At 39.4% G+C, this 63090-nt stretch overlaps 2 protein-coding genes across 5 annotated transcripts in view; both read right to left on the reverse strand.

Annotated features, from left to right (window-relative positions):
• Positions 1–14707, reverse strand: part of LOC135199468 (zinc finger CCCH domain-containing protein 11A-like) — a 62099-nt gene extending 47392 nt beyond the window's left edge. Inside the window, exons 1-5 of one of the 3 annotated variants that reach the window (XM_064227555.1) lie at positions 14343–14706; positions 5010–5151; positions 4407–4464; positions 3774–3868; positions 2856–2975 (exon numbers count right to left, since the gene is read on the reverse strand). In XM_064227555.1, coding sequence (XP_064083625.1) covers positions 2856–2975; positions 3774–3860 — 207 coding nt within the window. In that variant the 5' untranslated portion in view covers positions 3861–3868; positions 4407–4464; positions 5010–5151; positions 14343–14706. Of the gene's footprint in view, positions 1–2855; positions 2976–3773; positions 3869–4406; positions 4465–5009; positions 5152–14159; positions 14317–14342 lie in introns of those variants that run through there. The other 2 variants (XM_064227556.1, XM_064227557.1) reach the window with 2 other exon arrangements.
• Positions 14708–29910: 15203 nt separating this feature from the next.
• Positions 29911–42892, reverse strand: LOC135199470 (uncharacterized). 2 transcript variants are annotated; one of them, XM_064227558.1, is made up of 5 exons: positions 42358–42892; positions 35484–35643; positions 35032–35263; positions 34491–34697; positions 29911–33627 (listed from the first exon to the last, which is right to left on the reverse strand). In XM_064227558.1, the coding sequence occupies exons 1-5, from the start codon at positions 42723–42725 to the stop codon at positions 32825–32827; spliced, it is 1770 nt and encodes a 589-aa protein (XP_064083628.1). In that variant the 5' UTR covers positions 42726–42892; the 3' UTR covers positions 29911–32824. The 2 variants fall into 2 exon arrangements, with proteins under 2 accessions (XP_064083628.1, XP_064083629.1); XM_064227559.1 differs by having other exon boundaries at positions 34506–34697; positions 42358–42891.
• Between the last annotated feature and the right edge of the window lie 20198 nt (positions 42893–63090).

Here is a 63090-nt window from a genome sequence, read left to right on the forward strand (position 1 = left end):
AAAAACTTCAAGGCCCTACACCCACGAATAGCAGAACAACTCCAGCATTGTATCTCCAATCACCATGCACCCAAATGGATGACCACAGAAGAACATCCTTAGTACAAAAAGACAAGAGTAAGTAGCCAGTAACTACAGGCCTATCACCTGCTACCAATAATGTGGAAGTTACTAACAGGTATCATCAGTGAAAAGCTATACAATTACCTAGAGGAGACAAACACTATTCCCACCAACAGAAAGGCTGCAGAAGGAAGTGTAGGGGCACAAAAGACCAGCTCCTGATAGACAAAATGGTAATGAAGAACAGTAGAAGGAAAACCAACCAAAGCATGGCATGGATAGACTATAAGAAAGCCTTCGACATGATACCACACACATGGCTAATAGAATGCCTGAAAATATATGGGGCAGAGGAAAACACCATCAGCTTCCTCAAAAATACAATGCGCAACTGGAATACAATACTTACAAGCTCTGGAATAAGACTAGCAGAGATTAATATAAGGAGAGGGATCTTCCAGGGCGACTCATTGTCCCCACTACTCTTCGTAGTAGACATGATTCCCATGACAAAAAGTACTACGAAGATGGATGCCGGGTACCAACTCAAGAAAAGAGGCAACAGAATCAACCATCTGATGTTCTTGGACGACATCAAGCTGTATGGTAAGAGCATCAAGGAAATAGATACCCTAATCCAGACTGTAAGGATTGTATCTGGGGACATCAGGATGGAGTTTGGAATAGAAAAATGCGCCTTAGTCAACATACAAAAAGGCAAAGTAACGAGAACTGAAGGAATAAAGCTACCAGATGGGGGAGCAACATCAAAACACATAGATGAGACAGGATACAAATACCTGGGAATAGTGGAGGAGGGGATATAAAACACCAAGAGATGAAGGACACGATCAGAAAGAATATATGCAGAGACTCAAGGCGATACTAAAGTCAAAACTCAACGCCGGAAATATGATAAAAGCCATAAACACATGGGCAGTGCCAGTAATCAGATACAGCGAGAAATAGGTGGAATGGACGAAGGCAGAAACTCTGCAGCATAGATCAGAAAACCAGGAAACATATGACAATACACAAAGCACTACACCCAAGAGCAATACGGACAGACTATACATAACATGAAAGGAAGGAGGGAGAGGACTACTAAGTAAAGAGGACTGCGTCAACATCGAAAACAGAGCACTGGGGCAATATCTGAAAACCAGTGAAGACGAGTGGCTAAAGAGTGCATGGGAAGAAGGACTAATAAAATTAGACGAAGACCCAAAAATATACAGAGAGGAGAATGACAGACAGAACAGAGGACTGGCACAACAAACCAATGCACGGACAATACATGAGACAGACTAAAGAACTAGCCACGCGATGACACATGGCAATGGCTACAGAGGGGAGAGCTAAAGAAGGAAACTGAAGGAATGAATAACAGCGGCACAAGATCAGGCCCTAAGAACCAGATATGTTCAAAGAACGATAGATGGAAATAACATCTCTCCCATATGTAGGAAGTGCAATACGAAAAATGAAACCATAAACCACATAGCAAGCGAATGCCCGGCACTTGCACAGAACCAGTACAAAAAGAGGCATGATTCAGTGGCAAAAGCCCTCCACTGGAGCCTGTGCAAGAAACATCAGCTACCTTTGCAGTTAATAAGTGGTACGAGCACCAACCTGAGGAGTGATAGAAAACGATCACGCAAAGATCCTCTGGCGACTATGGTATCAGGACGGATAGGGTGATACGTGCAAACAGACCAGACGTGACGTTGATTGACAAAGTCAAGAAGAAAGTATCACTCATTGATGTCGCAATACCATGGGACACCAGAGTTGAAGAGAAAGAGAGGGAAAAAAATGGATAAGTATCAAGATCTGAAAATAGAAATAAGAAGGATATGGGATATGCCAGTGGAAATCTTATACCCATAATCATAGGAGCACTAGGCAACGATCCCAAGATCCTTGAAAAGGAATCTAGAAAAACTAGAGGCTGAAGTAGCTCCGGGCCTCATGCAGAAGAGTGTGATCCTAGAAACGGTACACATAGTAAGAAAAGTGATGGACTCCTAAGGAGGCAGGATGCAAACCCGGAACCCCACACTATAAATACCACCCAGTCGAATTGGAGGACTGTGATAGAGTAAAAACAAAAAAAAATAATAATAATAAAGAGAAGGCCCATTGAAGAATTTGTTTTTATCTTCATATTACAGCCATTTTTACAGATGAACAAGTAACAGAGTAACTCTGTAAATTGTTCATCAATAAAATGAGTCTACAAGAAGAAAATGAACAAATATTTCTAAAAAAAAATGGCCACAGAATAATTATTATTACTATACTATACGAGAACAACAAATAAATACCATCTTGAAGCACAGCAGAATCACAATCCACCCAGCACTCATTAGTGGAAGTATAAATGCTCTTGATAGTCTCAAGGAATTCTACATAATCAATTATTCAAAACAGATTCACATAAGAAGTAAGGCCACTGTACTCTTCCAAGACAGATCATTGCTACACTACAGCCAGCCTTATTAGAGTTGTATTTTGACTTAATGGTCAGATTAAATCTATTGATTATTACAATAACCCGTTCAAGTACATAGTCTCAGACCTCCTTGACAAGAAAAACTTGATGGCTACAAGGTCAATGCTTCACTTCTCCAATATATGTAAGTAATTTTAGGAGTGTATTTGTATTTACCACACAGCTTAGATCATAACAATGCAAATACAGTACTGTTATTTGTTAACAAAACACATTCTAAATTGCCTACGATGATGGATGATGATGAAAAAATCAGTTACATCAGTTTACTTACTGTGAGTTCCATGTGCCTGAAGATGCAGTTCTTCTTATTGCAATTGCCTTGCAACCAAAAAATGCAGACCGTCTCATTGCGAAGAGCTGCTGGTTCGTGACGAAATGGACATGCATCGCCCTGCAAAATCGAATCAAATTCTAAAAACAGAATCTTGCTGCAAAATGCAGCATTAGCATAAGAGTACAATACAATAGCTTCTTGTTTTAGTGTATTCCCCAGTTATCAGCAGACTCGGTTAATGGCGGTGTTCAAAGCTGAGAGCAATCAAGTGTGCAGTATATATTACTAAAAGCACAGTAAACAACTCACACAGTCATAAATTTAGTGGCACACCCTCTGTTCACAAACATAAAAGCTACAGTATTCTCTCTTTCATATCTTTACTTATTCAACATATACAATTGCATTACAAGAACAGTATCAACACTCCTTCATCTAATCTAAAGACACACCAAGTTAAATTTCACACTGCACAATTTGATAGCTAATATGCAAAATTCCCCAATTGTGTATATGAGCTGTATTTTTCAAAATACAAAATTAATAAAAAAAATAGGAGCTTTCGGCCATTCGCATGACAGTACTCTTCAGCAAACTGGATCAAAAGCTCATATTTTCCATACCACTTATTTTCAAGAATATGGCTTATATACAAAAATGTGGATGTTCATTTATTCTATTTGGACACAGTACGGTGATGCACCATAGTTGATAGGTTAACTTTCAAAACCTGTTATTTTTTTAGCCGATTCAACATTTCTACAATAGTATACCTAATATTCTCATCAAACCAAAATCATGAAAAAGACATTCTGACTTCTGTATTTCCAATAAAATGAGGAGCAAAAAATGCATCTCAATCATCTGAAACGTAAACCAAACCATGCTTAAAAAGCCCCTGTAAATAACATTTACCCTGGAGCAAGAGGAGTAATAGTAAAAGTAGCAGTCATTATTCTTCGTGTTTTTTGCAGGAACTACGGGTGCAGGTTTTTCCTCCATTGTACAACCTGGAAATAGAAAAACAATAACAACAACATTGCAACATGATACTGTAAATACATTCTAAATACTTATTACACAGTGACCAAACCACATGACTGTAATAGTAGTATGTAAGGCCAAGATTTAAATGAATCTACTACAATACTGGAACCTTATCCCTCTACATATGAAAATCTGCTACCACATTTAACAAAAGAAGTTTACTTAGGATTATTATTGTTATTCAGAAGATGAACCCTACTTATATGAAACAAGCCTTAACTCAATTATCAACCCTGATCTCACCCACATACCACTATCCTGTAGTATTCTATACACGTACTATTTGTCTCTTTTATTGACACATACCTTGCATGTCTGGGGCTTTTCTAAAAACAAACTGCGTGAGTTTCCATACACTGTTGTAGAAAACTAATTTAAAAACACTTAAATTTCCTGTATTACCTTGGGTAATATCAAAATAACTGAAAAAGTAATATTTTGACAATGTTACATAGCAGCTAAAACAATTCATTAAGTCTAGTGACAAGAGCATCTACTTACAGGTAAATGTGGCGTTGAATTTTCATGAATGAAGAGCTTCCCTTTCACCAACAGCAACCTGAAATATAGACCAAACAGAATGATGGAAAATTCAAACATTATCGAACAGAAATACCATGAATATATGCAGAACATTCAGGACGCTCTTCCATGTACAGTACATATTTTTCAAAACACAAGCCTCCATCACACCATCCTCAAATTGTCCCATAATTTTATAAAATGAATTGATGATGAATAGTTAACTGAAAAATGAACATTCATGTTAATACTTTCACTGTTTATACCATGTCAAAATCAGTCCAGTATCAATCATTAGATTTTTACGGGTTCAAATCATAATCATGTAGAGTACCAGTTTACAATTTGCAACAATCCTCAGAAGTGTCGATATATCAATATTCTTCAATAACTTCAAATAAATCTCACAAAAAGCACATTTCAGGCTTTGAAGAGCATTCTCAATCAAAAGTTGATAAAATGACAGCAAATTCCAGTTACCAAGAAAAACAGTAGAACTCAATCTGCTGAAAAGTGAGTCAATTAGGTATCCATGACCGAATATCAATCATGCAGCAGTAGTTAAAGTCCTGCAATAGTTACCTTGTGTCAAAGATATTGAACTTCCATGACATCTGCATCAACACTGAAACGTGGTGATATTTAAAGGTAATAAGTCCACCTCTTGAAATGGTCTTTCCAGGTCATAAGTCCACCTCTTGAAATGGTCTTAACAGGTCAGTGTCTGAGAATAGAACAAAATAATACACATAAGAATGGTAGCACTGTAAAGAAAATTCCTGAAATTTGATACAGCATTAGCTTATTCACCAACAAATATTTTCTAAACTGTGTTTTTTCTTTAATTGCTGGAAGAAACCTATTGTGTTAGTTACGATTTCAGCCAGTTCACATACTGTTTTGTACTACACACCACTGACAGACACAAAGATACTTAAAATAATGTTCTCTAGGTTCACAAGTTTTGCTATCAGGCAAAACGGTGTGCCCTCTCTACTTGATTACCTGATCATCAATAACCATCCTTAGTTACCGGCTAATTCAGTATCCAACTTCAGCCATGAATTTGTAATACCCTGGACATGGTCAGTCAGTAACTAATGTTCACTTCAAACAGTTGTCATTCTCAATCATGAAGTCCTTGTCTGCTGAAAGTCATCCCTCAAAATTCTAAGGTATGTCAAATATTTTCCATAGTAGTGTCCCTGCTGTCGACAAAATTCATTTAGCAAGTAATGCATCTGTCTGCAATTTGATCAGTTCTACTACAAATGTATAAACCAATCATATTGTATAAAGTTCTTACACTTTAATTGAAGGGGTAGCCTAAACCCCTTGCAAGTTAGGACCCCATGTAGAATGTTTAGTTGGGTTTAATTTCTGTAATTCACTTTTTAAGAATTATGATTATTTTGGTCTACAGTGTTCTAAGTTATGCATTTTTACCAGTTAAAGTATTACAGGGTACTACGTACATATCCTATTTTAATACATATCAGTTGTTGATATTCCAGTTCTTTGCTTCGTTTTGGAGTCAGTAAAACAAAAGGTGGTAAACATCTCAGTAACAGTAAATTTTTATAAAAATGGCAATTTGTCGAAAATTGCATTTTTCCTAACTATACAAACCTGAGGTCCTTTAACAATAGGAAGTAGCTAGCGGCAGCTGGGACGGTCATAAGCTTCGAACAAGGGGAGAATGGTAGTTAACTGCTTGTCCGACAGTGAAAGGGATAGGATGGGGCTCTGTTGAGTAGCTCACCTGCATCTTGTCCTTATCCAGCAGGGTGACGACCGTGTCCCTCTATCCACAGGTAGAGGGGAAGAAAAAGATGGGAAGAGGAGCCAGTCACACTCTCATTCACTCATCCATTCTTACAGTCACACCAGGACTCGATGCTGTTCAGCCTGCGAGGTCTGGGTTCGCTCCACAACGTGTTGAGCAGCCACCACGGGTCCCAAGGAAAAAGATCCAAGGACCTGTGGGCAATATCCCAAAGGTAGAAGGAGGTGCATGTGGTCTGGTTGGACCAGACCCCTGCCTTCAGTACCTGCACCACGGAGAAGTTCTTGCAGACAAAGCAGCATCTCCTTCGCATCGAAGGCGGTGAAGTCCATTAGGGAGGGGATTGTGAACGACTCGAACCGATCGTCAGGGACCGAAGGGTTCTGAGTCTTCGCTACGAAGTTCGGTACGAAATCGAGCGTCACGGATCGCCATCCCCTGGATGCTTGACTTCGCAGGAGAAGTCATGCAGTTTCCTCAGAGGAAAAGAAGGGAATAGTCGCATGACCTATCCCTCTTCTCAACTTCGGTGATGTCCAGTACCCATACTGGTCTGTCCGTCTGCAACGAAGAGTCTCGCATCCTCCTATCCCCATGCAGCGAAGTTCTCGGTAGTGGATAGGACACCGACACTCCATGGTGGATGTCGATGGTATGGGTACTGTGACAAGCTATTAAGATGAAGTAATGACTGCTCTGTAACAACCGAACTAAGTCCACAGCGTAGTTCGTAACTGACTCAGGCGCTCTGACAGCTGCCGACTGACTGGTTCGGTATCGGAAGTGAGGCAAGTTGTCCAAGCATCCGAGTAAGTCACGTTGACCTTCACCTTTTAAAGGTTATGCCGAGAGACCAAACAAATAATGTATTTGTTTGTCACCAATGCCGGACGGCGAGGTGATGATTCTCTTAAGGCATATGCTCAAAGGCGAAAGTCAATTGCCTTCTAGAGACCGAGGTCCCTGATGGCAAGACATCTCAAAGTATAGTTGAATCTCAGCTAAGGAGAAACAACACTATGTGCCGTTGAAGACGAAGGTAGACAATGAATGCAACCTACGTCTTCCAGCTGAATCGAGAGAAGGAATCTCAAGATTCTGAAACTGTGCTTACAAATGACTGAAAACGCTGTCCGGTGAGAAGTCGTAGTTGCAATGGCAGGTCTGGGAGTAGGCGATGTCTTTCAATACATCTGCTAATCCGGGGTGAACAATGAACAATTGCACACCTCCGAATACGAGATATTTTGAAGACAAACTCAGATTCCGCAAAAATCATTCGCATTATCACAGTGCGATGCAGCAAGAGACCATTACAGAATTCTGTTACCGTGCAGTAAACAGAAAGATGAAAGTCGAAAAGATATCTCTGTTGTAAATTCTCGCAATACTGAAGACGATGAATTCGAGCGTCAGAGCAGTATAGATGGTCATTCATGTATGCGAGAATCCCCGTTAATCAGAGACTTAAGTCCGTGATTGTTGGGCAGAGATACGGTTGGTATTCAATCAAAATCAGGGGAGAAAGACATAACCAACTGTGCATCTCGAAGCGGCAGCTGGTACTGAGTTGCCTCGGGCAATTCAATACGCAGTAGCTGTTGCTGACTCATCATCCTGAGTTGCCAGGTAATCCATTCCACGAAGGAATGCGTTCGGCTAGAACCACCGAGCATAAAAAGATATGCTCGAGCAATTATATTTGGGCGAAACGAATTTTGGTAAATACAAAAGCTGAAATGGTGTTGTCGTGACAAAACCATAAGTATATAAAATTGAAACTGGAAACTCCTGGGAGGTTGCAGGCAACCCAGAGTTGCAGTTCAATTAGAATACTCCTCGTCTAAGTCGCAATCCGTAGAGTAACTAGGATATGCGCCTACCCCTCGGACAATTCAACTGCTTAGCAGAATCATGTCGCGAGGTTAATATACGTAGTATATTTGTAGGATTCTGAACAACGATCTCCATCCTAAATTCTTTCCTTCAAGAAACAAAATAGGATTGGAGAATCGACCACCTTCAATCTCTATCAAAGAGAGTGAAGGAGAAGTCTTCCTCGAAGGAAAGCTTCAATGGTGAACAGAATAACTAAGACGATAGTTCAAGCCAAACTGGATGTTCCCGTCCGTTCTTCTCTATTCCAGGTTGGTCGCCTACTGTGATATAGTCTTCTTTCAGCAGCAGTCTTCTTCCCAATGCTAGAAATTCCAGGAAATTGAGCAATAGGCGAGGTTCCCGATTATCGTGTAACAATTATTGGGGATTCTTGTCTCGCTCACTTTGGACCGTGGTCTCGCCTAAGTGTTTGGAGATCGTAAAAAACTCGAACACTCTGAATGAGCGGCTTTCACCAGCTTCTGCTCTGTGCCACGTACTTGGCGCCGAGCGAACTCTGGCGCCAAAATTTGGCTATACGCTCTCCCGCGGGAGATCGTATACTCGGAAGTTCTCGCGAACGAGAGACCGAGCCGGAACCTGGCGTAGCGGCAGCGCCGCAAACACCAGGCGAGGAAGTACCGGTGGTAGTCGGTACGCCTCTGGTCCCCGTCTTCTTCCTTGCGGAAGGGGAGACGGGCCCTGTTCCCTGAATGAGCGGCTTTCACCAGCTTCTGCTCTGTGCCACGTACTTGGCGCCGAGCGAACTCTGGCGCCAAAATTTGGCTATATGCTCTCCCGCGGGAGATCGTATACTCGAAGTTCTCGCGAACGAGAAGGGGGACCGAGCCGGAACCTGGCGTAGCGGCAGCGCCGCGAAACACCAGGCGAGGAGTACCGGTGGTAGTCGGTACGCCTCTGGTCCCCGTTCTTCTTCTTCCTTCGGAAGGGGAGACGGGCCCTGTTCCCGAAGAGCAGGAGGACCGGCAGAAGAAACCCCCCGTCCCACAGGAGTGGAACGAGCCCTTAGAAGTTCCCGAAGGAGCCTTCTTAGGGGGAGAAACCTGGGTTACCAGCTGGTCGCTGCAAGAGCGGCCGCTGGCCTGGCGAGAGTCACCTGAGCGGCTCTCACCAGCCTTCTGCTCCGTGCCGCGTCTTGGCGCCGAGCGAACTCTGGCTCCACTTGGCTGCACGGTCTCCCGAGGGAGAAACGTACACTCGGATCTCTCGCGAACGAGAGACCGAGCCGGAACCTGGCGTAGCGGCATCGCCGCTAGCACCAGGCGAGGAAGTACCAGTGCTAACCGGTACTCCTCTGGTCCCCGTCTATCTCTTCCTTACGGAAGGGGAGACGGGCCCCGCTCCCGAAGGAGCAGGAAGACCAGCAGAAGGACCCCCCGTCCCACCAGGGTGGGACGGGCCCTTAGAAGTTCCCGAAGGAGACTTCTTAGGGGGAAGGCAGCCTTCTTCTTCTTCGGCTTATTGGCCTTAGAAGTCGCAAGAAGAGGCAGCAGCAGACGATGAAGACACTTCCTCTTCTTCCTCTTCCTCGTCAGCTCACGCAGGACAGTCGTCAGGTCCTCCATCCAGGCCAGAGCCGGGGCTATTGCCGAAGCAACACGGCCCGACTGCACCTGTCTGGAAGGACCTGGGACCTAAGCCTAAGACACACCGTGGACAGGACCAGCATGGACAGGCTCAGGAACTAAGAGCAACAGGAGCAGCAACCAGCTCAGGAGCGGCAAGAACAGCGGTAGCGGTAGACCCAGAAGGGACAGCCAAGCCAGCAGCGGGAACCACATCAGCGGCAGGTACGGCAGGCCCAGCGATCGCCTCGTAGAATCAACGGCAGCCAGTGGAACCTGGGTACTGGCGGCCGGTCCAGGGGCGAGCTGCTGGAACAGCGGAAGTCTGGGGCAGGCAACACGAAGAAAACAGGCGGCGGCGGCAACCCCCCCTCGGTACGGCGGCGGCCCTAGTAGCGGCAGACGGCGTCACCGACACAGCATGGGGAGTGTAGACCAGGCGGGGGGGAGCAGCATAAGCGGCCGTGGAGGTAGTAGTGGAGACCGCCCCAGACCTCGCTAGACGCTGCAGCAGCCCGTGGATGCTAGGCACGCCCTGCCGCCGCGGTGGTCCATACCTGTCCAAGGTCGTCTCCCACGGATGTAGCACCTGCGGTAGCACAGATAGATTAGTAAGAGGGTTCCCTCACGCACGGGGGGAAGAACATGCCCCACACCGAACGCAAGGAAGACCCCAAATACAAAATACAACGAGGAAGCTGAGCGGGGGCAGGAAAGAAGACGAAGAATCGGATACCAAGGGAGTCGCGGGAGAGCTTTCTGACGACTTCCTGGCAGACCTTCGCTTCCCCTACCCCCGCACAGCAGTGAAAAGTAATATGAAAATGAAACAGAATACTGCCCTTGCGATTCACTTTCATAGAACTTATAGGGGAAAAGATCAATTCCGGGTAACGAACGGAACTTGATACATATAATATGATGCCTCTCATAAAATAAATATGAAAATGAACAGAATACGGCACTTGCGATTTCACTTTCACAGAAAATAATCGTAAGATCAATTCCCAGGTAAAGGCGAAAATTGACCAAATTAAAATTTATGCAAATAAATAATGAAATGAAAAGAGAACTGCAGATTGCGAATCCCGCTTTTTGCATTCTATCATACAAAATAAAAGGCTCCGTGCCGAGCGCAATCACGCTCTCGGCAACGAACGCACAGGGCAAAAAATATAATGAAAAGAGTACTTACATTTTTCAATTACACACTTTCGCCCAAAATACATGACTCGGCTGCGAGCGGCGCCCGCCTCCTGGCAACGGCACGAACATAATTCAATGGGTTCAATTCAATGGAAAAGAGAAGAAATCGCCGCTGTACGGCGATAGCTCCATGTTGGTTCATAATTAAGTAATGACCATGAAAACAGTGTACTTACAGTTTCATTTTCAAGTCAAAACAAACCATTAGTAGAAAACACAATATAACAAAGCATACGACGTGAAGCGGGCAGAGCGATGACGAACACGTCCTTCACACCCGCGGCAAAGCAAAGTGATTTGTTTACCTCTCAGTCGCGCGGCGCGCGACTGTCGGACAAGCAGTTAACTACCGTTCATCCCCTTGTTCGAAGCTTACGACCGTTGGTCAGCTGCCGCTAGCTCTTCTATTGTTTAAAAGGAACCGATTGGTTTTGTATTGACGTATCGGAACAAATCTGCGTCTTTTGATACGAGTGTTCGTTACAGAAATATTGCCAAAAAAACGTGCTGCACTGTCTCTGAAACCCATAGTAGACATGCTGCTTAGTTGTCAATCAAGTTTTTTGTAATCATATATTTTTTACAAGCTAGCTATTGTATAAAGTTTTGTATTTTTCTCAATCAAAACATATGCCCCTCAATGCTAACTTTCCTCTTTTTAACGACTTTCTGGTCATTGCAAATTCGGCCCCATTAATTTCTTATGGTGCGAAAACAGACAAGAGGCCTAGGGACCGAAAGCGATTTGCGTCACACTACGACAGTAATCTGGCAGTAAAACATTTTCATATATCCAAGAAGTAAATAATAAAGATATACCTACATGTGCATTAACGATTATAACAATTACATGAAATAGCTGATAACAATCTGCATGAATAACTGGTAAACTGTTCTGCAAAAAAGTTGAGTAAAGCAATTATTTACAATAGGTACAAAAGTCAAGACGTCGTGACGTCATAAAACAGGACTTAAAAGAACGTTCTGATTCCAAAAAAATAATTACTTGATTTGAGTCAGAATCGAGTTACTTTTCAAATAACGGAATATTTTTCGAGTTACTTTTTCAATAACGAATATTTTCAAATTAATCATCATAGGGTAAAACATCACAGCAGGCCAAACAGGCCACCTACAATCAACGCTTGCCACCCTCCGAAAAAGTACATTATAACGCGTCCTGACACCGGAGATGGGCATCAGTCGCGACTTCTTGTTGGTGAGAAATGGAGCTAAAGACCTCTACTCTCCTTTCGAAGTAAGTATTTTCTCCAAAGTTAGAAATTAAGGCCAAATTTAAGATTTAAACAGAGGTAGTGAAAAGGGTGGCTACGGCAGTGGAAATCTCACCAAAACGCTTTAGAAATTTTTACTTACAACTAAAAATGTTTCGAAGATTGACGCCATCTTGATGTTTAGCGGAGTCGCTTTGTGTCAACAAACTTCCCATTTCCTGTGCTAAATCTGCACACCACTTGTACCCATAGACGCTAGGGCACTCTACTTTCATCACAACAATCGTAAACCAACCTCTTACCAGCACTTATTCAAGGGGACTACGGCATTCTTTGCGGCGTTTTGCGCTCTTCAATTGTTTATCAGTGTTGTCAATTGGTATGTGTTTACCCTCCAAACTAGGTATAAGACTTACACAAAACCGGGGAAATAAGTGAAATTAGCGTATCTATTTGTATTATATATACGTACATATTACAGCAATTTTATCATTACTGCATTACTATGACAACTAGAATTCATCGAAACAGTTTGTAAATGCATCGGCGTATGTGTGACGCTCCACTAGATTGGCAACGATGAGTCATTTTTCCTCACGTCGTCTGCTCGTAAGTATACATCCGAAACATTTGTAATTTTTTGGGGTTAATTTCGTTGCAAAAAAGGGATAATAGACATGAATTAAATAAACATTTTGAAGTAAAGTTAAACCAAATATTGAGTAAAGTAAACAATTAAGGGAATAAAGCTTTGCATCTCATAATCAGTGTTGTTGTCTGCTGCTCGTAACTGTGTTTGCGGAGTGAGTGCTTAGGAAGCAGGAACCACAGCGTGGTTCAAGTGCACTGTGGAGTGAATTAAGACCAAAATGTGTATAATTACAATCAAATAAGCACTGTGGAGTTTCAGTTGTGATGGCAGTAAGGATAAAAACCACCGATTACAAGGTAAGAATGAATTCAGTTCCAACCATAACCCCGGGAATAACAAGTTTCATACTGTCACTAATACTATAGGCAACAAAATGTTGTTTTATTGTGCTGATTACAACTGCAATCTTGAGTAAGATCAATAAACGTTACATATATACGCTAACATTGTTCAAATGAGTGCTGGGAAGGCTGGGGAAAGATGGTGGCTGTCACTGATGAGAAACCTTCCATGCAAACGTAGCCGCCATATTGGATTTCAAAACTGCCTTGAAAACATATTTTACGAAGAGCTCACATGCTTATTTTAGTTTGTATGGGGCTTTCATATATCACATTATGTTGACGAAACTTCAGTCTTTTAAACGGTATGCTTAGAGTTGCAATTGTATTCTTGTTTCACCAATTAAATATCGAGTGAATAAGACCCGTCCACCGTGATGAGGGTTGGCCTGCCGTGGTGTTCTACCCTAAATATGTAAAATATTAATGTTCGTCGTCATCTTCTACCAAAACAGTTGTTTAATTAAAAACGTCGTGGCCAGTGACCGTGTTCCGATTGTTGTGATGAAAGTGCCCCAGCATCTATGGGTACAAGTGGTGTGCAGATTTATCACAGGAAATGGGAAGTTTGTTGACACAAGCAACTCCACAAACATCGAGATGGCGGCAATCTTCTAAGATATTTAAGCATAAGTAAAAATTTCAAAAACATTTTGGTGAGATTTGCACTGCGTTTGACACCGTTTTCACTACCCTCTGTTTAAATCTTAAAATTTGGCCTTAATTCCTAACTTTGGAGAAAATACTTACTTCGAAAGGAGAGTAGAGGTCTTGAGCTCCGTCTCTCACCAACAACAAGTCGCGACTGATGCCCATCTCCGCTGTCAGAACGCGTTATAATGTACTTTTTCGGAGGGTGGCAAGCATTGATTGTAGGTGGCCTGTTTGGCCTGCCGTGGTGTTTTACCCTAAATAGCCTACCCTTGCTAAAAGAGCAAATTTAAACAGCCTACCCTTACAAAAAAAGCAAATTTAAATAGCCTAACCTACAAAAAGAACAAATTTAAAAAGCCCAGCATTATGAAAAGAGCAAATTTAAATGGCGTACCTTTGTAAAAGTGGAAATCTAAACAGCCTACCCTTACAAAAAGGGCAAATTTAAATATAGTAGCTTAACCTTCGCGTAGGTAGACGTACTCGGCCAAACCCACCGCAGCCCAAACTCCCCCGGGGATAGAAGAGACTCATTTCATATACTCAAGATAACACCGATTTGCAATTAATAACTCACCGGAACGAAGCGGAAAGCTCAAATTCATGATAATTCCACCATTTTCCCCGTCGCCAAGGCCAAGCCGAAGCATCCCCCACCAAAAGAAACTCAGGCTTCGCTTATATCCGCGGCTCGAAAATCACATCCTCGGCCCAATTAAGAGGTCGTTCGTGCACTCAACGACTCGTTTCACTCGTTTAAGTTCGTCTATTCACAAGCACGGGACGTTAAAGACGTCAAATTCATGGGGAAATGAAAAGAGATTGATTGACGCCACCGAGAAAAACAACAAGGAGCTTCTTCTTCTTCTTCTTCTTTGTTTACCGCACGGAACGCAGGGCAAGCGAGGGCGTCAAGCATCAGTTATATATATATAAAATAGTGTTTTTATTTGAAAATATTTAACTATTTTTTGGGGAAAATGGCATTCTTATATATGAAAGTAGATTATCCATGAAGCTCTGGTATGCCCGAGATCGTCAGTGTCAAGAATTACAACCCCCAAAACAATGTTTTATTCGATTTTTTTTCCACGGATTGCAGGGCACACGAGAGCGTCAAACAATCAGTTAGAAAAGAAAAAAACTAGTTTTATTTGAAAATATGTAATTATTTTTTGGGAAAAGGGCACTTTTATATATTTAAGTAGTCTACAGATTATTCATGAAGCTCTAAGGTCCCCGAGATCGTCAGTGTCAAGCATTTCATCCTCAAAAACAATGTTTTATTTGAGAATATGTGATCATTTTTTTCAAAAAATTGTATTTTCATATATTTAAAGTAGTTAAATGATTACTAAGGAAACTCTAAGATTCGCGAGTGTGTCAGTGTCAAACATCAACGGCCCCCACGAAAAAAACTATTTTATTTGGAAATATGTAATTAGTTTTGGGAATAATTGCAATTTTATATATCTAAGCAATTTAAAGATTATTCGGTAAGTTCTAGCCTATGGTATGTGAGTGTGTCAAGCATAGTAAAAAAAAACTGTCTTATTTGAAAATATGTTTTTTTATTTTTTTTTTATTTATCTTTTTTTTGAGAAATGGTAAATTAATGTCTTCAATGTAGTCAGTAAAGTATTCATTACACTAACATTCATAACATGTCTTTAATATTGCGAAAATAATCAAAATGGAATTGTGACACTATAATTGTATCAGTGTACTAATTTTTCAAGATCAGATTATTTCTAAATATCATTTAAAATGCGTTGGCTTTATGCACTTTGATAGTGAGTTAATAATTCTATATCATATTGCTAAGTTTTTCACGTAGGATATAATCATATACGTTTATTTATTACATAAAATAAGCCGTACTAGAACGTCCATTTATATACTATTTTTGTGTCATTATGGGAATGCAGTTCAAGGCAATTCTAATGATTTTCACTTTGGACTGATTTGAATCTATCAAGAGAAAACTTAAACATATTCCTGAAATGTGAAATTCTTGGACAATCTATTAGGAAAAGACTGCTGTATGTTGTAATTAATCTATCAGATATTATGAATGAAGGAAAATATGGTAAGTTGGTCTTACTCAGTGTCAATACAGTTATTGTACGTGAACTTCCGTTGGAAGCTCATTGGAATTATATATATAGCTTTTGGTTATCTAAAAGACATTGCTGTGGTAGAAAATACTTTCTACAGTGTGAGGTGTGGACAAAGAGGCAGGCCGAAGGTGGAGTAATGGAAGACGTAGGAGCCAAAGGGCGTGATGATGGCGGTCTTGGGGACATCCTCGGGGTGCACGGGAACCTGAAAATAAGATTTTAAAAGGTCCATTTTCATGAAGATTTTTACTCCATGGAGGGCCCCGGTCAAATCCTGCATGTTTGGCAAGGGGTAGTGATAGGGGATCGTAGCTAGGTTGAGTCTTCTGTAGTCTCCGCAGGGCCTCCAGCTGCCGTCAGGCTTCTGTGCCATGTGTAGAGGCGAAGCCCAAGGGCTTGACGCTTTCTGGCAGATACCCATTCGTTCCATTTCCGAGAACGCCCTTTTTGTATCCTGAAGGCGGCTCGGAGGGAGTCGTCGGAACTTTGTGTGTGTTGGGGGCCCCTGGGTGGTGATGTGGTGGAATATTCCATGCTTGGGCGGCGTCCCCGCCACCTGACGAAGTTCCGGTTTGAAAACTTCGGGGAATTCCTGCAGGAGGTTGCCGTACTTATGGGTGGGATGGTACAAATTGTGGGGGCGCCTGGGCCCGCTGCAAGCGGTAGGGAACAGCATGTCCCCGTGTTGAGGAGGCGTTTGCGACCCATGTTAACCAGGAGGCCATTATGTGCCAGGAAATCCGCCCCCAGTAGTGGAATCCTGACGTCTGCGATGGGGAAATTCCAGACGTAGTTGCGCCCCAAGATGGATATCTTGAGGGACTTCGTGCCGTAGGAATGGATGGGGGTCCCGTTTGCGGCGACAAGGGCAGTTGGTTTGTCAGGCCCGTGGCTGGGGTCTTTTCCTGACGGCGGGAATATCGAGTGCATCGCCCCTGTGTCCACCAGCATCCTCTGGCCGGAGATCGCGTCGCGGACATAAAATCCTACGGCTTGTGGTTCCGACGAGGCCGCTGCCACGGGCGACTTTGGTTTTGTCTGCCGTCGCCGTTTTTTGGCTGCTGGAAGGTGCAGGGGCTTTTGCATCTCCTGGAGTGTCTTCCAAACCTCCGGTGGTAGTGGCACCAGGAGTTTTCGCCCTGCTGCGTGTGGGAGGACTTCCTCTGAGTCACGGCGCCAATGTCTTGCGTTGGGTCGTCTTCTTCTTCTTCTCCCTTTTCTGCGGCTAGGCACACGGAGGATCGGGGAGCGGCGAGCCTTGCAGCCTTGCCCAACAGCGTCAGCTTTTTAGCTTTCTCCAATAGTTCATCGTCGTGGAGGGTGTATGCGTCCGTTAGCTGTCCGCGGACGTCTGGCTCGAGTTGCCGCAGGAAAATTTCGCAGCTCAAGCTGATTTCCTTTTTCTTCCCATCGGGACCAACTTCGGGCAGGCAGAGGAGGCCCATCACCGTGTCCCAGGCATCCTGTGGGTCAGCGTCTCGCATCGGGTTTGTAACTAAGCCAAGGGTGCGGGCGGCTTTCTCAGCGATGGGCGTGGAGTAGGCTGTCACGAGTCTTGTTTTTAATTCGTCGAGTGTGACAGGTTCGGTCTGTGCTCGACCGGTCAGCCAGGGAGTTATTCGGTCGAATACCTCTGCCGGGAGGATGCCATGACGAGGTCAGCCTGCAGTACTTTGTCCGTGAGTCCCGTGACCTGGAATTGCCCTTCAGCTCGGATGAACCAGGCAGTTGGGTTCGTTGTTGCGAAGGGGGCCAATTTGACAGCTTGAGCGGCAGCTGTGTGCGAGACTGTCGTTGAGGCAGGGGAGGCCTGGGTCTCTCGTGCGGAACTGTCTGCGTCCATTGTCCTTTCTCACAAAACGGTCGACAGGGGCATAAATGGCGGGCCAAACCGTTTGAGGACCGCCTGAACACACCTTGGGAAGGTATGCCGTATTTAGTCCAACAGAGACGTTGGTTTTTTCCACAGTAGAAGCTTTCAGAGATCTAATCTGAGGCGCCGTGTGAGTCCGTTAAAGATCTCTGAAAGTGAGCGGCGGTAGTTAGTCCCTTAATGGCTGAGCCAAAACCGCTTGGGTCACCGTCCAAACCGGGAGGTCACCAGTTGTGAGGTGTGGACAAAGAGGCAGGTAGAAGTGTACTGATCTTTATTACTTGTTTTTGATTAAGCTGACCTTGTGTCAGCACGGGCTCTTGCTCACAGAGCAGCCCGTAATTTCTTTATACAGGTAAGGGAAATTCAAATATACAGCATGCGGGCGGAAATGTGGTATCCGACCCGCGAGAGTAAAAGTGGGTCGGCGGGAGCCGATTTGTGTTTCTTGCGAGACATACAACATAGAATATAAAAGTACATAAAATATGATCTTATAAGATATATACATCGGCGGAAAGCCCGCTGAACGCTCTCGAGGAGGGAAGTAAGAACAACGCGATTGTAGAATTATATACAGAGAAAATTGCGATAAGGCGTTGTCCTTACAACAGATTTGAAAGTGTCGCTTTTAACACTGGTATTACACAAAATTTACCTCTATTTTTACCGTTTTTCTCTTTGGTCATACAGTAGTAGTAGTAGTAGGTGGGATGTGCCTTTGAAACGGCTCCCTTGCTTCTTTTATTCCTCCTTTGTTTGTGTTTGCTGAGCTTCTTCTCTCTGAAATACCACATTTCTTTTATAAAATCTTTCCTATTCTCCACTTCCTCCCTCATTAGTACTACCAATAAGAGTATATTTGCTACTAATTCCTCTTTATTTTCTTGATATGGTTGCTGCATAAAGCTATATCTATTTCTAATTTCACTGTATGCTGGACAGTAAAGTAAGAAATGTTCTAAATTTTCATTTTGTTCCTCACAGTATAAACATTTTGTATCTTCTCCTTTTATCCTATTTCTATCATTTAATCCTAGTATACCTAGTCTGGCCCTACTGATCAGCATTGTTTTTTCAGTGTTATCATACCAGATTTCTTCTCTTATGTTTTCTTTATATTTTCTGTAGATTTTTAACGTTGACTTTTCATTCATTTCTTTCTGCCATGTTTTCCTGTCCCAATTGTTTATTATTTCTTTTAACTGTTTGTCTTTAACTGCTTCAATTTTACTTAAGTTTATGTTTAGTTCTTTCATATACTCTTTTACTTGCATTATCCAGGGTTTTTTTTGTTTTCATACTGATCCATTTTTATCTCATATAGGAGCCTATTTCCACCATTCTTCAGTGTATGTTTCAGGTAGAATAGTTTATTCTTGATATCTCTAGATTGGCAGGAAGAGGCCCCTATTTCAGATCTTAACGCACAACTTGCTGTGTAACTTGGCGCTTTCAAAATTGCTCTATATACTTTATTGTCTATCTTCTGAAATTCATTTATTGTTTTCCCGTCAAGTTTCATGACTTCCATTGCATACATGAATGAAGGCATCGCTAGTCCTTTCCAGTACAATTTTCCTATTTTTACTCTGCTACAGCTTTTATTGATGACTGCATTAGCCATATTTGCCATCTGCTTTGCTTTAATTTGGGCCCTTTTTATCTGTTCTCTGAAGCAGTCTTTCATGTTGTTGATTGTTACTCCTAAGTATTTAATATTCTTAACTATTTTTATTCCTTCTATGTGCTCCATATTCTCCACATCATCGATACTGTACCAGTCGTTGTACATTAGTATGTTACTCTTGTCCTTGTTTATGTTTAGGCCACATTCACTTGCGATTTCCATTAGGGTTTTTATTGATTTTGTTATTTCTTCTAGTGTGTGCCCTAGTATTAATCCGTCGTCTGCATATAATAGTGCCACTATCCTTATTACTTCATTTCTAAAACCTTCTATTGTATTTTCTAATTTTTCTATTATCAGATACGTTATTAATAGAAAGAATATGGTTGAGCCATTGCATCCCTGTCTTATTCCATTAGTTACATTTAGTTCTTTTTGTTCTGTATTGTTGAGGCACAGGCTTGTTACATCATTTGTATATATCTTTGCGACTGCATTTATTACTTCTGCATGTAGCCTATATTTCATCATGACCTCAATGAGCTTTTTCCTAGTAACTGAGTCAAATGCTTTTTGGAAATCTATTGATACTACAAATAATGGGTCCTTTCTTCTGTACGTTTCTTGTATGCAGTATTGTAAGATATATAAATTATCGATTCCTCTCCTTTGTGTGGTAAAGCCTGATTGCAGTTCATTCATTTTTCCTATACTTCTAATATGTTTTTCTATTTTGGTTCTCAGGATCCCCATGAAGATTTTATATGATGCATTTGTTAGAGCAATTGGCCTTAGATCTTTGACTGTGGGGTTTTGTTTTTTGAGCGTAAGTGTTGTTTTTTATTTAAACCAGCTTTTCTGCGTTTTCCTGCCCTTCAGTGTTATTTAAGCATTCTGCCAATTCTTTTTGAAGGTTATTACTTTGTAAGAGTAATTTGAACAGTACTGGCTTCATTCCATCTGGTCCTGGTGCTTTATTTGTCTTCATTTTCTCAAGTTGATTTTTTACATCTTCTTCTGTTATGTTGATTTCTTCCATGGGGTCTAATCTCTGTCTCTGTTGGGTCATACACTCCATGCATATGTTCCCTTAAAGATATATGGCATTTCATCTGCTGTCCTAATCTTTTCACTATTTCTTCCATTTCATGTTTGTACTGTTCTTTCTTGCTTTCATTCCATATCTCTCCTATTTTGTTTTCTTCTTTTTGGTATATTGTTTCCCAGAATTTTACCAGCTCTTTCCCTAGGGTTTCGTCCTTCATCTCTTGCTTATTTTCATCGAGTATTCTTATCCATTCTTTTTCTGATGTGGTCTTTTCTCTCAGCATGTCTATATATTCTCAGATTTTCCTGTGTCTGTTTTTATCATTCATTATCTCATTTCTAATCTTTTCTTCATATTCTTCATATGCTTTCTTTATCATTATCTGTATTTTTTGTTTTTGTTTAAGATATGCTTCTTCATAGTATCTTTTTTCTTCTATTCTTGTGGCTTTTCTTTTAAATTTGTTATATATCCTTCTTTGGCTTATTTCTTTCTTTATTGTTTTGGTGACCCATACTGGTTCTATTTCTTCTTGCTTTCCTGTCTTTAACCTTCTTTTGATTATCTTCTCTAGGTTATTTGTTTTTGCTTCACTCATTGTTTCTTCCAACTGGGTTAGATCTCCTTTTCTGTCTTGTTGGCTTACTTTATACTCTATATATTCAAGGTATTTCCTAGTAGACTCTTCTGTGACTTTCAAATATTTTATTTCTTTTGTTTCCTTTCTGAATGTTTGCCTTACTTAAGTGTTCATTTTGAATTGGACCTTTATGAGGTGGTGGTCTGATAGATCATATTCATATTTTTCCTCATCTATCTCCATACATTCATAGTTTTTATACATATTTTTGTTGACTAGGGCAAAATCTATAGCACTGTTCTGATCTCCTCTACTCCAGGTTATCTCTCCTTTGCAGCTGGGATCTCCATTTAATAGCGTTAGCTTATATTTTTCCATTAGGTCCATAACATATTTTCCATTTTGGTCAAGTTCTTGTGACCCTATGAAACCTAAATGCCCATTGAAATCCCCAAGGACTATCACAGGCAGGTCTGTGGATTTTTCTATGGCTACATGTAAGGCGCTTATTATTCTTTTATTTCTTTCTTTATCACTAGTTGACATGTAGACCAGAATTATGTTGAATACTGCTGTTCTATAATTAACCTTTACTATTAGAATGTCTTTGTGTTCCGACTTTTCTTTTTCCATCTGGATCTCTCCTTTGGTTCTATACATTATTAGTAGGCCTCCTCCTTTGGTGTCGTCTTCATCTCTCATTGAGTCTACCACTCTGATGCTTGTTGGGAATAGTAGTAATTTTTGCTGTTTAAGGTGTGTTTCTGTGATGCACATAATTATGTTTTCTTTTGTTATCTCCACTAGTTCGATTATTTTTGCTTTTGTCAGTCCTTGGGTGTTTATAAGCTTTATTTCAAGATTTCTTGATATATCTTCTGTCCTGCTCACTATTTTTTCACTTTCTCTATTTACAAAATTGCTTCTACCATCTAACCATTTATCCATCTTTTGCAAAACACTTTTTTCTTCTAGTTCTAATAGTCTAAGATTGTTACTAAAGTTACTTCCTTCACCTACCTGCCCTAAACTAATTTCCCTTCTTCTACTTCCTTCCTCAGAGCTCTTATCATTACTACTAGATATTCTATTTTCTCCTAACTCTAAATTATTTACACTCATAAAAATATTATTACCCCTATCTCTAAATTATTTACAATTCTATCTACTTTACATTTTCCTACCTCTAACTCATCTACACTTCTAACAATTCTTTTGTTTCTATCTATATTCCCCTGGACTTCCTTTTTATGAACCATCCTTCCTCTTTGCTATCCAGCCTTTTCTTTAATTCAGATCTTAATATGCTATCTTTTTCTCTTTCTTTAGCAGTCATGTCTGGAACTATAGATATTTTTTTGTAAATATCCTTCTTTGCATTCCTTAGTAGTCTGGCACTTTTTAATATGTTCCACTTTTCCCTCTCATGGCTGAGTTTCACTAGGAGTGGTCTGGGCCTTGATCTGCCTATCGCCTCATTGTTTTGTCCTTGTTGCAGTCGTGGCCTACCTAACCTTACTACATCTTTAATTTTCCATTCGTCTTTATTAAGGTTAAGTTCTTTTGTGAAAATTTCGTTGCACCTCTCTTCATCTAGCTTCAAGTTTTCTGTTTCCTCTCCTGCTATAGGCTCTGGCAAGTTAAATATGATTAGGTTTTCCTTCCTTAAATTACGGAGTATGATGGTTATGGGTCGAGGCAATGCCTTTACAAAGGCGCCTCTTAGGTAATCTTCAAAGTTATTTTTAATTGTTGAGGTCTTTCATTCTTTTTTATCTTTTTTTCCACATCATGTATAAGGTTTCTTTTCTTATTTCATTATGATCTGTAAATAGAAATTTTCCAACTATATAACTTTCAATCTCTTCATAAGGTTGCTGAAGTCCAATTGTTTTATTGCTTTAATATATCTTCTTCTGTATTAACACAAAAAGGACAACAGGTGTTCCCATTCTGGTGTCTTTTTGTTAAATCTAAATGTAGTGAGTTGGTTCTGGCTCTAAAGAGAAGTATCAAACCAAAAGTGTTGTCATAAATTTCTTCATCTTTTATTTCTCTTTTCCGGCCGAGTCGAATCTGTAATTATACAGGTAAATAGAGGGCTGTTGCTAAATGTTGAGTCACCCCTAAATTTACAGTTTTCTCTCATTTACCAGAGAATTTTATCATTTAAAGGGATAGCTAACTTAAATCTTCATAACCCATGTCCTTGTTTGAATTCACATTGATCTTCCTCCAGCAGTACTTTCGTTAAATTTCTCATTTAGATGCTTTCTTTAATACAGGTAATACAGTTATATATGCTTCTGTATTAATTTAATTTAACATGATTGCATTGTGGACTTTAAAACATAATTTTCATACGTTTTAATGAGTGCATCGAATATTTCTGACATTTGCTGCTTTAGGAAATGAGTAGTACCTAATTGTAGAGATAGTAGACACCACCCTTATAGCATTCGTTTTTGGGACCACAGAGTGAAAACGGTTTTATCTGGGGGGAAGGGAGGGTCTCGGGTGGGAGGTGGGGGTACAAAATCAGTGAATTACAAGGACCTTAGCCCCATTGATATTTCTAATTCAGAGTAAGTTTGTGGGCTGCTTTCAAGCTAATAACAAGCAGTAGGTAAGGACCTCGTACCCTAGGCAGGGTTGCCAAGTTGGCAACTTTGGTGCCAAAATCCTGAAAATTGGAAACTTTCTGAGGTGGTTGGCAACGGAATTTTGTGGTAGGCAACTACCACCGAAATTGGCAACTTGTTGGCAACTTTCGGTTATCAAAATTATATGGATGCTTTTCTGAATGACTGTTACAAAATTTCTACTGCAAAGTCCACAATTATACTTTGCCGCTTATTAACACAGCCAGGGTAGTTTAAAATTAACTTCTTTGCCAATACAAAGTCTGACCTGAGTAATGAAGGATTAAGAACGACGTTTTTGCCGGCACGGCCACGTTTGTTGTGTTGTGTTGGAGAGTTGTTGTGATATTTTGCTTGATTTCATAGAATTGTAAGTGATTTATTGCTGTGTGTATAGTATCTCCTTTCGAGATAACAGGATCATAAAAATTGACATAGACCTATAAGGGTGTATGCCTTTTTGTCGGTTTACGCAGCTTATGACATTTGAATTATATAGGCCTATCTTATATTAAACTGTTTTATTTTGGTTCTTGTGTTTATTCTTGTTTTTGTTGCTGCTGTTATAGTGCTTGTAGTGTCTTCGAAATTTTTTCATATGGTATCCTAACATTGCAGAATAAACATAGACCTATTCATAAAATATAGGCGCAAAGAATGATCTGCCTACTCTTGTTAACTGAAATTTAGTAATGCTTTAATTAAAAGTAATCAAGATCTTTATGAATATTCTCTGCGCTAGAATATGCTCCTATTCTCTGCGCTAGAATATTCTCCTAACAACAAAGAGAGAGAGAGAGAGAGAGAGACCTTACAGACCTTACATCTTGTTCGGGTTGCCCCAGGTCCCTCAGTGTGAGGCACCTCTAATGTCTACCAGAGAGTTGCTAGTACATCTTCCGGTATATTTTGCATCTTCCAATCTTGGATGGTCTGGGATGCAGTTTAGATATTTGTCGAGCTTATTCTTAAACACATCTACGCTCACTCCTGATATATTCCTCAGATGAGCTGGCAACGCATTGAATAGACGCTGCATTATCGATGCTGGTGCGTAGTGGATTAATGTCCTGTGTGCTTTCCTTATTTTTCCTGGTATAGTTTTGGGCACTATTAATCTACCTCTGCTTGCTCTTTCTGATATTTTTAGTTCCATGATATTTTCTGCTATTCCTTCTATTTGTTTCCATGCCTGAATTATCATGTAGCGTTCTCTTCTCCTTTCTAGACTATATAATTTTAAGAATTGTAGTCTTTCCCAGTAGTCTAGGTCCTTAACTTCTTCTATTCTAGCTGTAAAGGACCTTTGTACACTCTCTATTTGTGCAATATCCTTTTGATAGTGTGGGTACCATATCATATTGCAATATTCAAGTGGACTACGAACATATGTTTTATAAAGCATAATCATGTGTTCAGCTTTTCTTGTTTTGAAGTGCCGTAACAACATTCCCATTTTTGCTTTACATTTTGCCAACAGAGTTGCTATTTGATCATTGCATAACATGTTCCTATTCATCATCACACCAAGGTCTTTAACTGCTTCCTTATTTGTGATGGTCTCATTATTAGGTCCCTTATATGCATATAGCTTTCTTTCTCTGTCTCCATAATTTATTGATTCAAATTTATCAGAGTTAAATACCATCCTATTTACCTCTGCCCAATCATATACTTTGTTAAGGTCTCTTTGTAGAGCGTTCCTATCTTCATCACAAGTATTTCTCTACTTATTCTTGTGTCATCTGCGAAACTACTCACTACCGAATCCTTCACATTATTGTCTATGTCTTCAATCATAATAACAAACAGTATTGCAGCTAACACCGTACCTTGCGGCACACCGGATATTACCTTGACTTCATCCGATTTCTCGTCGTTTGCAATAACTATCTGTTTTTCTGTTGTGTAAAAATTCTTTTAACCATCTTCCTACTTTATCCACGATATTGTGTTTTCTAATTTTCTTCGCTAATATATTATGGTCTACTTTATCAAAAGCTTTTGCAAAGTCTAAATAAACCACATCTGTTTTCATTTCCGCTTTTCATATTTTTGAATATGTTCTCACGGTGGACTAACAGTTGGGTTTGTGTACTTTTTCCGGGTACGAAACCATGTTGTCCTTTATTAAACAAATTATTTTTTATTAAATGTTTCATAATATTTTTCTTCATTACCCTTTCATACACTTTCATAATATGTGATGTTAGACTCACAGGCCTATAATTACTTGCCTCTAGTCTTGATCCACTTTGAAAGTAGGGGTATATATGCTAATTTGTGCTCATCATAAATCTTGCCTGTATCTACACTTTGTCTTAATAATATTGCAAGTGGCTTTGCGATAGAATTAACTACTTTCTTTAACAAAATAGCAGGAATTCCATCAGGCCCTGCAGCAGCTCCATTTTTAATTTCATTAATAGCCTGCACAATATCAGCTTCATTAATATCTATGTCAGCTAAATATTCACTATTTTCATCCCTTACTTCTATATCATTATCTTCATTATCTATTCTAGGGGTGAATTCTCTCTTATATCGTTCTGCCAGTATGTTGCAAATTTCCTTTTTTTCATTCGTTAATCTCCCTTCAATTCTCAGAGGGCCTATTTCTATTCTTCTTTTATTCATCTTCTTCGCATATGAGTATAATAGTTTGGGGTTTTGCTTGATATTTAATAGGGTTTTTTCTTCCAAGTCCCGTTTTTCATTTTCTTTTGATTGTATAATCTTTTGTTCTGCATTTTCTATCTTACTTTTTAGTTCTATAACTTTCCATGCATTTTTTTTCTTTTGCAAGACCTTTTTTCCACTTTCTGATTTTCTGGAACAAGATCCTTCTGTCTCTTGGTATGCATGAATGATGTTTACTTTTCTTCTTCGGTATATATTTTTCCACTATTTTCTCCAATATTTTATATAATATCTCCGTATTTACCCTTATGTCATCACTTACGAAAATGTTATCCCAATCTTTGTTTAATTCTTCATTAATTTCTGACCATTTTATATTTTTACTGTAGAAGTTGTATTTTCCATATCCTTCCCACTTTTTCATTTCTTGCTTATCTCTATTTTCACTTGCTTTGGAGTGAACTGTTAATTCTATGACATTATGGTCTGAAATATTCGCATTATAAACTATTATTTCTTTAACATAATTCATCTCGTTCACAAATACTAGGTCTAAAGTATTTTCCTTTCTTGTTGGCAGGTGATTTATTTGTTGAATGTTGTATTCTAGTAGCATATCTAATAGCTTTTCAAATTGCCTCTTATCTTCTGCACTACTATTACTCTCTTTTTTATATGTATAAGTACAACCACAATCTCCTATTCGTTCTTTCCATTCTACGAAAGGAAAGTTGAAGTCACCAGATGGGAGAATAGTCCAGTCCTTGTGATTTCTACATATATCATCCAATTTTTCAATTATTAAGTCAAACTCTTTAGTATTAGGAGGTCTATATATTACTATGTTCATCAATTTTTCAGATTCAAATTCTACCGCTATTAGTTCACATTCTGAGTTACTATATTTCTCATATATTTTTCCTTGTTTTTTGTCTTTCCCATATATTGCGGTTCCCCCTTGATTCCTATTTTTTCTATCTGATCTATAAGTTTGGAACCCTTTTATTTGATCATCATTCCCAGTCTCTTGGGAATACCAGGTTTCACTTATATTCATTATATCTATTTTCTTTTCATTTTGGGTTAGTTCTTCTAAGTACTCTATTTTTCTTTTTGAGTTACTCGTAACTAAACCCTGCGCATTCATCACTATGATGGTTTGCGTGTTTTCTCCTTCATTTAATACTGGTAGTAATAAGGATTTTCCCATGTCTCTTTCCTGTTCTGGTATGTTGTTCTTTTTTTCATTTCCAGAAATTCTGACATTAAAAAATCCAACTTTTCCATAATATTTGATCTTCCTTCATCATAATTATTCATTTTGTGTCTGAATCTGCATCTGCAGAGAGAGAGAGAGAGAGACGAGAGATTGAGAGAGAGAGAGAGAGAGAGACTCACAATAAAGAATGCCCAAAACCAAATTGATCATTGGCTACTCGCAGTCGCAGACTGGTTTGAATCATCTCATACATAACTTTCAGCTGTCATACATTTTTCTAATTTGTTAAGTATCTTATGATGCCTTCCTACCATAGCCTTCATTCTCATAGAAACGCTACAGCAGCCTTATATTTACTCGTCACAGCAATAAAATTGATCCCTTTAGTAAATATATTTTTAGTATAGTTCATTGAAAGCAGTTTGATAGTTGGTGTAAGGCTGAGACAGTCCTAAGATTTGGCCATCCACGCATGTATGTGTATGTGCTCTTGCTTATAAGTGTACATTCCACTTTAAGCATATACATTATATATCGAGGAGTTGAAAGTTTCAACTTGAAACTACTATATTAGTAACAAGGTACCCTATTTCCAACAGATACGGGTAGAAAACTATTTGCAATAAGAAATTGACGTGTAGGCACATACCCCGTCATTGTCTCAAAATATAAGAATTTTATATGTAGATCTACGCCTTGACATTGCCTCAAAATAAAGATATAACGTGTATGGCTTAAGCCCTATCATTGACACAAAAGGTATTTCAACAAAATCTATAGACTCCCACTACTGTTTATTTATCTCATCCTCACTGGTAGCTAATAGATAGATAGATATAACTTAATGTGTTGACACATTTGAATTTTGGTAGGAATAATGCAAAATCAGCTGTTGTTACTTATTGGGGCTTGGGGCGTGAGGGGAGCAAGTTGAAGTTTGTGGGGAGCCAAGTTGAGTCTCGAGGGGACAGTTGCCCCCCAACCCCTCCCCCCAAAATGACGCCCCTGACTGGGATAATAAATGCAAATCGAGAACTACTATTAGTCCAAAGGTTCAACACAACGATGTATAATACCCTGTGAAATTCAAGTTTCTCTCATTCTATGGCAAATGCACAGGTAACTATGAGAAAATGTATAAAAGAAAGGATGTTTTTGGATAAATTAATCAAGGGTTATTAGTGGATAAAGGGGTTGGCAACTTTTGGCAACTTTTTTTAGCAATCATTGGCAACTTTTAGTCTTGGAAATCTGGCAACCCTGCCCTAGGTTAGGTTAGGTTAAGTTAGTCTAGGTTTGGTTAGCCTATAGCCTAGACGTAGTTTGTTAGATCATTGAATAATAACGATTGCCAACGAAATAGAAACGTCCAGTTCACATTTTAAAACACAGGCCCTTGACGTTTTCAACTGCAAAATTCGATAATGTTTTCGAATAAAAATTTTCCCGTATCTTGACTTGGTCAGAAATTCGACTGATCACATTTCATTTCTGATCCCCTTTGGGCCGGGGGGGGGGGGGGGGGGCGCCTTAATTCCCGTTATGAAACTTATTTTCATGAAACTTAATAAATGATGTTTGATGATAAGTTGGAGTATAAAGCTGTATAAAATATATAAGATATACTTATATAAGTGCTGATGTATCAATATTACACCTGTTTTCCTAGAGCCCACTTGTGGCTGGGTGTAGTGATAAACAGTAGGCCAGGAGCGAACCGTGGACCTAGCAAAGTATGCTATTTAAAATCATGGCAAAGTATACTACTTCATTTCATAGAAATGTATGCAACTTAAAATCATGGCAAAGTTTGCTACTTAAAATCATACCAAAGTTTGCTACTTATAATCATTGCAAAGTACGCTTCTTGAAAGTATACTACTTAGAGTCATACCAAAGTGTGCTACTTAAAATCATGGCAAAGTATGCTACTTATAATCATAGCAAAGTATGCTACTTAAAATCCTGGCAAACTATGCTACTTAAAATCATAGCAAAATATGTTACTTAAAATCATAGCAATGTAAGATACTTTAAACCATGGTAAAATATGCTACTTAAAATCAGAGCAAAGTATACTACTTGAATTCGTAGCAAAGTATGATACTTAAAATCATTGCAATGTATGCTATTTAAAATCATTGCAATGTATGCTATTTAAAATCATGGCAAAGTATGCTACTTATAACTACAGCAAAATATACTACTTGAATTCGTAACAAAATATACTACTTAAAATCATACAACCGTAGCAAAGTATACTTCTTGAATTCATAGCAAAATATGCTACTTAAAATCATATAGCCATAGCGAAGTATACTACTTGAGATCGTAGCAAAATACGCTACTTATAATCATACAATCTCCTCCAGGGGTAAGGGAATGAAACACGCTTGTATCGGTAGCTAGAAAATTAGTTTAATGAAATAAAATAAATCTATTGTATATTTACACCCCGAACAACATTACTATATACACAGTTTTACAATACACATCTATAGGACTGCGGAAAGATGGGAAGAAGAAGAACAGGAATCATCCAGTCGAACGGCAACAGTAGTATATAAAAAGGTGATGTTTTGTAAAACAGAGTAATAAATATATGCCTGTTGTAAGCATTAAAATAACAGAGTATATCAATATTAACATTAAGAGGTGATAATGGTAAGCCATCTGCTCCTTTGCTGCTGAATCTATTCATACTTATATGTCAAGGGTACTTATATGAAAGACCTCTTTATTTTTCATTCTTTTTTTTTTCATTTTTTTAAGGAGTCTCACATAAGCCTATATATCACATTTTATGTTTACATCTTTTTTGTTACTTTTTTTATTTTGCGTATATCATCATTTCACGTTTGCTGACTCGAAAAGGAAACCCAATTACTAGCTTCTATTTGTTGATTTGTACATCATTATTAGCCTTAATAACAACACAAAGAGTCCAGTAACTTCAGCCTCCAATGACTTAAGAAAAAAAAAATGATAAAAACCACGTTTCTGCTTCAGGAAATCGTTTACAGTAATTCTCTTTACGTTCAGAACACGCTCCCTTTTATTATTATTACTATTATTATTATCATTATTCTCATATTGTGCAAAAATGCAGAATGAATATACATTAACACTAAGACTTCACAGGACATCAACACATTCTAGGACAGTACCCCTTTCTCCAACACAGTCCTACCTAGCGCATATAATAGTATCAGTGTAGAGCAAAGCCTCTTTCGCCCTCCCTCTCTTTCTCTCTGGCAGCTTGGCAGTTCCCCAAGAAAGGGAGATGATTTCTCGTTGGAAATGACGACATTGCTGAGGCTGGTGGAATAACGATATCCCAAAATAAACAGTGGGTACAGAAGACAACAAAAATCTGAAGTTAGCGGGTACTCTTGAAAAAAAAAAAAAAATGAACGCAAGCCCTGTCATACAGATATTGCAAACTCAAGTATTACTTCTAGGTAGCAGAAACACTTCAAAAAGAATAACTTACACTGAAAAGTTTTACAGAGCAAACTATTTAAGTACTTGATTGAACAGGATAAACTCCATCTAGGTGGAGCATTCAGGTATATATGTACGTGGCCTGACGGGCGCGAGACTGTGAGGCAGTGTAACGACAGGTCCTCCGAACCCAATTTTATAACCTAACCAAGTGAAGCACCATGTGAACATTCAGTTATATTAAAGGAGGTTCCAGCTCATTCGTCTTGAGGTAATCGTCAACAGCAGTGATACGCCGAGTGAATCATGGAGAACCCACAATTATTTCCACTGTAAACACCAGACTAACAACAAATGTAACTGATTTCACAGACCAATTTTGCACGAGACAGTTTTCTTACTCTAGCAGTGACGACGTCAGAGTCTGCCTCATAAATAAGGACTTTCTTTTTAGTGTGCCACTCCCAACTGACAGTGGAACTAACGAGATGCGAGACACCTCTGGAAATCAGCAGTTCACGTTCAGTACAGGTGCTGAAAACAGCAAGATCGGTTAACTTTACAAGCAATCAGTGCTATTGCTGAACTGGCAATTGGAGCAATACGAAATCCTACAGAAAGAGAACCAAAATGAACCAAAGAAACAAAACATGATCCAACATCAGTGTCGTTCTAACAAAAGTAAATGCAGTGGCGCCATCTGTGACCGAGGCGGTCACGCGGGGAATTGGAAAATGGCGGGTGCGTCTTACAACTTGGAAAACACAAAGCAGGTACTTTTGTATTGGCAATTAACTGACTGTAATACCCGTTTAAACATAGTGAACTAATTTCTACCCTGGTCATGTAAAAATGCTTAATAATATATATACATAATCATTCTGCAACTTAGGTCTAATATGAATTATATGCCTAATTTTTTTAATGCTCTCTACTAACTTAATGTAATAAAAATATTAACAGGTAAGTGGATGGCGTCAAGAACATGTTGAAGCTGAGTGGACAACGGTGCCACTTCGACACAATTTCTGACAGAACTTGGGACCACTTCAGTCAGTGTGACCATCCTCCACTCAGCTCACATGGCAGTTGTCCCTTAATCATAGCACCTTTCAAGCCTCTGGAAATAATCATCAGTAGATTTATATTTACATCTATACACATCTAACCCATCCTAAAAGCTAGCACACAGTATGATGGAAAACTGGCAAAAGCTTGGCGCAGAGAATATGCTATTGTTACCTGCACGATTCGCTCTGGGACAAAGTCACATGAACTAAATAAGGAAGCATCAAGAGCCTCAACCATCATAGGAAACTTACTGGCAGCTGGCCATAGCATGTCTAATAAACCCTCAGTCATAATTAGATGACTTACAGTATGGCACTTGTTAATTCAGTTACTCTCAGCTGACTTTAACAAACCAGTATAGACATTTTCCCCCAGTGGAGATCACTGGTTGAATGCAGCATTCTGAAAATCTTCAGCGTTCTGTAAGTGTACGAAGACATACAACTTTATAAAAACAATTACCAATTTTCTCTAACTGTTTACACAACACTATGACTCGTCTTTTTACATACACACATACATACACACACATGCACGAAAGTATTAAGAAATAAAATATTTTTCTTACCGGACTTGTGGCATTCATAAACACAGAAAATACAATAGGATCTGATACCTCACGTTAGGGTTGCACAATCACAATCATAAATAAAGCGGACAAGGAACTAGAGCATCAGCTGTAGTATTTACAGAATTAAGACTCAGGAAGCACATGATAAAGGTGGGGCATTACTTCCCCAATATCAAGCAGTCCTGGCATCCTGAGGGTTTATGCCTGAATGAAGAGTTACTTCATAGTGTTGCAGTCGAGCTGCCATGCCGCTGGTGATTGTGTTTCCTGCGGTGGCGGTATTCTTTAGTGGACCCAGAATCTCGCTGGCGATGAGGACGGCTCGACTCTGTCGTGGTGTGGGTTACTGGCTCACCAAGAAGGAACTGCTCCTCCGAGTACTGGGTGTGAAGGGTATCCTCCAGAGGAGCTGGAGTGATCTGGTGTCTGGATTCAATGTGATGTTCTACAGAAGCCTTCTGGGAATGATCTGGATTCTGGTGATGTGAAACACTACTACTACTGTGGTGAGGGCTGCCGTCATGGTGACTAGTTGCAGCTGCGCGAGCGAAGGCTGGGCCATCAGACATATCCCGTCGAGGCGTCCCATGAGTAACTCTAGAAGAGTGCTTGTGGCCACTTCGTGTGCCATGCCCAGAAACTGGAAGAGAATCTCCATGTGTTACATCTGAATCAAATGAGAAGCCACTGGGAGGACTATCTCTGTGAAACCCAGTTGCACGAGGATGGCTGCCATGCATTTTAGTAAGATGGTCTCTTTCAACGTGGCCCATACCTGGATGGCTTCCACTAGAAGACTGCCTGTGGGATGGCATCTGTGAAAAATCGTACTCATCATCATACACATCTGGGTCATCTGACTGTATGTGTGGCTCAGTTGGGACAGGAGGTCTTGGGCTTGAAGGAGGTCGACTGACAGTGGTTAAAGGGAAATCATCGTTTGGACTCCCCTGACGGATATTCAGAGCTGGATAACGCTGGCCTACTTCGTCAGTTTGCACTTCAAAAGGCAGAGGAACCAGACCTGAAGAAAAATAAATAAGACATAATATATCACTTTACTTTATGCTGGTGAAACTGAATTGTTTTTCAGGACAGTGTGCATTTCTTTTGAGCTTCCATGGTTCAAACTTTATGGCAAAAAATCTGACAAATCAAAGATGGCTAAATGAAGTTCATATTATCTGCCACCATTTCACAGCTGATCAACTTCACATAGAATAAAAAGTGAAAGCTAATAATGGGGGCTAACATGCAGCACAATATCAATATTGAAGTCTGCACAAAAACGGATACTTTATCTCAGCACGAATGAAAGCCTCTGGGGAGAACGCTTAAGCAATAGCCATTGAAGATAAGATTTCTTTCTTTAGGAGTGAATTTCATGCAAAATTTGACATGAGCATAAAAATGGCGAGGACTTCACTTCTCTGGTCATCTTTCAGAACAACCAGCTAATTTGCCAAAATTCATTTGCTGCACAAGCAATAATGTTGTAGATTCTGTGACTTTTGGATGAAAAGACTTGTTTTTCTCCGATTATGTTGGCAGAAAGCATCTTTAGTAGTTAAGGTTTGCTAGGCTGAATGCTAAGCACATCATATGCCCTGGTTTTTGGAAAAGCAACTTTGCATATTTCTTTGCAAGCACTCTTGAGGTGGAAACATGTTCCGTAGTGGAAGCCAAGTAAGTTGTTAAAAAATGTGTGAGGCATTGTTATGAAACATTTTTGTTTAGAGATTTTAAAAATATGCTATTCCGGCCTACAGCTCTAGCGCTGGGCGGGAGATAAAAGCGAGGCAGCACACAACATGTTTCCATCAAGCGTCTTCAGTGTCTTAAAGGTAAGAGCAATCAATACAGCAGAAGCAGGGGGGTGGTACGCACTGTTTTTGTTATTACCGGAGGAGCAGCTCATGATGATGAAGATGTCGGAAGCGTCCCATGGGACAGTATGGGCGTCAGTGACCGTGATCAGGAGGCCGTGGTTGTTGCGGCCCTTCTTCCAACGCCTGACAATCTTGTCCATGGACAAGGTGACCCAACCAGTGTAATCACTGGAGACTGAGTTTTCGGCCACAAGCATTGTCCTTGCTGGTTTGGAGGAAAGAACAAAGGTGAATGAACATTGCAGTAAGGTTATACCAATAATATTCTTTCAGTGCTTCATTTCAACTCTGATGGATTCAGCTCAACTAGATATTCAACACCTCTTTAACATTCCTAGCTTCACCCATTTTTTCCCAAATTCAGGGACAGCTAAGAGAGGTTACACTGCAACTTTAAGGAGCCATAGCCCTTTGCCTCATTTTTTTCTTTACTTATTCAGTCTGGAGAAGCTTTCACAGCAAGTTAACGTCAATCCTGGCTCGATCTAGACATTTTGAACTGTAACAACAATACAACCGACTCTGCCTGGGATACTTACATCGCTTCCTCGTGAGGCTTCGGGTGTAGGCGTAAGCTTTGACGAGCAGAGGCTTCGGGTGAAGCAGCGGGATGGAGTTGTTCTTGTATAGACGGAGGGTGGCGTTGATGATGTCCATCTTGTCGAAATCGGTGGAGAGGTTGAAGTACAGGTTGAAGCGCTCAGCCCAGACCTCTGGGTCTGTGTTGTGGGGGATGTCACAGGAGGGGAACGAGGTCTGCGATGAACATCTCTGTGGGGAGAAGGATGGTGGGGGGTCTCAGTTCCAGTTCTCAATCTTTGTTTTGGAGGAGGTGAAGGGCAGATGCCACAAGACAGGCTTTAACCTAATCAATCTTGGACTTCTAAAACAGTAAAAAAGCTTCGATGTACGCTTTCCTCCACACTAACAATAATGCTCAAATTAATCATTGATTACCTATCGCTAAGACTCACCAACTCTCAACCCTCACCTTGTAAACGTAGGGGCAGGGCTCTGCTGTGATGTTGATGGGCGTGGGCACCGTAGCGAGCGTGCTGTTGGTGGGAGCCTTTGGCAGCGTCTCCACAAAACTGGGTCCCAGGGCCACAAGAATTCTTTCCATGATGGTCAGGACTGCCATGCTTCTGGCACTGAAATGAGAAGAAGGATAAGAGATATTAAGAGATATGAATAAGGGCTGCTTGCACAGATCCAAGTAAGATATATATATATATATATATATATATATATATTATATATATATATATATATATATAGTATATATGTATAAGCGAATACCACAGGAAAATGACAGGCAGAAGGTCAGTAGCGAGCGCTTTCTCCTGAATAAACACGAGAAAGCGCTTGGTACCGACCTGTCATTTTCCTGTGGTATTTGCTTATATAAGGAAGTCACGTGCATCTACTGTGATTTTTAAGCATATATAAGTGTGTGTGTGTGTGTGTGTAAGAGATAGAAAGAATTATTTCCTACTGGCTCGAATCACAACATATCTATCCGAGCTATTTCGAAAGTAGTAAGGGCTGATTTCTTAGTTTTCAGCTCTGCATAATATTTACAACCAGTGACAAACATTTTATTTCAGTGCCACGGAGGCTGGGAAAATAAAGAGTTAGATGGCTATATGTATATACATTCATATATATTATATATTAATAGACAGAAAGAGACAGAGACAGATGCACAGACACCAAGAAAGCTGACACCTAAAAACTATATAAACAATGCCCCCTTCCTTACTCACCCACTTAAACCAAAACCAAAAAACCAAAAAACAAACAAAAATCAAGATCAAGCAAAACACGGGCCCACTGAAAGTCGAAACAAATAGACGGAATTGCTGAGGAGTGACGGGGCACGGGCAATGGGGCAAGAGAGACACGGCAGGGTAGGCTATGCGATTTCCACGTGCCTTTCAGGCCACGAAACCACCTCCTTCTCCTCCACTTCTTCAAACAGTGAGTTGGACGTGAATGCTTTCAACATTCCCTAACTACATGATCATCTTATCTCGCGCACAACTTACAGAGGGACGCACCACCACGCACGCCTTGTCAAACCACATTACACACACACACACACACACACACACACAGAGGGAGAGTGTATATCCACGAATCTACAACAAGACTTAGGGTGGGGGTACAGATTACATGAAGACAGACAGACAGACGAGATGACGAAGAAGAAAAAAAAACAAAACAAAAACAAAAGAACAGCGTTCTGAACGACTGTTGTGACTGAGACCAGAAAAAGAAAAATCCGCTCGCATTGCGCATTCTCTCTCTCTCTCTCTCGCTCCCTTCCACAAGAGGCCAAGGGAGGGGGGGGGAGGTTTGTTTGGGGGGATGGGTGAGGAGGGAGGGGGTGGTGAGGGGCTGACAGCTATGACGAAGGCGTACAGCAGCAGCAACAGCAAGCAAGAAAGCAAAGAAAAAGAAGAAGAAAGAAGAAGAAGAAGAAAGATACCGAACTAAATTGCTAGTGGAATGTGATACAGGATCAACATGTGAAGGCAAAACTTTGACTTGGGATGGTTATTGTTGCTGTACGTGCATATATATATATATATATATATATATATAATCTATATATATATATATATAGATATATATATATATATATATATAGATGTACGTGTTTATATGACGTCTTAACCGGCTTCTGAAATGACTTGATCAAAATACACAACGAAGGCAGCTAAACAAAACCGAAAAGACATTCAGCCAGTACGCAACAAGTGTTTCTTTTTTTTTTTTTTATTTATTGCTAACCAACTCTATCTACAAGTTATCGCAACCTGTGTAAGACGGATCCCGGACCAACTGAAGATGTCTGAACGTCTGGCAAAAGGAAAGTAGAAGGCAATAATATATATATATATATATATATATATATATATATATATATATGTATATGTTTATATATAATATATATATATATATATATATATATATATATATATATATATATATATATATACTGCGAACTGATGAATAGTCTCAGATGAGGTCCTGAGGAGGCCCTGTTGATTGCGGCTAGAGTTCCTCCGGCGCAATCGCATTTTCTGTACAGCCGCTACACCGCATCATAATCAAGACCACCGAAAACAGAATATCTCTTACGGTGGCCAGTTCTATATGTCGCTGCCAGAAGCACGATCATGGCTCTATAACTTTAACCTTAAATAAAGTAAATACCACTGAGGCTAGAGGGCTGCAATTTGGTAGGTTTGATGACTAGAGGAGGGACTACCGACATGCCGATTTGCAGCCCTCTAGCCTCAGTAGGTTTTTAAGATCTGAGGGCGGAGGGAAAAAAAGCACGAAAAAAATAAATTAAGAATCCGACGCGCTCTATAGAGGATACAGACCATAAGAGGTTCTGTTTATGCGTAATCTTTTTTTTTTTTTTTTTTTTGCAGATCTTCTTTTGCTGCCACATAGACGATGAATCTCTTTAAGAGACATTCTTATAGAAGAGACTTTCTTTAGCATAAGAGACATTCTTATAGAAGAGACTGTCTTTTGCATAAGACGCATCCTTATACAAACCAGACTTCCTCTAGTAGAAGACTTAATCTTATAGCAAACATCCTCGGGCAGATAAAGACTCAGTTTTATCGAAATACACTTCTCTAGCGTAAGACACATTCTTCTAGAAGACTTGGTCTTATAGAAAACATCCTTTGGCTAAAAAAAAAAGACTCACTCTTATGGAAAACAACCGTAAAACCAGGTTCCACATTGCTGACCAGCGCCCCTGGGAGACAGACAGATAGTAGAGAGTAGATAGATAGAGATAGCAGCGGCTTGGCGTTGTCAGCCCGAGTGAGGTGACGAAACCGAGTCATCACCCCAAGTCATTTGGTTGGTTTTAGGTCACGAGATGCGGCGTTTTATAGTCCCCCTCATCTGCTATGTATATATGTATAGGGAGAGAGAGAGAGAGAGAGAGAGGTACGATATCGGCTCCATAAGTCATCCCGTTGATAATCAAAGCCCTGGTAATAAATGTAGAATTTGAGGCCTTACGTGTTTGTTTGAGAAGCTGAAAAAAAAAAATATCTCTCTCTCTCTCTCTCTACACGCAGCCCTGTCAAAATACAAACAAATACATGCAATGCTTAGCAACAAAAGGCTTTGAAAGCTATTTGTATATTCTATCGACGATATATCATCATCGTCGCCTGCCATTATATACTGTACTTGGTGCCTGTTACCAACTGCCAGACTCTTCCGTTTGTATCTCATCATAAGTTTCCAGAAGATCCAGGGACCTCACTGGAAGAGGAGATGACAGTGACTGTCATGTTTCATTTGCTTACAGTTTACGATTAAGCTCAATCGTAACTGTTGATCTTAGGTTTTGACTGATTCCGTTTATTGCTCTCTCTCTCTCTCTCTCTCTCTCTCTCTCTCTCTCTCTCTCTCTCTCTCTCTGAAACAAAGTACGAGCTGCTGCTGTCCCGCTGACAGTCGAGGTATAATATGGAATTCAAGCTGAGGAAATTATTAAAAATGAAAGTGAGAGAATTTATCCAAAATTACCGTTGTAGAAATCATTCACTCACCTGTCTGACTGACTGAATTCTGTTTAAAAATTGTATACTTAAAATAAATCGCATATCAAAAGGGAGACGAATATGTCTTGAATATATGATGGTTAAAAATCCTCTGGGATATTCATAGTGATTCTCGCTTGGCGACTTCTCTACGTTAATGCTATTGGATATTTTGTTTAATAAATCCGGCAAGTTTCTTCATAGTGAATCATATGGGAAAAATGAACAATTTTACTAGAGAGAGAGAGAGAGAGAGAGAGAGAGAGAGAGAGAGAGAGAGAGAGAGGTGGAGATTTAAGAATGGAAAAGAATAAGAGAGAGAGAGAGAGAGGTAGTCTCCAACAAGGATAAAATTCTAGAATATGCTGTAAGGCGAGAGGGGAGGAGGGGGGGGGGGGAGATCCTTCTTTGGCCTGCTCTCATAACCCCCTTCCCATCCACCCTCCACTAACCACTTCCCCATCGCTCTCCTCCCCCCCCTACCCCAAGTCCACACACACTCCAAACACACACGTTTCGTCACATGGCTTAGCAAAATGGCTAAGATGAACTTACAATAGATTCTATACTTCTCAGGAATTTCGTTCAACTTGGAGAGAGAGAGAGAGAGAGAGAGAGAGAGAGAGAGAGAGAGGGAGAGAGCAGGAGAGGGATAAAGAAGAGGGAGAAGAGGAGAGAGAAAGTTTTGACAGAGAGAGAGAGAGAGAGAAGAGAGAGAGAGAGAGAGAGAGAGAGAGAGAGAGAGAGAGAGTTTTACAAGTGAGAAAGTTTTACAGGAGAGAGAGAGGGAGAGAGGGTGGAGGGGGGAAGGAGAGGAATGTAGCGTAGGAGAGGGAAAGTTTTGCAGAAGAGAGAGAGAGAGAGAGAGAGAGAGAGAGAGAGAGAGAGAGAGAGAGAGAGAGAGAGATAGTATCGCCATGGCGACACACACTCACACTCTCCATTCATGTCCTGCTTTCCTCAACGCAAGCAAAAACATATTAAAAAAACAATCCTTACAATAAAAAAAGAAAAAAAAAAAAACTGAAAACAAACAAACATCTTTGTTTTGCTTCGAGCTGACAGTGACGGGCGTTGCAAACATGTCACAATACGCCCCAGTGGTGGTAAGCGTCATAATTCGGGGTTGTGTCGTAACATTGAGCTCAGTCAAGAATGTGCATCGGGTCTCCCTCCCTCCCTCCTCTCCCCTGCCATCACCTCCCCCATCGACGAGTGTTGCCATACGGACGGTTTATATATTTGTTCCCAACCGCGTTCGAAACGTGTATAGTACACGGCACAACTTTTTCTTTTTTCTTTTTGAGAAGGCTGAGTGCTGCCATATGAATGGTTTGTATTTTTTTTTGTTTTCTTTCAGGCCAACCTCGCCTAGTATAGTGTTGTCGATTTTTGAGAAGGTTGAGTGCTGCCATACTGATGGTTTGTATTTTTTTTACTATCCAAGTGTTGGTGATTTTCAAAATAGGAAAAAAAAAGACATTTTAGGGAGGCCCTGGACGCACCCCAATTCTCAGGGCGATGAAAGGTATAGTGTAGTAGGCCTCAGCTAATGAGCTGGAATTAATCTGACGAGAGAGAGAGAGAGAGAGAGAGAGAGAGAGGGGAAAAAGGAGAGAGAGAGAGCGAGATAGAGAGGAGAGAGAGAGAGAGAGAGAGAGAGAGAGAGCCAGACGCGGAATGGGGTTGGAATTCGCCGAAAACCTATGAAGACTACACTTTAGTACTAAGAAACTCGCAATTGGTAAATGGTGTGGCGGGAAACCCCTATATGATTACGATGAGTTCTGTCGTTACAGTTGGCCTCCATTTGTTTATTCTTTTATTAATATTCGCGCGCGCGAAAATCTCGGTGGTAATTGACTCGGAAGACGATTGAATTCCTTTCTAATATGAACCAAAGCTACATGGGAAAAGATTGGCAGAAATTGATAAAAAATGCGTATTAATTTTTTTTCCTTTTATTTTTCAACACTTTTTATGTTACATTCATTGCCCTATTTCTTGGCAGTTTTTGAAATTATTTTTCATATAAAATCAGATATCAAAATTAGCGCAAAACTCCCAAAAATTATTGATCAATAATGAATTATTTTTTATACTGCTTTTTTTTTTTAATTTAAATTTATCGGCCTATTTTAGCCAATTTTTTTAATGACTTTTAGCAAAACGCTACGTGGGAACTGATTTTGGAAAAATGATGAAACAAATATGACAGAAGACAACAAATTTCGAAAAAAATGCAACGAAAAAAGGATTAAAATGATGAAACAGATATGATTGAAAAACGACAATTTTCGAAAAAGTGCAACGAAAACTTAAAAGGATTAAAATGATGAAACGGATATGACTGAAAACAACAAATTTCGAACAAAACTGTACCGAAAAATAAAAATTATTATGCAACCGAATGAACTTGAAAATAAAAACAATCGAAAAGTGAACATAACGTATATGTCGGGAAATATATAATTTCCAATTGCGGCCAAAAAAATTAAAACTATAATCTGCCCATTTTTAACATCATATATATATATATATATATATATATATATATATATATATATATATATAAATATAGTACACACACACACACACATATATATATATATATATATATATACTATATATATATATTATAAACTTACTTAGGAAAGTAGTAAAATAAATTGTAACCACTACTTTTAACCCAATGTCTTCATCCTCTTGTGAGTATTTCATTAATTTCAATTTTATTTGTTACATATCTTACTCCTAATAGATCATTACTTCCGTAATGCTTTACCCTTTATATTCTCTTCGAGAAGGGAACAAATAATAATATACAGTGACGATTATGTATGTATGATGTGAATGTGTATGTATATAATGTGAATTCAGGAACTACCAGATGCATGCATGTACCAGTACAACACGTGAATGGGCATTTTATACAAGTATAATGCAACACCAAATACATAATTCTTTGCGTTTTGCTAAGCATGCACAGCTGAGTATAGTATACTCATTTTAAGGCTAAAGATATTTTAGACTACAGAGCCACCGTTTAGACCTTTGAGACATAATTATGAATGGTGTGAGAGATTTCAACAAACAAACTAAATTCGCCACGAAGCGAGAGAGAGAGAGAGAGAGGAGAGAGAGAGAGAGAGAGAGAGAGAGAGAACTCACTCAAAACTGAAACAACATTAATTAACGAGAAAGAGAGAGAGAGAGAGACAGAGAGAGGCAAGCAAACAAAAACAATCGACAAAATAACATGATGATGTCAGTACTTACTCGTCCAGTGGGTCATGGGTAGGGGAAGGTCTAGTAGGGGGCGTGACCTTATCGTAAACACTTCGTCCGAACTCTCGGTCTCTATACTCTTCTTCGCCCTCTTCCCCGTAATATTCTTCTTCTTCCTTGAAGGGCAACGGCGGGGACTGTTCGGGAGGGGCGAGGGGCTGCTCTTGCAGAGGGCTGCTGCCGAGCTCTCCTTCTTCAGGGGGCTGTTCTTCCCCGTCCACCTCCTCCCCTTCCTCCTCCTCGGCGACGTAATCGTCGTCGTCGTAGATGTGTTTGTAGTCGAGGGGCGAGGCTTCGGACGCGACTGCCCAGGCGACGACACCGAGCGTCAGGAGGAAGACGACTCGACTGCTCTTCATCCTGGATTTCGTTGCACTGAGGTGTGATAAAAATGCGAAGGTGTGTGTGTTTAGGAGTCCTGCTCCTTCCTTCCTTCTCTCGTTAGGTGAGTGCGTCTCTCTCTCTCTCTATCTCTGCGAGTAACCAGTTTTCAAGAGTCACACAGGTCTTCCTTACGGTACGCGTGAGGATACAAGTCTATCTACCGGGCGCCGATCTCCACACTTTTATACGTTCCGACTCGTCTGGGGAAGGCGGGGCCACTCTCCTCTGCTACCAATCTCCCACGACCTTCGGACGCTCGGCTTCCACACCATTGGCTCGAAAGTCGTGTCGAAGAGTCTCCAGGGCGCGATTGGCCAGTCAGCAAACCCCCTCCCCCCATTCCCCTTCCCCTCCTCGGTGGGAGGAGGAGGGGGAGGAGGAGTAGGGCCTTGGCATGGCACTGGCTCCTCCCGAAGACCTCTGCTGCCGGACCGGAGACCTTCCTGACCCTGCTGCTGCAGTATCGGTGGCAGAGGATGCAGGTGTGTGACACATGCCACCTGTTCCGACGGACGGACGGACCCACCCACCCACGAATCCGTCTTGGCAGAAGGAGGCATGAGGAGGTGCACCTCCTCCAGGCAGGAATCATCACTTGCCGTTTGGCTCACGTCGAACACACACACACACAGACACTCGAAGGCGGCAGTAGTAGTAGCAGTAGCAGTATTAGTAGTAGTGGTAGTAGGCGCCCTTCCCGGTGGTCATATAACAGTAGTCTCAAGTCACTCACAGCAGTTACGTGGGTGCGACCTCTCTTCATTCACGGCAGCCATGACCTCCTCCTGTTGTGGGTTGTGAATTCTGGAGTTGTTGTAGTGGGACTTGTGTGCTAGCTACTTTGTGCTGACATAATAGTAGTAGTGATGGTAATATTCTGATTGTAGTAGTGATGGTATTATCCTGCTACTTGATGGAGTAGTAATAGTAAAAAGACTCGGTGACCCTTTAAAGCAACAATAGCATAAAAACAGAGTCCTTCGACCACTGGTAGTAATGATAATGGTAGATATTATTATTATTTATTATTATTACTATTATTATTATTATTATTATTATTATCAGAAGTCGTCACAAATCTCTCAATTTTTCTTTCATTTGTTTGTGTCACTGTTTTCTCTTGATTCTTATTTATGTTTTCGTATTCATTTTTCTGTTTACTTTTTATCATTGCCCCATTTCATTCTTTTTTCCCTGTCGCTTTCTCCTCTCCTTTCGTGTTTTCTCTTATTCCCCGCTTCTTACGTTAATTGATTTCTCTTACTTTCGTTCCCAAACTCAGTCTGTTTTTCTCAGTTATCTACCTTTCTCTACCTTTCCCTCTCACCTCCCCGTCTCTCTCTCTCTCTCTCTCTTCCTTCCCTCATCTCCTCTTTGCCTTTTCTCTTCCCCCCCCCCCTTTCCCCCTCCTTCCTCTTTCTTTTCTCTCTGTCTCTCTTTCCAAAAATTTTTCTTCTGCACTGTCCTCGCTTTTGCATCTCTCTTTCTCCTTTCCTTTCTCTCTCTTGGACTCTCTCATCTCTCTTCTTCTTCTCACCACTTTCTCTCATTCTTTCCTCGTTTCTTTCTTTCTTCTTCTTCTTCTTCCTTTCTTCATCATCACTTTCTTTTTCTTCTTCTTCACCTACTTCTTCCTTTCTCCTTCTTCTCGGGAAAGTACGTCTCGACGACGATGATGAAGTCTAACACGGCTTTTCTCAGTACTGCGGTTTGTGCAAGTTCGTCTTGTTTGTTTGTTTGTTTGTGTCGTCTCCCTTGTTTGATCCATTTCCCCTGACGACAAGCATTAGACACCATTACAGACACTGTCGCTCTCGACACAAACAAAAAAACCGCGAGAGGATCTTTCTTTGTTTGTTTTCGTTAGGGTGGGCATGTAGTACTGTCTTTACCCTTTGTTTGTTTCTTTTTTTTTCGTTTTGGGTGGGCATGTGCAGTCTTTATTCTTTGTTTGTTCCTTGGTTTTTGTTTTGTCTGTTTTCGTTTTGGCCGGGCATGTAATGTCTCTACTCTTTGTTTGTTTCTTTGCTTTTGTTTGTTTTTGCATTGACCGAGCATGTACTATCTCTAATCTTTGTTTGTTTCTTTGTTTCAGTAGGTAAGTTTGTGTTTATTTGTTTCAGTGAACTGTCTTTATTTTTTTTTGCTTTTTTCCCTCTGCTAACTTAGTAGTAGATCAATGCACTGTGTCTCTATTCTGCTTTTGTCAGTTTTATGTTGCTTGCTTCAGTCAGTACAGAATTGCAATGTTGTGAATTATACCGTGTCACTTGTTGGGACAACGTACTTGTTCTCACAAATACACTCAAAGTTCTTTAACAACTCCTACTTAGCTCGTGAGTCGGGGGCGTTTGTTCATGAGGGTTTGTACGCGACATTGTGTGTTGTCTGATCAACTGTTTGTCAATGCGTTTGTATCTGCAAACGTTTGTGCTTTGTATGGACGTTGTGCATTGTTTGCCTTACCTCTAGATGTGCTAGATTGTGTCAAAAGTTTATTTGTGACGTTTTTTCATTCGACTTCTAGAATTCAGAATGTTTGTGTTTCAGCTGTTTAAAAAATGTTCGTCTGGCTGACCTCTCTGCTGCCTGTCAGCTTAGACTGCGTTTGTCTGTCCTAGGGCATTTGACGGGGAGAGAGACACTACACTTTCACCTTTAACAAGTCAGAGAAACAATCGCGTCCTTGAAGATAGAAGAGAGTTTCTCTCACAACAAAAAGAACCTTCTCACTTATCAACAGCATCAGATATTTTCTCCCTTAACAAGTAAAAGGGACACTTTCTCGCTTACCAACAAATAACAGAGGTACTTTCTCTGTTAACAATAAATAAGAGAGGTACTTTCTCCCTTACAAAAAAGAGAGAGGTACTTTCTCCCTTACCAACAAATAAGAGAGGTACTTTCCCCCTTACCAATAAATAAGAGAGGTACTTTCTCCTTACTAACTAATAAGAGAGGTACTTTCTTCCTTATCAATAAATAAGATAGGTACTTTCCCCTTACCAATAAATAGAGTACTTTCTCCCTTATAACAAATAAGGGAGGTACTTTCTCCCTTACCAATAAATAAGAGTGGTACTTTCTTCCTTACCAATAGATAAGATAGGTACTTTCTCCCTTACCAATAAATAAGATAGGTACTTTCTCCCTTACCAAAAAATAAGATAGGTACTTCCCCCCTTACCAATAAATAAGAGAGGTACTTTCTCCTTACCAACAAATAAGAGAGGTACTTTCTCCCTTCCCAATAAATAAGAGAGGTACTTTCTTCCTTACCAATAAATAAGAGAGGTACTTTCTCCCTTACCAAAAAATAAGAGAGGTACTTTCTTCCTTACCAACAAATAAGGGAGGTACTTTCTCCCTAACCAATAAATAAGAGAGGTATTTTCTCCATTACCAATAAATAAGAGAGGTACTTTCTTCCTTACCAACATAAGAGAGAGGTACTTTCTCCCTTACCAACAAATAAGAAAGGTACTTTCTCCGTTAAAAAACAAATAAGAGAGGTACTTTCTAACTTACCAACAAATAAGAGAGGTACTTTCTCCCTTACCAATAAATAAGAGAGGTACTTTCTCCCTTACCAACAAATGAGAGAGGTACTTTCTCCCTTACCAGGCCAACGCGGAACCAGAGGAATTTATTTCTGGTGATAGAAATACCTTTCTCGATATAATGTGGTTCGGATCCCACAATAAGCTGTAGGTCCCGTTGCTAGGTAATCAATTGATTCCTAGTCACGTAAAATATCTAATCCTTCGGGCAGCCCTAGGAGAGCTGTTAATCAGCTCAGTGGTCTGGTAAAACTAAGATTTAACTTTCTCCCTTACCAACAAATAAGAGAGGTACTTTTTCCCTCACCAACAAATAAGAGAGGTACTTTCTCCCTTACCAATAAATAAGAGGTACTTTCTCCCTTACCAATAAATAACAGACGTACTTTATCCTTACCAAAAAATAAGAGAGGTACTTTCTCCTTACCAAAAAATAAAAGAGGTACTTTCTCCTTACCAAAAAATAAGAGAGGTACTTTCTCCATTACCAACAAATAAGAGAGGTACTTTCTCCCTTACCAATAAATAAGAGAGGTACTTTCTCCCTACCAACAAATAAGAGAGGTACTTTCTCCCTTACCAACAAATGAGAGAGGTACTTTCTCCCTTACCAATAAATAAGAGAGGTACTTTCTCCCTTACCAACAAATAAGAGAGGTACTTTCTCCCTTACCAATAAATAAGAGGTACTTTCTCCTTTACCAATAAATAAGAGAGGTACTTTCTCCTTACCAAAAAATAAAAGAGGTACTTTCTCCTTACCAAAAAATAAGAGAGGTACTTTCTCCATTACCAACAAATAAGAGAGGTACTTTCTCCCTTACCAATAAATAAGAGAGGTACTTTCTCCCTCACCAACAAATAAGAGAGGTACTTTCTCCTTACCAACAAATGAGAGAGGTACTTTCTCCCTTACCAATAAATAAGAGAGGTACTTTCTCCCTTACCAACAAATAAGAGAGGTACTTTCTCCCTTACCAACAAATAAGAGAGGTACTTTCTCCCTTACCAACAAATGAGAGAGGTACTTTCTCCCTTACCAACAAATAAGAGAGGTACTTTTCCCTCACCAACAAATAAGAGAGGTACTTTCTCCCTTACCAATAAATAAAGGAGGTCCTCCCTTACAATAAATAACAGAGGTACTACTTTCTCCTAGTACCAAAAAATAAAAGAGACTTTCTCTACCAAAAATAAAAGAGGTACTTTCTCTTACCAAAAAAAATAAGAGAGGTACTTTCCCTTCCATACCACAAATTAAAGAGGTTTACTTTCTCCCTTACCAATAAAATAAGAAGAGGTTACTTTCTCCCTCACCAACAATAAGAGAGGTACTTTCTCCCTTACCAATTAAAATAAGAGAGGTAACTTTAAATTTCCCTTACCAACAAATAAGAGAGGTATTTCTTCTCCCTTACCAATAAATAAGAGGTACTTTCCCTCCTTACCAATAAATAAAGGCGGTACTTTCTCTTACCAAAAAATAAAAGAGGTTACCTTTCTCCTTAACCAAAAATAAGGTTAAACTTTATCCTTCCAAAAAATAGAGGATACTTTCTCTAAACGGAAAAAATTACCAGAAGGTAAACTTTCCTCCCCTACCAACAAAAGAAGATGTACTTTCCCTTCTTACTTTCGCAATAAGAAGAGGTACTTTCTCCCACCAACAAACCTAAGAGAGGTACTTCTCCAAACTTACCTTTCCAATAATAAGAGAGGTTCACTTCTCCCTTACCACCAATAAATAAAGAGGTACTTTCTCCCTTACCAATAAATAGAGGTACTTTCTCCCTTAACCAATATCCAACGAAAGTACCTTTCTTTCGCCATAACCAACAAAATAAAGAAAAGGTACTTTCTCCCTTACCAACAAATAAGAAAGGTACTTTTTCCCTTACCAACAAAAAAATAGGCACTTTCTCCCTTACCAAGAAATAAGAAAGGTACTTTCTCCCTTACCAACAAATAAGAGAGGTACTTTCTCCCCTACCAACAAATAAGAGAGGTACTTTCTTCCTTACCAACAAATAAGGGAGGTACTTTCTTTGTTATCAACAAATAAGATAGGTACTTTCTCTTTTATTAACAAATATGAGAGGTACTTTCTCTGTTATCAACAAATGACCGAGGTACTTTCTCCCTTACCAACAAATAACAGAGGTACTTTCTCCCTTACCAACAAATGAGAGAGGTACTTTCTCCTTTACCAATAAATAAGAGGTAATTTCTCCCTTACCAATAAATAAGAGAGGTAATTTCTTTTCTCTTACCAATGAGAGTGTACTTTTCTTCCCATTACCAACAAATAATGAGAGGTACTTTATCTCCCTACCCAACAAATAAGAAAGGTACTATCTCCCTTACCAACAAATAAGAGAGGTGCTTTCTCCCTTACCAATAAATAAGAGAGGTACTTTCTCCCTACCAATAAATAAGAGAGGTACTTTCTTCCATTGACAATAAATGAGAGTGTACTTTCTCCCTTACCAAACAAATAAGATAGGTACTTCTCCGCTTACCAAAAATAAGAGAGGTCTTCTCCCTTACCAACAAATAGAGAGGTACTTTCTCCTTTACCAACAAATAAGAGAGGTACTTTCTCCCTTACCAACAAATAAGAGAGGTACTTTCTCCCTTACCAACAAATAAGAGAGGTACTTTCTCCTTTACCAAAAATAAGAGAGGTACTTTCTCCCTTACCAACAAATAAGAGAGGTACTTTCTCCTCTTTCCAATAAATAAAGAGAGGTAACTTTCTCTGTTAATCAACAAAAAGAAGAGGGTACTTTCTCACCTTACCAACAAATAATACAACGGTACTTTCTCCCTTACCAACCAAATAGAGAGGTAACTTCTCCCTTACCAACAAATAAGAGAAGTACTTTCTCCCTACCGACAATAGAAGAGGTAACTTTCTCCGTTACAAAAAAAACAAAGAGGTACTTTCTACCTTACCAACAAATAAGAGAAGTAAACTTTCTCCTTACCGACAAAAAGAGAGGGTTACTTTCTCCGTACAAAAAAGAGGTTACTTTCTCCCTTACAACTAAAATGAGAGAGGTACTTTTCCTCTCCCTTACTCAACAAAAGAGAAAAGAAAGGTACTTTCCTCCTTATCCAACAAAATAAGAAGGTACTTTCACTTTTGCCCTTATCCAACAAAATAAAGAGAAGGTACTTTCTCCCTTTACCAAAACAAATTAAGAAAGAAGACTTTTCCCTAATTTACCCAACATATAAAGAAAAAAAGAGTACTTTACCATACCCCCAAAAAGAGGTACCCCCTTTCCCCCACCAACAAAGAAAGAGGAGGTACTTTGCTCTGGTTATCAACCAACAAAGGAAAGAGGTTACTTTCTCCCCTTGCCCAACAAATAAGAGAGGTACTTTCTCCCATACCAACAAATAAGAGAGGTACTTTCTCCCTTACCAACAAATAAGAGAAGTACTTTCTCCCTTTCCAACAAATAAGAGAGGTACTTTCTCCCTTACCAAAAAAGGGGTACTTTCTCCCTTACCAACAAATGAGAGAGGTACTTTCTCTGTTATCAACAAAAGAGAGAGGTACTTTCTCCCTTACCAACAAATAAGAAAGGTACTTTCTCTGTTATCAACAAATAAGAGAGGTACTTTCTCCCTTACCAACAAATAAGAGAAGTACTTTCTCCTTTACCAACAATTAAGAAAAGGTACTTTCTCCCATCACCAACAAAAAAAAGGAGGTACTTTCTTTCCCTTTCCTAAACAAATAAGAGAGGTTACTTTCTCTCGTACCAAAAAACCAAAAAAAAAAACAAGAGATGGTACTTTCCTCCCTCAACCAACAAATTAAGAGAGGACTACTTTCTTCCCTAACAACAAATAAGAGAGGTTACTTTCTCCCTTAACAACAAAAATAAGAGAGGTACTTTTTCACCCTTACCAATAAATAAAGAGACGGTGACTTTCCTTCACCTTACCAACAAATAAAAATAGTTACTTTCTCCCGTTAACAACAAATTAGAGAGTTACTTACTCCCTTACCAATAAATAACAGAGACACTCTCTCCCTTAACAACAAATGAAAGCCACTTTCTCCCTTAACAAAAAGTAGGAGATAACTTCTCCCTTAAAAAAAGCAAGTAGTACAAGGGACGCTTTCTCTCTTAACAACAAATAAGACACTTCCTCACTTAACAACAAAGGGCATACACTTTTTCCCTTAACAAATACGAGACAAGTTCTCTCTTAACAACAAGCAGAATTTCTATTTACCCCTTAACAACAAAGAGACGTCTATTTCTCCTTTAACAACATAACTAACAAAAAAGAGAAAAAACATTTTCTCCCTTAACAACCAATAAAAGAGACACTTTCTCCTCCCTTAACAACACGGGCAAAAGCGACATATTAGTCCTTAAAATGCCCCCTAGACCTCAGAAGACGGACCCCCCCTACCCCCTACCCCCTAACCAAAGTATTCGGGGGCAACAGCTGCAAGGAGATATCATAGTATTTCTTCAATCATTATCAACGGACACAGAAACACTCTGGAGGGAGAACACGACTATACTACTACAACTGATGCTGTAGCTAGTGGTAAGTCATAATAATAATAATAATAATAATAATAATAATAATAATAATAATAATAATAATAATAATAATGATAAGAATAATAATAATAATAATATCTCAAGTTGTAGCTGATGTTAAGGTCATTATTTTTATGCTTAAAGAATAATAATAATAATAATAATAATAATAATAATAATAATAATAATAATAATAATAATAATAATAATAATAATAATAATAATAATAATAATAATATGGGTTAAATAGCAAAACTCAGCAATGATGGAAAGAAATGAAGGAATAAACGACAACGACGTAAATGGAACCTCTGGCAACAGAGGAGCTTCGTCCGGCAACCAGGTATTCAACCCAATTGAAGGGGAAGACGGTCAGGTACTTGGAGGTCGTCATCCAGCAACTGATCACCACAACGAAAGTAATCAACAGCCTGAGATTGGAGCTACAGAGGCAAAAAGGAAGAAATGGACAAGAGAAGAAAATAAGGAAATATGGAGATGCTACATCAGAAGCAACCCGACGGAGAGAGGATATAGAAGAAGATTGATCAACATCTGGAATGAGAGGAATAACACCCCCCAAACAGAGCAGAGGCTGGCAGACCAAGTAAGGAACATAAAGAAAAAGAACTGGCTCTCCCCAACAGAAAGAGAAGAACTGGAAAGGGAAATGTCGCACGACAACGAATTACACGAAGACGAACTGAGAGACGATGCCACAGAAGACGACAGGGAGGATGAAGTATCAAACAACGACACACGAAGAAACACCGACGAAGCAACAGAGAGGACGGAATGGGTAGAAAAGATTAGACAATGGATGGAGCCAGATACAGAGAGAACAAAGATCCCCTCCATGAAAGCCTACAACACCAAGAAATTAAGGGAGAAAACAAGTGAGGTCAATGAAATAATGGGCCTAATACACACCACCAGTATCACAGAAACAAATAACTTGACATATGCAGGAGCAAGATTAGTAGCAGAACTGATGGGGATTCGAACACCAACACCACCGTCACAACCAACCCAACAGAAACCAAAACAAGCAACCTCCTTGGAAAAGGCGCCTGGAAAAGCAAATCATGGTGATGAGATCTGACTTGAGTAAACTGAAAGAGATGGCAGAAAAAAGGCTAAGAAGCAAGAAAACAAGGGAGGAACTCAACGAGAAATACAAAGTACAAGAGAGGGGACTAAACAACACAATAGAAGATGTAAAACAGAGGCTTAAGGCCAAAGCACACAAGATCCAACGGTACATGAACAGGAATAAGGGATACCAACAGAACAAACTATTCGGAACCAACCAGAAAAGACTATACAGCCAACTAAGAGGGGAAGACAACCACCCAGAAATTCCTGAAGCCGAACCAAGTAAGAGACTCTGGGAAAACATATGGAGCAATCCGGTATCACACAACAAACATGCAACATGGCTCCAGGAAGTCAAGGAAGAAGAAACAGGGAGAATAAAACAAAGATTCACAGAGATCACGACAGACACAGTCAGACACCAACTAAAGAAAATGCCAAACTGGAAAGCCCCAGGTCCCGATGAAGTCCATGGATACTGGCTCAAAAACTTCAAGCCCTACACCCACGAATAGCAGAACAACTCCAGCATTGTATCTCAAATCACCAAGCACCCAAATGGATGACCACAGGAAGAACATCCTTAGTACAAAAAGACAAGAGTAAGGGAAATATAGCCAGTAACTACAGGCCTATCACCTGCCTACCAATAATGTGGAAGTTACTAACAGGTATGATCAGTGAAAGGCTATACAACTACCTAGAGGAGACAAACACCATCCCCTATCAACAGAAAGGCTGCAGAAGGAAGTGTAGGGGCACAAAAGACCAGCTCCTGATAGACAAAATGGTAATGAAGAACAGTAGGAGAAGGAAAACCAACCTAAGCATGGCATGGATAGACTATAAGAAAGCCTTCGACATGATACCACACACATGGCTAATAGAATGCCTGAAAATATATGGGGCAGAGGAAAATACCATCAGCTTCCTCAAAAATACAATGCGCAACTGGAATACAATACTTACAAGCTCTGGAATAAGACTAGCAGAGGTTAATATCAGGAGAGGGATCTTCCAGGGCGACTCACTGTCCCCACTACTCTTCGTAGTAGCCATGATTCCCATGACAAAAGTACTACAGAAGATGGATGCCGGGTACCAACTCAAGAAAAGAGGCAATAAAATCAACCATCTGATGTTCATGGACGACATCAAGCTGTATGGTAAGAGCATCAAGGAAATAGATACCCTAATCCAGACTGTAAGGATTGTATCTGGGGACATCAGAATGGAGTTTGGAATAGAAAAATGCGCCTTAGTCAACATACATAAAGGCAAAGTAACGAGAACTGAAGGGATAAAGCTACCAGATGGGAGCAACATCAAACACATAGATGAGACAGGATACAAATACCTGGGAATAATGGAAGGAGGAGATATAAAACACCAAGAGATGAAGGACACGATCAGGAAAGAATATATGCAGAGACTCAAGGCGATACTCAAGTCAAAACTCAACGCCGGAAACATGATAAAAGCCATAAACACTTGGCAGTGTCAGTAATCAGATACAGCGCGGAATAGTGGAATGGACGAAGGCAGAACTCCGCAGCATAGATCAGAAAACCAGGAAACAAATGACAATACACAAAGCACTACACCCAAGAGCAAATACGGACAGACTGTACATAACACGAAAGGAAGGAGGGAGAGGACTACTAAGTATAGAGGACTGCGTCAACATTGAAAACAGAGCACTGGGGCAATATCTGAAAACCAGTGAAGACGAGTGGCTAAAGAGTGCATGGGAAGAAGGACTAATAAAAGTAGACGAAGACCCAGAAATATACAGAGACAGGAGAAAGACAGAAAGAACAGAGGACTGGCACAACAAACCAATGCACGGACAATACATGAGACAGACTAAAGAACTAGCCAGCGATGACAATTGGCAATGGCTACAGAGGGGAGAGCTAAAGAAGGAAACTGAAGGAATGATAACAGCGGCACAAGATCAGGCCCTAAGAACCAGATATGTTCAAAGTACGATAGACGGAAATAACATCTCTCCCATATGTAGGAAGTGCAATACGAAAAATGAAACCATAAACCACATAGCAAGTGAATGCCCGGCACTTGCACAGAACCAGTACAAAAAGAGGCATGATTCAGTGGCAAAAGCCCTCCACTGGAGCCTGTGCAAGAAACATCAGCTACCTTGCAGTAATAAGTGGTACGAGCACCAACCTGAGGGAGTGATAGAAAACGATCAGGCAAAGATCCTCTGGGACTATGGTATCAGAACGGATAGGGTGATACGTGCAAAAAGACCAGACGTGACGTTGATTGACAAAGTCAAGAAGAAAGTATCACTCATTGATGTCGCAATACCATGGGACACCAGAGTTGAAGAGAAAGAGAGGGAGGGAAAAAATGGAATAAGTATCAAGATCTGAAAATAGAAATAAGAAGGATATGGGATATGCCAGTGGAAATCGTACCCATAATCATAGGAGCACTAGGCACGATCCCAAGATCCCTGAAAAGGAATCTAGAAAAACTAGAGGCTGAAGTAGCTCCAGGTCTCATGCAGAAGAGTGTGATCCTAGAAACGGCACACATAGTAAGAAAAGTGATGGACTCCTAAGGAGGCAGGATGCAACCCGGAACCCCACACTATAAATACCACCCAGTCGAATTGGAGGACTGTGATAGAGCAAAAAAAAAAAAAAAAAAAAATAATAATAATAATAATAATAATAATAATAATAATATCTCATGCTGTAGCTGCTGTTAAGGTCATTATTTTTCTGCTTAAAGAATAATAATAATAATAATAATAATAATAATAATAATAATAATAATAATAATAATAATAATAATAATAAAATATATGCTGTAGCTGTTGTTAAGGTCATTATTTTTCTCCTTAAACAACAACAACAACAACAACAACAACAATAATAATAATAATAATAATAATACCTGGGAATAATGGAAGGAGGGGATATAAAACACCAAGAGATGAAGGACACGATCAGGAAAGAATATATGCAGAGACTCAAGGCGATACTCAAGTCAAAACTCAACGCCGGAAATATGATAAAAGCCATAAACACATGGGTAGTGCCAGTAATCAGATACAGCGCAGGAATAGTGGAATGGACGAAGGCAGAACTCCGCAGCATAGATCAGAAAACCAGGAAACATATGACAATACACAAAGCACTACACCCAAGAGCAAATACGGACAGACTATACATAACACGAAAGGAAGGAGGGAGAGGGCTACTAAGTATAAAGGACTGAGTCAACATCGAGAACAGAGCACTGGGGCAATATCTGAAAACCAGTGAAGACGAGTGGCTAAAGAGTGCATGGGAAGAAGGACTAATAAAAGTAGACGAAGACCCAGAAATATACAAAGACAGGAGAATGACAAACAGAACAGAGGACTGGCACAACAAACCAATGCACGGACAATACATGAGACAGACTTAAGAACTAGCCAGCGATGGCACATGGCAATGGCTACAGAGGGGAGAGCTAAAGAAGGAAACTGAAGGAATGATAACAGCGGCACAAGATCAGACCCTAAGAACCAGATATGTTCAAAGAACGATAGACGGAAATAACATCTCTCCCATATGTAGGAAGTGCAATACGAAAAATGAAACCATAAACCACATGGCAAGCGAATGCCCGGCACTTGCACAGAACCAGTACAAAAAGAGGTATGATTCAGTGGCAAAAGCCCTCCACTGGAGCCTGTTCAAGAAACATCAGCTACCTTGCAGTAATAAGTGGTACGAGCACCAACCTGAGGGAGTGATAGAAAACGATCAGGCAAAGATCCTCTGGGACTATGGTATCAGAACGGATAAGGTGATACGTGCAAATAGACCAGACTGGAGCCTGTTCAAGAAACATCAGCTACCTTGCAGTAATAAGTGGTACGAGCACCAACCTGAGGGAGTGATAGAAAACGATCAGGCAAAGATCCTCTGGGACTATGGTATCAGAACGGATAAGGTGATACGTGCAAATAGACCAGACGTGACGTTGATTGACAAAGTCAAGAAGAAAGTATCACTCATTGATGTCGCAATACCATGGGACACCAGAGTTGAAGAGAAAGAAAGGGAAAAAATAGATAAGTATCAAGCTCTGAAAATAGAAATAAGAAGGATATGGGATATGCCAGTGGAAATTGTACCCATAATCATAGGAGCACTAGGCACGATCCCAAGATCCCTGAAAAGGAATCTAGAAAAACTAGAGGCTGAAGTAGCTCCAGGACTCATGCAGAAGAGTGTGATCCTAGAAACGGCGCACATAGTAAGAAAAGTGATGGACTCCTAAGGAGACAGGATGCAACCCGGAACCCCACACTATAAATACCACCCAGTCGAATTGGAGGACTGTGATAGAGCAAAAAAAAAAAAAAAAAAAAAAAAAAATTATAATAATAATAGCCAGTGTGACAACTAACGTATCACTAACTACTGAATCTGTTGCCACAATTAAAAGTCAGTCACGTCATCCAAACGAAGGAAAGAACCTCCAGTTTATGTCCTTCTACTGCTAAACTTCGGAATTCTCACCCTGCTTCTGTGTTTCCTCACTTTTAAAAGCATCATTCCTTTAAAAAAGGGCAAAGCTGCCAGTCCATGCCAGGTTTAATAATGGATTCAAATGGCTTGGAAACCAGCCTGTCTCTTCACACTTGTTATCAACATCCTGGCCTAAGTTTTCAATCGAGCAATGGCGTTCGATGGCACCTCTTTCTTTATTCTAATACTTTTCTTTCTAAACTTACATCTACTAGCAATTTACCAATCCTTCCTAAATGCATATTCATCTGCCACTTCATATAAGTGACTCGCTAGTGTGTTTTTTTTTTAACTATCATGTCATTGATGTTTACCCTATTGTATTCTTTTCCAAAAGATAATTCATATGTATACAGAAATTATGTATGATAAATTCGTAAAGTAACTCAGTCTACGGGCGTAACCGGCTCCGTTTCAGGGAATCCCTTCTCATCGCCACCCCCTTTGGAGGGAGGGGGCGAGGAGGTAGGATGAAACCCCATTGTAAACCATCTTACGGGTCCCCACTATAACCCTGCCAAGTTTCACGCTCATCGGACCAGCCGTTTGGCCGTGATTGAATGACAGACGGATGGACAGACATAATGTCCGTTATAGTATACTAGCAAACTGACCCATCTACGATGGGTGATAAAATACGGGTGCAGAAGTGAAAAATTTATATGTACTATTTGTTCAGCAATATTAAAATAAGGGCAATTTTTATACATACCTACTACAGAACCTCTTTGTACACAATATTATCAGTTTGTCCACAACTTAATTTCAAGTTGGCAGAGTCAGATGCTCTGCTCATCGTCACATACAGTTGGCCATGCGTGAACATGGGTGACGGCAGAAACACACCAACACGATCCAAAGTCTGGCCCTGCGACTTGTTTGCAGTGAATGAGAAGGCCAGGTTGATGGGAAACTGCCTGCGCTGTAACTGGAACGGAAACTGGTTGTCCGAAGGCATCAGAGGAATCCGGGGAATGAACTGACGTTTGCCGGTGTGAGGGCCCGTTGCTATCACTGCTTCGATGATGTGGGAGTTTAGCTCCATAACGGTGTACCTCGTTCCGTTGCGATGTCCATTGGCAGGATCGAAATTCCGAAGCAACATTACCGGGCAGTACTTCTTCAGCGTTATTTTGTGCACTGGCAGTCCCAATGGATTTAAGTTATTCAAAAAATCTTGCGGATATTGATGATAATTTTCATCTTCTATTGTGTCCGAGCTGAAATATTCTCGACTTTCTCCGGGTTGTACAGAAATTATGTATGAAAAATCGTAAAGTAACTAAGTCTATGGAAATAACCAGCCTCGTTTCAAGGCCAGAAACAGCTCCGTTTCAGGGAATCCCTTCTCACCCCCACCCCCTACAAAGGAGGGGGTTAGGTTGGATGAAACCCCATTACAAACCATCTTAGGGGTCCCCACCATAACCCTGCCAAGTTTCATGCCCATCTGACCAGCCGTTTGGCCGTGATTGAATGAGAGACAGACAGACAGACAGACATTACGCCCATTATAGTATAATGATATAGTAAAATAGTAAGACAATGGACAAAGAACAACTTACTAATTTTCACATGTCTGCTGAAGAGTGAAGTGTGGGGCTCTTCTGTGAAGAAGAGGAGCTGTTGTAAGACAACTTATAAAATGTCCTATAAGTTAGATCTACTCACTGAATATACACTGGTTCAATCACCCCATAGGCAGAGATAGCAAGTTTGCATTGCCGAGGTGTAAAACTATCCAAAAGTAATTTTAAGTATTTAATGGCAGTTAAGCACCTTTGGTTTATTGTTTTCTAGGCAGTAATTCATAAGTATCTGTTGCAGAAAATATATATTAAACAATAAAATACTATACTGTACGATTAACTTTCCCGATGAAAATATATTTGTAACATATCAAAATTAAAAAAAAAAACTATTCAACCACAAAGCTTTGGAAGACTCTCTCTTTCACCTTTGGTCCATCGAACTCTTTCTTATATACCTTTCTTTCATTAAGGAGCCAATATGTCCTCCCTGTCCTATTTCTCCTTCTCCTCGGGCCTGGACTTACAGTCATCCTCAACGACCCAAATATCCTCCTCCTCCTCCTCCTTCTGAGAATATCCTTCGTATCCTTTTTCCCTCACATAACTGCATTTTAATGAGGGAAAAGGTTACTCAGGGTTTTCCTTGTATGCCAAGGGGCATTCGATTCTCGGAAGACATCTGGTAGCCAGCGTTCTCATTTTGTTTTGAAAGTGGCGAGTCAGCGTCTATATTTGCTGAAAATGGATTCTCTGTAATTTTGTTTACAATTTTTTGGAAGGACATGGTTTTTTTTTTACTGGTCTTGGTGCTTAGAAGTTTGCCTATATATTTTTTTTTTCTTTTTGAGTTGTTTGTACAAACATTTACTTGAGTTAGATATTTTTTGTTATAGGTCAAGACTTTTTTTGAGTAATATATTTTCTAAAGTTAGACATTTTTTGAGTATATTTTAAAGGTTAGATTTTTTTAGCAAAATATTTTCTAAAGATAGATTTTTTTTCTTTAGTCAAATATTTTAAAGGTTAGACACTTTTTGAGTAAAATATTTTAAAGGTTAGACACTTTTTGAGTAAAATATTTTTTACCGTTTGACTTTTGTGAGTTAAATATTTTAAAGGTTAGACTTTTTTTTAGTAAAATATTTTCTAAAGATAGACTTTATTTGAGTAAAATATCTCATAAAGATCACACTTCTTTGAGTTAGGAATTTTTTAAATGTTAGAATTTTTTTGAGTTTTAAATTTTATAAGTTACACATTTTTTGAGTTAGAATTTTTTTTAAAGTTAGACTTTTTTGAGCAAGAATTTTTTTAAAGGTTAGATATTTTTTTGAGTTAAAAACTTTTTAAAGGTTAGACTTTTTTGAAGTTAGCATTTTTGAAAGGTTAGACTTTTTATAATTTTTTAAAGGCTATACTTTTTAAGTTAGATATTTTGTAAAGGTTCGATATATTTTGAGTTAGAAGTTTTTTTAAAAGTTCGACTTTTTTGAGTTACAAAATTTTTAACAAATGTTTTAAAAGTTAGATCTTTTTTGAGTCAGAAATTTGTTAAAAGTTAGACTTTTTGAATCAGAAACTATTCAAAGGTCATACATTTCTTTGAGTTAGATATTTTAAAAGGTTACACTTTTACTTGGCGATGAATTTGCTGAATTTTATTTTATAAATATGTTTGAATGAAGATGACAGGATTCATTTAAGACTAATCTCCACCTGTGACAGTGGGCTAACTGAGTGAGTGACAAAGGTATACATGTGTGTGTGTGTGTGTGTGTGTGTGTGTGTGTGGACTTAGAGCAACAGTTATAAGTGTTCCTTTGTGTAAAGGAAGAGGTTATTAAGAATAAAGTTAAACAAGAATAAAGTTAAACCAAACAAAAACTTTTTTCAATTTTTTCTTCTGATGATTGAAAAAGAAACCCACAAAATTACTGTGTATAACGTATTTACTTATGAGTATTTACATTTTATTTTGCTCAACATGTAAAATGTAAATACTTATCAGTAAACACGTTATACACAGTAATTTTGTGGGTTTCTTCTTCAATAAGTTAAAAATCTTAAAGAGTAATAATAATGACGACCCTAACTCTAATAATAATAATAAATTTTGCGAACACTAAAATAAATACTAATAATTGTTATTGGTTCAAAGTCATAAAACTAGTCATTAAGAATGCATAAAATAAACGCAAAATCAAATTCCACGAATATTTAATTAGTTGCTTCATCCATCGAGTCATGCCGTGAAAAGAGTAGGAAAAAAAGGGCTTAAAATCTGATAATAAATTGTAAACAAACGAAAAATTCCTTCCAATCGTTTTTGTAAAAATTTACTTTACTGATTACGTTGTTTCTGTCGAACTTCGTCCCCAGAGTTCCAGAGTTCCAGAGTTCCAGAGGTCCTTTGTTCCTCACACCGCTGGACTATCATACTATAATGGACGTAATGTCTGTCTGTCTGTCTCTCATTCTATCACGGCCAAACGACTGGTCAGATGGGCATGAAACTTGGCAGGGTTATGGTGGGGACCCCTAAGATGGTTTGTAAGGGGTTTCATCCAACCTACCCCTCCTCCTTTGTAGGGGGTGGGGGTGAGAAGGGATTCCCTGAAACGGAGCTGTTTCTGGCCTTGAAACGAGGCTGGTTATTCCCGTAGACTTAGTTACTTTACGATTTTTTATACATAATTTCTGTACAACTTCCCCGGAGAAAGTCGCGAATATTTCAGCTCGGACACAATAGAAGATGAAAATTATCATCAATATTCGCAAGATTTTTTGAATAACTTAAATCCATCGGGATTACCAGTGCACAAAATAACATTGAAGAAGTACTGCCCGGTAATGTTGCTTCGGAATTTCGATCCTGCCAATGGACATTGCAACGGAATGAGGTACACCATTATGGAGCTAAACTCCTACGTCATCGAAGCAGTGATAGCAACGGGCCCTCACACCGGCAAACGTCTTTTCATCCCCCGGATTCCTCTGATGCCTTCGGACAACCAGTTTCCATTCCAGTTACAGCGCAGGCAGTTTCCCATCAACCTGGCCTTCTCATTCACTGCAAACAAGTTGCAGGGCCAGACTTTGGATCGTGTTGGTGTGTTTCCGCCGTCACCCATGTTCACGCATGGCCAACTGTATGTGACGATGAGCAGAGCAACTGACTCTGCCAACTTGAAATTAAGTTGTGGACAAACTGATAATATTGTGTACAAAGAGGTTCTGTAGTAGGTATGTTTAAAAATCGCCCTTATTTTAATATTGCTGAACAAATAGTACATATAAATTTTTCACTTCTGCACCAGTATTTTATCACCCATCATAGATGGGTCAGTTTGCTAGTACTATATAATGGGCGTAATGTCTGTCTGTTTGCCCGTCCGTCCGTCTGTCATTCAATCACGGCCAAACGATGGTTTATAATGAAGTGTCAACCTACCTCCTCCGTCCCTTCCGAAGGAGGTTGGGGTGAGAAGGGATTCCCTGAAACGGAGCTGGCTCTGCCCGTGATACGGGGGCGGGATTTGCCCGTAGATTTAGTTACTTTACGAATTTATCATACGTAATAGTAAAAAAAAAACAAAAAAAAACAATAGCGAGTCACTTATATGAAGCAGCAGATGAATGTGCATTTAGTAATGACTGGTAAATTGCTAGTCTTAATAATTTTCATTTATAATGATAATAATAATAATACCTAAAAACAGAAATAAGAAGGAAGTTGTACCCATAATCATAGGGACACTAGACGCGATCCCAACATCCCTGAAAAGGATCCTGGGAAAACTATAGATGCCGAAGTAGCTCCAGGACTCATGCAGAAGAAGAGTGTGCTACTAGAAACAGCGCACATAAGTGAGAAAAGTGATGGACTCCTTCCAAGGAGGCAGGATGCAACCCGGAACATACTATAAAAACCACCCAGTCGAATAGGATGACTGTGAGGGAAATAAATAACAATGAAAAGAACAGTATCGCCTTTTGGAGCCTTTGTAAGATTGACAACTGAGACAGACTAACCAAAGTTAACAGGGCTTAATACATATTCAAAGTATTCAATATACTTTACCGGTTGAAAACGGCAGGCGAACGAACTTCAGCTTCTAATTGCCAATATATGAATATTACGAGCAATACTCTAAGTTCCAAAATAATATATGTGAAATACAGAGAGTGGAAGTGATGACACAGTCTAAAATAAAATCAATAATATTTATCTCTGCTAAATATTATAGTACGAATGAAACCAAGGTTTTGGAGGATTCTGATCAACAAAAGCACAAGAATAACAACTCTACATGTTCCAGGAAACTATTATATATATATATATATATATATATATCTATATATATATATATATATATATAATGTAAGTAGTAAATTAGAGAAGTTTCAAACTAAAAAAGATGTCTAACTTATAAAAATTGTTTTGTACTAAAAAAATGTGCAACCTTCAACAAATTTCTAACTCAAAGAAGTCTAACCTTTAAAAAAATGTTTAAATAAGAAAATATCAAACCTTTAATAAATTTCTAACTCAAAAAGTCAAACATTTAAACAATTTCTAACTAAAAAAATTCTAACCTTTAGAAATTTATAAAAAATGTCTGACTCAAAAAAAGTATATTTAAACCTTTAAAAAGTGTCCATCTAAAAAAAGTATATTTAAACCTTTAAAAAGTGTCCAACTAAAAAAAGTATAACTTTTAAAAAATGTCTACCACAAAAAAGTCTAACCTTAGAAATATGCAATTCACAAAAAGTCTTACATTTTAAAAATATTTAACTCGAAAAGTCTGACCTTCAAAACATATACTCAAAAAAGTCTAACCGTTACGAAATGTTTAGCTCAAAAATAGTCTAAAATTTAAAAAAATAGTATCTCAAAAATCTAACCTTTAACAATAAAAATTTTATATTCTTAAAAAAATATCTAACTCAAAAAAGTCTAACCTCCAAAAAATTTCTAACGCAAAAAGTCTAATATTTTACAATAATATCTTTTAAAAAA

The sequence above is a fragment of the Macrobrachium nipponense genome, chromosome 25 (genome assembly GCF_015104395.2).
Source record: "Macrobrachium nipponense isolate FS-2020 chromosome 25, ASM1510439v2, whole genome shotgun sequence".
Classification (NCBI taxonomy): Eukaryota; Metazoa; Arthropoda; class Malacostraca; order Decapoda; family Palaemonidae; genus Macrobrachium; species Macrobrachium nipponense.

Bases quoted from the DNA above. Each gene is read 5' to 3' on its own strand.
- LOC135199470 (XM_064227558.1), bottom strand. From the start codon at position 42,725: ATGAAGAGCAGTCGAGTCGTCTTCCTCCTGACGCTCGGTGTCGTCGCC. The intron at 34,698-35,031 runs GTAAGTATCCCA...CCTCCAAACCAG, and splicing joins AAGCCTCACGAGGAAGCGAT to CAAGGACAATGCTTGTGGCC. The intron at 33,628-34,490 runs GTGCGTACCACC...ATTTTTCTTCAG, and splicing joins CTCCGGTAATAACAAAAACA to GTCTGGTTCCTCTGCCTTTT.